Genomic DNA, 72,089 nt, shown 5'->3' with positions numbered 1-72,089 from the left:
AGGTGGCGTTAATATTTTCATCTTTGCAGAGTCCACATTGCTCATATTAGACGGTATGCATAATATAGATCTAAGCAAATTAACATCAGAGATAAGACATAGTCCTAGGGGTTTGAATTGGGACTATGAGTAGATTCATTGGGTGTATTTATGCACTATTTTATGGTGAACCAAATTTTGTGGGTGAAGTGGGACTTTATATGGGTCCACTTCTAATCATAGTGGATATCCATAAATATACATAAATGAATTATGAACTTGAATAATCCTATGCAGGGGTGGAAATAGGCTCAGGATGCTAAATGATTTAATAGTGGATGCTTATTATATCAGCATCTACAGTTCAGTCCTCATAACATATATTAGCATCCACAATTCAGTCCTCGTAACATATATTAGCATCCACAATTTGGACATTAACATATCTGGCATCATGTCCATAGTCCATCACTATAGTCCACCACTATATGGCCGTAAACGCTCACTGAACAGGATGGCCGGGTGTATATATGGTCAGAATAGACATCGTAAGATAGGCTGATCTATAGTCATTTAAAACCTGTCTGGGACCTGTGGTTTTCCAGCCAGGTTACTTGAGTTTGCAAGCTGTGGACCTTGGCCACACCCCCATGCATCACGTGACTATGAGAAGGGTGTGTCCTACCAGCACCCGCCACGTCATGGGAGGGGAGTGTATTGGAGGCATGGTTTAGCCTTTAATAACCCGTCTCTTTGGCGCGCACGCCGGCAGAGCTTTTTAGTACTGCACCCTACCATCAAGGGTGCAGGAAGTGCAGTTGTAACTGCAATCATCATAGGTTCTCTATATTTATCATCCTCCTGAGGAGCTATGTATATCGCATAGCGAAACACGTAGAGGAGTTGTTTTTCGTGCATGGGGATAGACTGATATAGCATCACATAGACCATTCACTATTGCACCTTTTGTTCCTCTCCAACTTATCTATTAGAAGAATTCAGGGATAGTTTTAATAAGCAGATGGGCAGATAACTCATGTAATGTCTGCGGGCATGCCAGATATCAAACACTAGGCTTTGCCATATATACAGTCGTACAAGTCCAGCTTGTTTAATAGACAGACAACACCGTCAGTACAGAGCATTGCTAGCTTGATTGGGGAACTATAGACAGTGTGTCCCTGTACAATTGGACCTACTTCCTGGTGCCCTTAGTGGCTGCCTCGATACAGGGCTCCAAGCTGGGAGCAATCTCTATCTTTCCTTTCTCACTCTTTTCCTCTGTATCTTCAAGAATCGTGTAACTAAGCAATCTAGCACTATGAATTAGCAACTATAAATCGAATGGAAGACCCTGTGGAGTATTTTGTTTCTATTGTAAAGCATGGACAATGAGTCTAGACCTGGTTCAGCTGGTTTCCTGTGGACATGTGCCTGTTACCATCCCCCCAGGAGCTAAAGACAGCATGGACACCATGCGGCAAGGAGGAGAAACCTACATGGAAATGCGGACTTCTTCCTTCAAGGAGATGTTTTTTTGGAGTCTATTGCTGGTGTGTGAAGATGCTACAGCTGACTGGTATTTCTTTCTATTACTGTGGACACGTGGGACTCTGCTACAGCCTGGAAACCTACCATCACCCACCTACCCCATGAGTTTATGGAAGCTTGGCAAGAGAGCAGCAGCCTGTCTACCTGGATGGCTTCAGACCTCTCTGGGCAGTAGAACACAGTGGTAAGGAGGAAGGAGGAGGGCTTGTGATGAAGGACATTTGGGGCATTTTTTGTGGTTAATGGACAATAGTGCTGATACAAGATACCGAACTATCAGCTGTGAGCAGGAGATCTCACCACCTACCAAAGGAACTGCCACATGTTATCATGATAGCTGCATATGTCCCCCACCTCTGCAAAAATGTTTTCTGCTTGTTATATCCACATGCTGTGACCCCTCCTCATGTCCTCCAACCACGGTCGGGCTGTATTATTATTATTATTATTAACAACACTCCACACAGAGAACTAAATGATCCTGCAGTGTGTCTGTGTTTCTTTCTTTTTAGTTGCTCTCATTCCTAGGATTTCTCTATCTGCCTTGAGCTTGTATGTGTTGACCATTGGTGACTGTGTGAGAGAAGTGCATCAGTACACCCGGATACCATCATTCTGGGTGCATATATATATAGATACACACTTTGTCTCACATTTTTTATTACACATTTGGGGTTTTTTCTTTTTGTTTTTTATTTTAAATATCATTAAAAGTTATATTTTAGATTTACTCTTTCTGTGATACTGGTCACTGAATGTAGTTTAAGGACCAAGAGTTAAATGGTTGCCAGCTATAGTTAGAATCTTCACTGGAATCCAAAACTTTTGGAAAAATTGGACTAAATTTGATTCATGCCAAATCGATTCGCTCATCTCTAAAGATCATGAAAATTAAATGTAATTCATTCTGATCCGTGATGGTGTCAGTTAAGAGTTAATTGGGAGTTAAAACCAATTATTTCCCGAACATATAAGAAGATATTTTTCTAATTCAGAATAAGGCATCAGAGTCACTATCCTGTTCACAGAAATTATTCATCATTGCTCAATGGTCTAAGTAAGTAAACTTGATACCAAACATTCATCATATTAGTGAAACAAAGCATCAAATCTTTTTGTGTTTGATAAAATCCTCAAAAATTTGAATGAAATATTTGCATGGACCAATGAAGATTTTAAGACTGTAATCATTTCAGTACATTCATACCATCACTTCCAGTCTCCATTTCCCCTACACATTGGTGAGATATTAAGTAAAGAGATATAGAATGTAAAGAACTTGAGGCCATTTCAAAATGAGGATTGTAGCTTCACAAATGGTCAATTGAACAAGATGGTTCTTCAGTGACGTGGGTCACATGTAATTTGTATTCCTGTGGGCTATGATCCATCATCTCAAAGAATATTTCTAATTGTTGACTGCACCTACAAGCACGACAGAAGGCATTGACCAAAAATTAGATTCTAGAACGCACTATTGACCATCTCAGTGTCTTAAAGTCCAATATCTCAGCATCTTCTGTTCTAATATTTGTGACTTTATGAGTTAATTCTATGGTGGTCATGCTCCACTTCTTTTTCTGGATAATCTTTGTCATTTTTGGTCTCAATTATTTTTCTTCTTTACATAATGTCCAAATACAATTTGTAAATATCTTAATTTATAGCAGGAACTAGCTAAATCTTATGGAACAGTCAAACCAAACTACGTCACCAGTGTTCATCTTACTTGGATTGTCTACTGTTCCTCACCTACAGCCCATCTTCTTCCTGATATTTTTGGTGATGTATGTAATTACTATATCAGGGAACTTTCTGCTGATCATTGTCGTGAGGAACAATCCAAGACTACACACCCCCATGTACTTCTTTCTCACCAACCTCTCTATCATTGACATCTGTTTCTCCTCTTCTGTTGTTCCTCTGCTTCTAAAGAACACTTTAGCCAAAGACAGAAGTATTTCCTTGTTGGGATGTGCGACACAGATGTATTTTTCCTTAACCTTGGGTGGAACAGAATGTATCATACTTGCCGTCATGGCCTACGATAGATTTGCCGCTGTTTGTAGACCATTACATTACAACGCAATAATGAACAAGATGTTGTGTTTCTATCTAGCTGTAGGGTCATGGAGTGCCGGATTCATTAACTCTTTTGCACAGGTGTCCCTCACGTTCCAACTCCCATTTTGCAAGTGTCACGGCATCAACCACTACTTTTGTGAGGTTCCTGCTTTCATCCGAATGTCTTGTGGAGATACTTTCCGTAATGAGTTATCCATATTTATCACAGGAGGAATTATTGTTATGTGCACCTTCTTCTTGACTCTAATATCCTATGTCCATATTATCTCCAGTATCCTGAAGATTGCTTCATCACAGGGTAGGCAGAAAGCCTTCTCGACGTGTTCCTCTCACCTCATGGTGGTCACCATCTACTATGGGACTATTATGCTCATGTATCTACAGCCACACTCAAATAAATATATTCATTGCTCTTATAAATCAGAGAATGTGGTTTCTGTTCTTTATACCTCGGTAATACCAATGTTGAACCCTTTTATATATAGTATGAGAAACCAGGACGTGAAAAACACCATCGTGACTTAACTGAAGAGGAAGCAATGGAAATAAATCTAGCTCATTACATATATGGGTTACATTAAACATTTTCTGATTTGAGCCCAGGTCTTCTCTGAAAGACTAGATTGCATCATCCTCTTTGGCTGCCATCACGCTGCCAATGGTATAATCTTACTAGACCCAGAATCTACTTGACAACATGTGTCTTAAGTCTAGAGGTGGAGGAAGTCTTAGCAATGAGAAATGGCAAAAGATGTGTAAAGGAGTTGTTTAGATTAGAGATGAGTGAACAGTAAAATGTTCGAGGAGCATTTTCCCCCCATAGACTGTAATAGGGTTCGATATTCGTTTCGAGTAGCCCCTCAATATTTGACTACTCGAATCGAATATCGAACCCTATTACAGTCTATGGGGGGAAAATGCTTGTTTCAGGGGTAGGCAACGTTCAATCAAATTATACTTACCAAGTCCACAAGTGAGGGTCGGGCTGGATCCTCGGAGCAGTATTCTCCGTGCAGCGTCCCCGCGGCATCTTCCGGCTCTTCATTCACTCTGCCAGGCATCGGGCCTGGGCAGAACCGACTGCGCATGCCCGCACTACAAGCGGACATGCGCAGTCGGCTCTGCCCAGGCCCGATGCCTGGCAGAGTAAATGAAGAGCCGGAAGACGCCGCGGGGAAGCTGCACGGAGAAGACTTCTAAAGGTAGGAGAAGAATCAGCGTTGATTTGCCGACTGTATAGCATTTGGACAATCAATGCTGGTTCTGCATCGAACTTTTACATTCGAACAGCGAGTGGTACTCGATCGAATATGAGTATTTTGAATACCGTAGTATTCGATCGAATACCTACTCGATCGAGTACTACTCGCTCATCTCTAGTTCAGATATATTGATTTTATGACCTACCCTATAGGTGGAAAGAATGGCTAGAAGTCCTCAAGCTGGCCAGCAATACAGGGCTGCTTCCAGCACCTTTACTACATGCAATCTAGGGCCAGAAGATTAAGACTAAATGTACTGTCTATTACTGTATGCTTTGAAGACCTGGTGATATGTATATTTCAATAATTTTTAAGGTGGTTCTATACATTGTCATGGGTTAGATAGGATAGTCTACTAAATATTCAACCTCTTATTCCCTTAGCAATATATCAAATTTATAAATGACCTGCCACAACTTGACGTATAGTTACCCCAATCCTACCCATGTGACCTCTTAGGTGCCATGGATAATAGTCACCATGGTACAGTATGTAAGTGCTTAGATGAAGCAATGGGGTCACCTGTCACCCCATTAGGGCTTGGCAAATATTGGATGCCAATGGCAGACAGAAGACTAACAAATCTCACGAGTCAGCTTGGTTATGTGTAAGTCCAAATACATTGCCTATCAGTAAAATCCTGAAGATCACAATATCACGGTCCACAGTGGAACTCAAATGAGATAAAAATAAAATTTATGGGGAAAAAAAGAAATTAAATGGCACAAAATATATTTAAAAAAAAAATGAAATACAGGAAAATTAAAGAAAAAGTGGCATAAATTATTTGGTATCACCACACTCATCGATGAATGCAATAAAAAAAGAGATTGCGTATTGCAATTCTTTTTTTTTTCCATTAACCTATTTGATTTTACTTTGCAAAAGTTGTTAAAATTAAAAAAAAAGCTGAATAATGAAATGCATAATAAATAAATTAAACCAGAAATTTCAGTTTTTCCTCTTTTCCAAAATATTTAAAGAAGGATTGTAAGTTATTCAATAAAAATTAGTGGCATTGACAAATGTAAAATCTGTGGAAAAATTGTAAATAAAAAAGTTTTATATTTTTTAAATGTTAGAACTTTTTTTTTGCTTTTTTGTCCTCACAATGCCCACCCAACACTTTCAATAGTAACCTTGTGTTTCATAATGTCACAGGTTCATATTCAAATGGAGAATATTTCTAATTGTAGACCACTAAGATCCAGAAAAAAAATGTCAGAATGTGGTGGAATTGGAAAAAAACACCAATTTTTTAAGGGTTCAGCTTTAAGACCGGGGTCCCACGAGCCAGAAACGCCATGGGAAAAATGATGGCATTTTACAGCAAGGGCAAAGTGGATGGGATTATTGCAAATCCCATGCCCACTTTGTAGTAAAAACCAGGGCATGGACACTCACTATACCAGTACTAGGCTGGTACAAAGGCCTCTTGGAAGGTCGAGCATGATGTTAAAGGGAGCAGCCTTTATAGGGCCATATCACTGAGATTCTGTCTTCCTAATTACATCAGGGAAGACAGGCTTGCACATTCCAGTGAGCGCCCTCTATTGGTTTGCAACACTGAGGCACCTGACTTCCTAATTACATCATGGAAGACAGATTTGTATATTCTTCCCATAGTCCCTTGCAAAGTGGAGTGCAAAAGGCTTAATAAGTCTCCACACACCTATATGGTGGTCTCTGCCCAAGGAGGGATGATACCCCCCTTACCCTGTCTAAGCCTCTCACCTCTACCAGGTTAGTCTTCTCTACATCGGGCTGATGAGATGCAATAACATCAAAACGGCTGTCCTGGGTTGAAAGACTATACCTGGTAATAATCCCAGCATCATTGCAAAACAAAGGCCTCTTGGAAGGTCGAGCATGATGTTAAAGGGATCAGCCTTTATTGGGCCATATCACTGAGATTCTGTCTTCCTAATTACATCAGGGAAGACAGGCTTGCACATTCCAGTGAGCGCCCTCTATTGGTTTGCAACACTGAGGCACCTGACTTCCTAATTACATCATGGAATACAGATTTGCATATTCTTCCCATATACCAGCACTAAGGAATATGAGAGTTTGTGATTTCTGCTACAGCCAAAGTGGACCTATTTATGACAAATGACCACTACTCCGTCACTTTTACCAAAAACAAACCATAGGAAAGTTTTGAGTAAGGAAAATTCACAAGTTCCCTTTTGATGTTACCAGAAGACTAGAGGGCTGGAAGCTACTACAGTAGAATCTGGCCTCTGTTTTGAGAGATTTATGACATATCGATGCCAAAGTTTTCGAATATCCGGAATTCTAAACATTCGAGAAATTTGGAAAAAAATTAAATTGATGCCGATTACTGAATTGATTCACTCATCTCTAAAGATCCTAAAAATGAAAAATAATAATACATCATAGTAATATTTATAATATGTGTCTGTAATGTTACATAAACTACAAATAAATTGCTAATATGAAAATATCCCTGTAGAATAGATAATGATTTGCTCCACAGGTCCTACATTCTCGCGTGTAATTGACTTCTGGGATTCAACAAATTACTACTGGGAGACTGGAGAACATATAAGAGGATGTTTTTCTTCCAAGGCCCCAGAGCCGTTATCCTATCCATAAAGATTTTTCTGCTTATTCCACAATGGTCCATGGTAAGTTTTGCTGACACATGATAATAAATGTAAAGACAAAGAACCAACAGTAAAAATTTTATTTATTTTAGAAGTATTTTCATGGACCAAGAAGGCTACTTGCCTCTATTTTTTTTCTTTAAGAACCAGTATTGATCATCTGATGCTAAAACTTGAAGCTAAGGTGCCTTCAATCTATTAGGAAGCATCAAATGTTCTAATATTTGCGTCCTTCTAATTCTATAATGGTGGTCGTGCTGAAGAAGACTACACTTGTTTTGTTCGGGATTCTTTGTCATTATTGGTCTCTTCCCCCTTTTCGTAACATCAACAATGATTTGTCAATATTTTTATTTGTATCAGGAGCCAAGTAAGTGTCATGGAACAGTCAAACCAAACTACGTCCCCAGTGTTCATCTTACTTGGGTTGTCTACTGTCCCTCACCTACAGCCCATCTTCTTCCTTATATTTTTGATCATGTATGTGATTACGATATCAGGGAACCTTCTACTGATCATCGTTGCAAGGGTCAATCCAAAACTACACACCCCCATGTACTTCTTTCTCACCAACCTCTCTATGATTGATATCTGTTTGTCTTCCTCTGTCGTTCCTCTGCTCCTAAAGAACACTTTAGCCAAAGACAGAAGTATTTCCTTATTGGGATGTGCGACACAGATGTGTTTGTCCTTAACTTTGGGTGGAACTGAATGCATAACACTTGCTGTCATGGCCTATGATAGATTTGCTGCTATTTGTAGACCGTTACATTATAACACCATAATGAACAGGACGTTGTGTTTCTATCTAGCTGTAGGGTCATGGAGTGCCGGCTTCATTAACTCTATTGTGCAGGTGATCTTCACCTTCCAACTCCCATTCTGCAAGTGTCATGATGTCAACCATTACTTTTGTGAGATACCTGCTTTCATGCGAATGTCTTGTGGAGATACTTTCCGTAATGAGTTATCCATATATATCACTGGAGGACTTCTTGTTATGTGCACCTTCTTCTTGACTCTAATATCCTATGTCCATATTATCTCCAGTATTCTGAAGATTGCTTCATCACAGGGTAGGCAGAAAGCCTTCTCCACATGTTCCTCTCACCTCACGGTGGTCACCATCTACTATGGGACTATTATGATCATGTATCTGAAGCCATACTCAAATAAGAATGCGCATTGTTCTTATAAAACAGAGAATGTGATTTCTGTTCTTTATACATCATTAACTCCAATGTTGAACCCGTTTATATATAGTATGAGGAACAAGGATGTCAAAAACACCATCATGGCTCAACTAAGAAGGAAGCAATGGAAATAAATTTACATTTTTTTTATGGATAGATTTTGGATACCATTAAATCTTGTGTGACTTGAACCCTGTCCTCCTCAGAAAGGCTAGATGTTGACACCTACTTTGGCTGCTACTGCTTTTCAGGTGTCAGAAAAATTTATAGTTGTACCATATTAGCCAGTGGATATGAAATATAAAGATTGAAAGCTCTCAGTAGTTGATATCTTTTTAATAGCTAATAGAAATGAGCGGACACTAAAATGTCCGAGGTTCGAAATCCGATTCGAACAGCCGCACACTGTTCAACTGTTCGAACGGAATTCGAACCCCATTATAGTCTATGGGGGGAAATGCTCGTTTCAGGGGTACGCAAAATTCAATAAAATTATACTTACCAAGTCCACGAGTGACAGTCGGGCTGGATTCTCCTTGAAGTCTTCTCCCGGCGCAGCGTCCCCGCGTCTTCTTCTGACTGGAATTCACTCTGCCTAGGCATCGGGGCCTAGGCAGAGCCGACTGCGCATGTGCGTTCATGCGCGGACATGCGCAGTCAGCTCTGCCCGTCCCGACGCCTGAGCAGAGCCGACTGCGCATGTGAGGGCATGCCCGCGCATGCGCAGTCGGCTCTGCCTAGGCCAGATGCCAAGGCAGAGTGAATTCCAGCCGGAAGACGCTGCGGGGCCGCTGCACGGAGAAGACTTCTAAAGGTAAGAGAAGAACCAGCGATGATTGGCAGAATGTATAGCATTCTGCCAATCAACGCTGGTTCTGCATCGAACCTTAAACTTCAAACAGCTAGTAGTGTTCGATCGAGTACGAGTATTTCGAAAACCGTAGTATTCAATCGAACACCTACTCGATCGAACACTACTCGCTCATCTCTAATAGCTAACAAAAAATGTTGACATATTGCGAGCTTTCGGGACTACTTGGTTCCTTCATCAGGTGTCATAATGGTTCCATATTGAGCATCCACTTCATGCCAAATGTCTTCATTCCAGAGATGGAATAAGTGTCAAAAAACTTGACAACAATGGTATTGTCATTTCTATTCATATTTTATTTTTTCTTACTTTTTTCAATATTCTTCTTTTCAACTGCGCTACTACTTGCGGAAAAACTCCCATAATCTAGTACCAAAGAAGTTGTCAATCTGGTGGCTAGGCATTATGCACGATCTATTACTTGTGGCCTATCTTGGACAACCCACGATCACATTTTGTGGCCTATCTTGAACAACCACTTTATGTTTTGTTATTAAGACATTGGTTTTGTATTGTAACTACCTACAACAACATATGGCTTTATCTGCTGTATTCTGAGATTATTTGGAGGGCTTATGCCAGGGTGCTTTACTTTTGACTATGATAGCCCTCACCTATTCTTTTCTGGGCAATCATTCTTCTAGAAGCCACAGATCTCCAGAAAGAACATGAAAGTCAGACTGATATTCTGCAGGAGTTACAGGGATTGGACTGCAGAAGATGGAGGTAAAGCTATTTTTTTCTGATGAAGCTCCCTGTTTGGGACATCTGGAAGAAGGATTGTCCAAAATAAAAAAAAGCCAAGCACTACTTTAAGTTCTGTTTCCTGTCAACAGTAAAGCATCTGGAGGCCATTTATGTTTGGGGTTGACCTTCATCCAGAGGAGTGGGCCCACTAGCAATTTAGCCTAAAACACTTCCATGAATAAAGAAACATCCTCCAAGAGCAACATCTCCCAACCTACCAGGAGACATTTAGTAATGATAAATGCTGACTCTAGCATGATGGAGCACCATATCCACAAATGGTTTGGTGAACAAGAAATTAACATTTTGGGTCCATGACCAGAAATCGCTCAACCCCATTGAGAACCTGTGGTCAATCCTCAAAAAGCAGTTGGTTGCACAAAACACAGAAATTGATAAATTTCAAGCAATGATTAGGCAAGAATGGGTTGACACCAGTCAGGATTTGACCAGGAGGCTGATATCCAGCATGCCATGGCTAATTACATGAGGGTTAAGAGTGTAAATATTCAGTCTTTGTATAAACATCATGTATTTGTCATTAAAAGTGTAACAAATTATGAAATGCTTATAATTGTACCTCAATAGCCATAGAAACATCTAACAAATATCTAAAAACAATGAAGCAGCAAAACTTTCTTAAAATTTTTTTTCTATCTCAAAACTTTTGGCCACGACCATATACAGATGAGCCAGGCTGCAACCAAAAGACTCCACACAGTGAGAGTACAGATACTTGTAAATATATCTGTTGGGCATCTGCCCATTAGTTTGTTTACAATTGGTAATAAGACAACAAGCCATATGTTGAGTGCGCCATGCCACTCGTCATTGAAGATCCGCTGGACTACTGGGCAGCCAAACTGGATTTGTGGCCACAACTGACCGAGTTTGCTTTGGAAAAGCTGTCCTGCCTGGCCAGTAGTGTGGCATCAGAGTGGGTGTTTAGTGTGTTGGAGGCCATAGGTACCCCAAGGAAATCCTGTCTGTACACCCAAAATGTGGAGACACTGACCTTTGTCAAGATGAAGCAGACGTGGATCAGCCAGGATTTACGCCCACCAATGCCTTATGCAGAAAATTAAATCATCCATGCTGCCTCACCCAAACCTTAACAAAAGAGACCGGATTCTTCTGGCTACCTGCCTCAGCTACTATTCTGATGCTGCCACTTGCCTGATGCCACACATCTGATGCCAAGTGCTCCTTCTTACAGCCACCATTGTCAGCAGGTACTGTTGTGCCACCCACCCCCCACTCTGTTACCGACTCACTCTATGGCTTCCTCATGCTGCTTCCACCTCCTCATTCTGTGACCAGGTCACTCTATGGCCGTGATGGCGAACCTATGATTTGCGTGCCAGAGAGGGCATGCAGAGCCCTCTGTTTGCTCTCCGGTACAGATTCCCCATTACTGAGCAATCTATTCTGAAAGCTGTCACTGTAGGATGCGGTCCATGCGACTGCGGCCTACACTGACTACAGAGCGTGACCTTTGCTCTGGAGCAGGCACGATGATGTTAGTCATCAGCACCTGCAGTCAAAAGGAGGAAGATGCCCAGCGGCTCTTTATAGGACTTCCAGTAAGTGTGTGTGGGGGGGGGGGGATTGGAGACTATTGTGGAGCATTTAATACTGTATGCGGGGAGGGGGGCCACTGTGAAGCATTGAATACTGTGTGTGTTTCTTCTGTGCAGCATTTAATACTGTATGGAGAGGGGGGCTACTGCAGAGCATTTAATACTGTGTGGGGGACTACTGTGCAGCATTTAACGATGTGTGGGGAGGGGGGCTATTGTGGAGCATAAAATACTGTGTGGGGGAAGCCTGTTGTGAAGTATATAATACTGTGGGGGGGGGGGGGCTACTGTGGAGCATATAATACTGTCTGGGGGCCCAAAGTGGAGTATATAATACTTTGTGGAGGTCCAAAGTGGAGCATATAATACTGTATGATAGACCCTGCAGGGCAGATTGTATTGTGTGGGATCCCTTCACTATTTATAGCACACAGTATCTGTTTTATAGCAGACATGATATTTATCCAAGCCATAATAACATTGCGTGATCACTATAAAACTGATCCTGTGCAATGTAAATAAGGAATATTAATTGTTCAAAAGTATCAAATGCAGAGACCTCTGAAGCCAAAAAAGAAAGTAGGAGTGGATCCAAAACAGAGATGACACGTGAATGCAATATTTGCATGTCTTCTGTGTTTTGTACCCACTCCTGCTTTTGGCTACCAAGTCATAAGCCAGTTCTGATAGGACCCTACAGGCCTTACAGCTATAGAGAAAAGATCCATTGGGCATCTTATTTTTCCTTCTGCCTAACAGATCAGAAGAAGGGTCAAATAAATGATGATGTCAGACAGGCTAAAATGGCAAAATAGTGACCCAGTCGTGAAGTAGGGAGGGTGGGAACAGCATGAGAAGGGACATAATGTTGAGGTGGCAGCAGCCTTAGGTGGCCATAGAGCAGTGATGGTGAACCTTTTTGAGACCGAGTGCCCAGACTGCAACCCAAAACCCACTAAATGATCGTGAAGTGCCAACACTGCAATATAACCTTAATATTCTGCAAATGCACAATTGTGGACAGTTACGGACCCACAACTTATAGTCATGCAACTGGAGTTTTACAGAGCTTGTGTCGTGTGTCATATTGACTCACTGTATTGTTTCACTACCACAGCAGACTCCCTATGCATGTTACTGCAAGGCACAATGTTCTACACCACTATACAGGCTCTCTGCAGCCTATCATCTCCATTTGCTTCTCCAACTTCTCTTCCTCCCTGCCAATGCCAGTTATCATTCATAAAGGAATATGTGTCCAGTAAACAGCAATCTGCACCCAGTCATCTGGCTGATCTGCAACTTGAATTCCCACTGGGTAAAGTTACTGGCAGTGCGGTTGCTGCCAGGCCAGTTATGGAATCTGCTGCATTTCTCCAACATATGGCAGTCTCAAAGGAGAATACCTGGCTATCTGTATTTCTCAGGTATCCTTGTAAATGTCCATGCACTTATGGCCACTTGGGAAGTGACAATAAATTAGCTGCAATGGCCCAATGAATGAATGTTTTGAGCATCAGAGGTCACAGTCTAGAAATGCAGCAAGAACTGGTGCTTTCTAGTACTGACATCTCCTCGTGGAGATCCCCATATGGGGATAACCGCAGGATAATCCAGGTTCTTTTCTGCCTCACAAGAGTTGTTTTAAGAGTCAGAATCCTTTCCATTTCAGAAGATATTCTATCTTTTTTTTTTCAGTCTTGTGACTCATTGGTGCTGCATCTGTTCCCCTAAAGGGAAAAATTTTGGTGATTTTTTTTTGTTTACTTTTCAAATGGCAGACTCGTTACTATTGTGCCACAAATTATTCTTCAAATTCTATAGTTGGCATATAAAAAAAAAAATAAACAAACAAACCCACCATTGCTTCTTCTAATACCAATATAATTTTGGTGCGGCATTCTGCTCTCGTAAAGGGATAATTTTTGATCAGGTTTTTTTTTTTTTTTTTGAAAGCCAATTCCTCACTTTGCATTTAGGCTCACAGCCACAAATTTGTTTCTCAAATAACAAGCCTTTAGCACTTACAAGCCACCAAAACGAGATAACTTTTCTAAAAAAAAAAAACCCAAAACATTACTTTTTATAGTACAGTTGCCAGGTGTCTATAAAAACCATGGCCAAGCACCTTTCCTAAATAAAAGGATAAGTTCTGGGACACCTTAAAATTTGTAAAAGTGAGTGCGATCTCAATATTTGGTTAAAGTCAGAGTTGTATTCTCTACTTATCCACTTTTTCCAAAGACATACATGTAACTTTTACTTTGAAGTAACTTTAGCATTGTTTTCCTTAGAGAGCTAAAAATTTGATAGGTTCTTAGGAGGCCTGAGACCATTTGACAGTATACTTTATGACGTATGTTTGGTACTTAAATATGGCAGCTTCCCTGGAGTTAAGCGGCTGCCACAGCCATCAGTTCTTTGTTGTATTATACAGAAAAAAATGGCACTAATGCCCATGATCAATGCCCCCACTGATCGCGGATACTGAGGCGCCCATTCAAGGTTGACGGAGGTGCCATTTTCCCAACGGCACATGGATGCTGACAATTTTGACCAGAATGAGATTAGTGGCCAGCATTCCATTGCCATGACAGCCAGGAACTTATTAAAGGCTCCCAGGTCTGCCTTGCATATACTTCTATTACATGCTTCTATCTGCAGCCTGTAAAAGAAGTGAATGTATTTTGGCTGCACAGTAAACACTGTTAAAACTAAGTCTGTAAAAAAATGTACACAAATGCACATTCAAAAAAATCAAAATCAAAAATTGAAAAATGTCACCAGAGGGAAAGGTTTTAAGCCATTTTTAGCTGTGGTTCAAAGTGAACTTGCTTGACCAGAAGAAAATCTTGGACCTGAGCCAAACAAACCCAATATGAAACAAATGCTGAGAGGTTTGTCCAACTCTACTTCTAAAGGGTTAACATCTTGTGACATTTTATTTATTTCTCAAATTTTAATTTGGATTGTACCATGTTGGCTGTAAAAAAGCAGATGGAGCCTCCATCTGACTTCAAAATATTCTCACTTGTCTCCTAAAGATGATATAGGAATAGGAAGTTGGATTTAGGCTGCTGATGCTCAGGCAGCTACAAAGGATAGGACATCAACTTTTAACTATTCAGATGCTTCTGTCAACTGTGATGTCATTACTGAAGACTTTGATTGGCACAAATGGGAGGCCACTGCTTATGTTAGCTGAGAGGCCTGTAAGCACAATGGGGATTGAAGGCCATGATAGACTGGCCCACTAGAGTACCATTCAATCATCCAGTGGACCAAAGCTCTTACCCAACAATGTTTCAGCAGAAGACACCTAAATTTGAAGGGAAATATGGTTGATGGTCTATGATCTATGTTTGGATATTGGACCCCAGATTAATTTTATCTGGTAGACCCAAGGAGCCATAACATACATTGGATGTTGGGCCCCAGATTAATTTTATCTGATATATATATATATATATATATATATATATATATATATATATATATATATATATCTCCTATTAATATTATAAATGTGAAAGTTTGTGAGTTTGTGGGTTTGTGTGTTTGCATGTTTGCATGTTCGGATGTTTGTTCCTCAATCACAGAAAAACCGCTCCACCGATTTGGCTGAAATTTTCCACAAACATAGTTAATACACCCGATTAAACAATAGGCTACTTTTCGTCACAATAGCGCACATACGTTTGTGCCAGGACTCCCACAAACCCAAACTCACACCACCATCTCTGCAATCTCGCACACTTTGGACCATAGCAAGCCCCAAAATTCATATTGCCCTCTACAGCCTCGCCCCTAACCCCACACAATCACATATACATATACTTTACCACTTTGCCCCTCACCTTACCGATACTCCAGGAGGCTCTCTTTAACGCTCCGGAGCAGCCATGTTTGCCGACCCCCACATCTCTGACAATCCGTGACACCGCCCACCCATGTCAATACCCCTAGGCGGTCTAATAAATGCAAAAAAAAAAGTTTAAAAAAAGTAAAAAAAATATTTAAAAAAATAAATAAAAAGGATTAAAAATTCAAATCACCCCCCTTTCCCTAGAACACATATAAAAGTAGTTAAAAACTGTGAAACATATACATGTTAGGTATCCCCACGTCCGAAATCGCCCGCTCTACAAAGATATACAAATATTTTTCCTGTTTGGTAAACGCCGTAGCGGGAAAAATGGTCAAAAGTGCCAAACCGCCATTTTTTCACTGTTTTGATTCTAATAAAAATTTGAATAAAAAGTGATCAAAGCAATAACATTTCCCAAAAATGGTAGAACTACAAAGTACACCCGGCCCCACAAAAAAAGACGCCCTATACATCCCCGTACACGCACATATAAAACAGTTACGGCTGTCGAAATATGGCGACTTTTCAAAAAAAATTTTTTTAACACAGTTTTGGATTTTTTTTAAGGGGTCAAAATGTAAATAAAACCATATAAATTTGGTATCCCCGGAATCGTAACGAAACACAGAATACAGGGGACATGTCATTTTGGCTGCACAGTCAACGCCGTAAAACCAAAGCCCGTAAGAAAGTCGCAGAAATGCATTTTTTCTTCAAATCCACCCCATTCTGAATTTTTTCCCTGCTTCCCAGTACATTATATAGAATAATTAATGGTGGCATCATGAAGAAAAATTTGTCCCAGGAAAAATTAAGACCTCTTATGGCTCTGGGAGTGGAGAAATAAAAAAGTTATGGGGTTTAGAAGGAGGGGAGTCAAAAACGAAAATCAAAACATGCCATCGGCGGGAAAGGGTTAATTTCAAATACTTCTGTCCCAAAGTCACTATGTACAGTTTCTCACAACACCGTATATATAGCAGCTCTAATACAAAGTAACTTCAACACAAAAGTCTCACGTATTCTCTGAATTACAGCAAAAACAAGATACAAAGTTACATTTCATATCCCATACCTTATACACAGTACGAAAACCTTACCCCCGCCTGTATATACCCACTTCTACAATCACCGCAGACGAAGTCGCGGGTAACAGCTAGTATATATATATATATATATATATATATATATATATATATAATGGTTCCATGGGTCTACCAAATAAAACTAATCTGGGGCCCAACATCCAATGTATGTTATGGTTCCTTGGGTCTACCGGATAAAATTAATCTGGGGCCAGGGGCCACACGGTGGCTCAGTGGTTAGCACTGCAGCCCTGCAGCACTGGAGTCCTGGTGTTCAAATCCCACCATGGGCAAAAAAAAACATCTGCAAGGAGTTTGTATGTTCTCCCCGTGTCTGCATGGATTTCCATCCCATATTCCAAAGACATACTGATAGGGAAAAATGTACATTGTGAGCTCTATGTGGGGCTCGCAATCTACATTTAAAAAAAAAAAAAAAAATTAATCTGAGGCCCAACATCCAACTATAGATCATAGACCATCAACCATATTGCCCTTCAAATATATATAATATAGTGACTTATGTTGCCGACTAAATATTGCGCATCCCCTCTATGTCCTTGTTCAGCTAAGCCAGTTGTATAGGTTCTATGTCCATACCTGTCCTTGGTACTAATCAGAATATGTGACTGTTATGTTACATACTTGATATAAAATTATAATATATAAAAATATTAATCAGAGAATAGATAATGATTTTTTCCACAGGTCTTACATTCTAGAATATAATTGACTTAAGAGATTCAAAAATTTACTATTGGGACTTAAGAGCAATGAGCCAAGAAACATATAAGAGGACATAGATCTCATTCATTATAAGGTATCAGAGGCACTATCATGTCCATACAGATTGTTCAGCTAATTTCACAATTGTATGTGGTAAGTAATATTTACATAACCTTAATCGTAATGGTAAGAGATAGGCGTGGGAGATTTTTTAATGGTCAGGTTAACTAGAATGTTCCTTAGGTGGTCAATCACATGTTCTTTCCATTCCTCTACTATGAGCACTATAGTATGTACTGACCAAAAGTGAGTTTCCAGAAAATACTGCTAACCACCCTAGCGTGCCACAGAGAGAGGTCATTGTTTGAATATTCATGTCTTTGTAAGTGAGGTTATCAGGTCACTGAAGAAGACTATCCTTCTTTTGCTTGACATTAGTCTCAATTAGATTTCATTACCAAATTTTATCCCTTATTGTCAAAAACCACGTGTTTATATTTTTATTTATATCAGGACCGAACTAAACTTTATGGAACAGTCAAACCAAACTACGTCACCAATGTTCATCTTACTTGGGTTGTCCAATGCTCCTCACCTACAAGTTATCATCTTCATTGTATTTTTTATCATGTATGTAATTACAATATCAGGGAACCTTCTGCTGATCACGGTTGTGAGGGTCAATCCAGCTCTGCACACCCCCATGTACTTCTTTCTGACCAGCCTCTCTATCATTGACATCTCTTTCACTTCCTCTGTCGTTCCTCTGCTCCTAAAGAACACCTTGGCCAAAGACAGAAGTATTTCTTTATTGGGATGTGCGACCCAGATGTATTTTTCCTTAGCTTTGGGCGTCACAGAATGTTTAATACTTGCCGTTATGGCCTACGATAGATTTGCCGCGATTTGTAGACCATTGCACTATAACACCATAATGAACAGGACGTTGTGTTTCTATCTAGCTGTGGGTTCTTGGTCTACCAGCTTCATCAACTCTTTTGTGCAGGTGTTCCTCACGTTCCAACTCCCATTCTGCAAATGTCGCAACATCAACCACTACTTTTGTGAGATACCGGCCTTCTTACGAATGTCTTGTGGAGATACTTTCCGTAATGAATTATCTTTATGTATCGCAGGAGCCATTATTGTTATGTGCACCTTCTCCTTGACTCTGATATCCTATGTCCATATTATCTCCAGTATCCTGAAGATTGTTTCCTCAAAAGGGAGGCAGAAAGCCTTCTCCACGTGTTCCTCTCACCTCACTGTGGTCACCCTCTACTATGGGGCTATTGCGTTCATTTATTTACGGCGACACTCAAATAACTATTTTCATTGTTCTTATAAATCAGAGAATGTGGTTTCTGTCCTCTATACGGCAGTAGCTCCAATGCTGAACCCTTTTATATATAGTATAAGGAACAAGGACGTGAAGAACGCCATCATGACTCAACTGAAGAGGAAGCAATGGAAATAAAGTTAGTTCTGTAAAGGTTTCGGGTGAACATTTTCTGATTTGAGTTTAGACATCCTTGGAGGCTACATGGTGCCACCATCATTTGTTGCCATCACCTTCAGTGATATCCTACCATACTGGTCATCAGATTCACTCAACAACTTTCTCTGATATTTTTTTCTCAAATGTTTTTTGGGAGACAAAGTAAATACCATGTAATACTAGTCTTTACTGTATGTTTTTTCATATGACGTAAGACATAAGTATGGTGGAAAACTCTTTGAAGTCATGGAGTGTAAATCATGATTTCCAAAATGTTATCTGATCAATATTCATACAAATATTCAAAAAATGTATCACAATTCAACCTCTGAACCCAGTATAACATTAGGATAAGTAACAAAGGAGAAATTTATGTTGTGGAACCAGAAATTTATTGGTATTACCAAAAGAAGTCTTATGTAGCACATGGATAATTGTCAGAATTGTTTCTCCAACTGTGCCTTATTAGTTGGAGAGCATCTTATTCACGCAACTGTGAGGGTACATTCACACAGAGCTTTTTGGCTCAGATTCTGGTGCAAATCCACGCAGAATCCGCATCAGAATCCGCATGGAAAAAAAAAACCTCCCTATAGAGTTCTATGGACAGCAACAACAAGTACCAAATGTCCGTAATAGGGTAATAGGAGATCCCCAGAAGGAGGGACCTGGAGAGTTGGTGACCCGCTATTCATCCTCCATGTGTCCTCCAGGGGACTAAAACTACGGATTGTGTTTTAGTATGGATTGAGTTTTGTTCCTGTGTGGCAAAGACATACTGATAGAGAACTTAGTTTGTGAGTCCTATATGGGACAGTGACTGACCATGTCTATAAATCTGATGATGTTGGGGCTATACAAGTAAGAGAAAGGAAATATAAGAAAACAAGCTATAAAAACTTCCCGATGCAGCAAATTTTTTATTTATTTTTTTTTGTCCTTCACCTACCAAAATCCTACCTTTTTTATTTTTCCTTTCAAAGAGCTTAGTTTTTGTGCAACAAATTGTTCTTCTTAATGGCTCCATTTAATTTTCAGTACTGGGAAGCTGAAGAAAAACATAATGGAATTAGAAAAATCTAAGTATTGTTTTTACGGTGTACCCTATGCGTACCAAAATTACATGGTACCCTATGCAGCCAAAATTACATGGTAGCTATATTTTGCGGGTTGGTTCCATTACTGTGACACCAAATGTGTTTTGTTTTATCTGTGTTTTAACACCTTAACAAAAATTCCCCCCTCCCCCAAAAAAAATCGAGTTACAATTTTTAGATTTTGGTGTACAATGCTGCGTAAGGCTTCTTTTTTAGGGGGCAAGCTGTACTTTTTCTTTAACCCCTTCCCGCCGATGGCACTTTTTGACTTCCTGACCAAGCTCGATTTTTCAAAACTGACATGTGTCACTTTATGTGGCAATAACTTTGGAACGCTTTAACTTACCAAAGTGATTTTAAGATTGTTTTTTCGTAACACATTGTACTTCATGTTAGTGGTAAATTTTGGTTGATATGTTTTGTGTTTAATTATAAAAAAATTGGAAATTTGGTGGAAATTTTGAAAAATATGCATTTTATAAAGTTTGAAATGATGTACATTACATACAGATAGTCAGACTGCCAAAATTATATCATAAATCTCATGTCCCAGATCTCTGCTTTATGTCGGCATCAAACTTTAGTCACCCTTTTCATTTTTACGGACATTATAAGATTTACAAGTGAAACAACAATATTCAAAATTTTCAAGAAATTTCCAAAACCCATTTTTTAAAGGGCCTAATCCAGTTATGAAAGCGTTTTGAAAGACCCTTGTATTAAAGCCCCCCATAAATCACCCCATTTTCAAAACTGCACCCCTTAAATAAGCCAAAACAACATATACCTAGTAATTTAACCCTATAAGTGCTTAACAGGAATTAATACAAAATGGAGGTGAAATTTTCAAATTTGAATTTATTTTACTAATATTTTCGTTTAGCCCTAGAATTTGCACATTCACAAGGGGTTAAAGGAGAAAACGCCCCCCACAATTTGTTAGGAAAGTTCTCCCAACTACCACAGTACCCCACTTGTGGGTGTAAACTAATATATGGACGCACAGCGAGACGCAGGAGGGAAGGCGCGCCAAAGAGCTTTTACAGGGCAGATCTGGCTGCGATCAGTTTCAGGAACCATGTCACATTTACAAAGCCCTTGAGGAGTCAAAACAGTGGAAACCTCTAGAAAGTGACCCCATTTTGAAAACCGCACCCCTCAAAGTATTTATCAAGTGATGTAGTAGCATTAGTAACCCCGAAGTGAATGTGTAAGCTGTGCGGAGTAAATTGGGTAAACCAAATCCCATTCTATTTTCCCACCAGCTCCTATGACGCGGACGGGGAAGAGGGGCATTCTGGGGAGTCAGCGCTGGTGTATGCTCTCTCATAATCTCTAAATATGGGGTGTCCCCTAAAAACGCTCGTACCGCTTATACATTTCCTTCTAGTCGCAACCACTTACGTTCTAATGATTTGGCGACTTTTGGGGTTTTTGTCTTCACATTGTACAAGGTAGATTTTTATTTTCTGGCAATGTGGCCATATGAGGGCTTGGTGTTTGCGGTATTAGATGTACTTCTCAATGCCACCATTTTGGGGCCTGTAACTTACTGACTACATTTTATTAACTCTTTCTGGGTGGGATGTAAAAGGAAACATCAATTCTGACATTGCTTTTTAGCATTTATTTTTTTTCCCGTGCAGCGTACAGCATAAGTAACATGTTACCTTTATTCTGCGGGTCGGTACGGTTACAGCGTGCAGTGTACAGCATAAGTAACATGTTACCTTTATTCTGCGGGTCAGTACGGTTACGGCGATATCTCATTTATATGATTTTTTAATGCGTTGCTATTTGTGCAGAATAGAATTCAATTCAGGGAAAAAAATCTATTGTTTTTGCATCGCCATCTTCTGAAAGGCATAACGTTTTTATTTTTCGCTACACAGAGCTGGTTGAGGACTTATTTTTTGCGGGAAGACCTCTTCTTTTTGTTGGTACCATTTTGGTTTTCATCTGACCATTTGATTACTTTTTATTGAACATTTTGTAAGGGAAAGGTGGTGAATAATCATTATTTTGTGCGGTTTTCTACGTTTTTTTTTTACGACATTCGCCGTTCGGGTTAAATAATGTTTTAATTTTATTGTTCAGGTTATTACGGACGCGGCGATACCAAATATGTAATGTTTTTTTCTATTTTTCTTTATTTTACATAATAAAACATTTTATATGGGGAAAAAGGGATTTTTGGGGCTTTATTTATTTATTTATAATTTATTTTAAACTTCTTTAAACTTTTTTATTTTGACTTTTTTTCACTTTTTTTTTTCTGTCCCCATGGGGGATTGAAGCAGTGATCGGCTGATCACTGCTTCACTACATATACGCTGCAATACACGTGTTACACGTGTATTGCAGAGTATAGGAAGCTGTCAGCCTGTGTAGACGCACAGGCTGACAGCTTCATTTACGGCAGGATCGGCCAGGCGTGAGGACGGGGTAAGTGAAGGGGCAGACCCAGGGTCACTGATCAGACCCCGGGCTGCCCCCTACGAACACCGGCACCCCCCGAAACCGGTGCGGGGGGTGTCGATCTGCACCATATGACGTTGTAACCCCGGAGGTGCCGGTGGTCATGTTGATCACCGGCATCTCAGGGGTTAACACCCGCGATCGGACCCGGTTCCGACCACGGGTGTTACGGGGCATTGTCAGCCGTGTATGACGGTTGACACCCGCTGTGCATGGTGCGCACACAGTTTCTGTGTGCGCACCATGCATCCGCAGTAATAGTACGGCGGTTTGCGGGAAGCCCTTCCCTGCAGCGCCGTACTATTACGGCGAATGTCGGGAAGGGGTTAAACAATTTTATGATTGGTCTTTGCTTTTTATTTAATTTTTTGTGGAAGGTGAAAAAAAGTCAATTATCTTTTTATTTTTTGTTTTTTTTCCTGCTACAGTTGGATAAATAATTTTAAATGTTAGATGTGACAATACCTAATGTGGTTATGTTTAACTTTTCTTTTTATTATTTGGAATCTAGGAAAAAAGTTGGATAATTTGAACTTGTATATTTCAAATTTTTTTCAATTTTTTTATACTTTTTCTTATTCCTTTTTTTTTTTTTTTAAGACAACTTATGGCACCTTACCCTAGGAGGCCGACCACCAGTATAATATGCTGGTAATGCAAATAATACAATATCCATTTTAATCCCCAGAATTGTACTGAAACATAGAATACAGGTCATGTTGGCTGCACAGTGTACGCCGTAAAAATGAAGTCCATAAAAAAAGTCACACAAATGCACTTTTTCTCCAATTCCACCTCATTCAGAATTTTTTCCCAGTTTCCTAGTACATTGTACAGAATAATAAATGGTACCATTATGGAGAGTAATTTTTCCAGCAAACTGTAAGCAGTCATATGGCTCTGTCAATAGAAAAAAATAAAAATAAAAATAAAAAATAACGAAAAACAAAAAATGCCTCCAGTGGAAAGGTGTGGGCTGAGAAATGTGAAGGACAGACTACTGCTTCCAACCATGTAATTGGGGGTTGTGACTAGGATGGAACAACTGGGTCCATCATTATCATCTGACAGATCAGGTAAGTCAATATAAACTCCCTGGACAACCCCTTTTCTGGTAAAAAAATAAATAAAAATAAATAGAAAGCTTCACATTTTTATTTCAGCATAGACATTTAACATAGGATGTTGCTCAGCAATTTCTGACTATTACGTCTTTGGTTGAAGACAAGCCTTGGACTAGGAAAATGAAAATGCCAATATTCCTGCTGGTCTGGTCAACAGAAATGGTAACTCATATCTCTAGCGCTCATGTTGAAGGCTACAAGATCCCCATCCTATGTCCGTCCCCATACAATTGAATAGGCTCTATGTCCACCTCTGGCCTTAGTAAAATTCAGAATAGGTGACTATTATTTTACATAAACAATAAAACATAGTAATACATCAAACCCATTAGGGAGCAGATAATCATTCGCTCCACAGGTCCAATTTTCTAGTTTATGATTGACTTCAGAGATTCATGATACTACTGGGAAATGGAAGCCATGAAGTGATGAATATATAAAAAGCCCTTCATTATTCGACATCACAGCCATTATCCTGCCCGTAAAGACTGTGCTGCGTATATCACAATTGTCTGTGGTAAGTAATAGGGACATATAATCGAGATTGTAATGGTAAGACCAAGCATCAAATGTGTTTGTTTGATCAATCCTCAAAATTAAAATTCAATTTTTAATGGCCCAATAAACACATTAAGATATTTTGATTTTATTTTTTGGTGTACAAATTATTGTTGTTTTAAAATTCTCTAAAACTTGTGAAATATTACAGAAAAGTAGACAGTAAAGATCTCTGGGTTGTTTGGAGATGGATGTGGAAGGCTAGAAAGCAGGGAACTAAACAAGGGTGTTCCTTAGATGGGCGGACAACCACATGGACTTTTCATTCCTCTAGGATTACTATTCAAAAAGTTTTCGTGCAGGTATGGTTTATCCTCTTGATAATCCACATTTAGTGTCTAGAGATGGCAATGACCAAAACAGAGTTTCCAGAAAGCAATTTTGAAGTAATTTTAGATATTATATGTTCCATCATCTCAGCATCCAGCGTTGCTAATATACACATCTTGGTAATAAGATAAGATAATCCTTTAATAGTCTCACCATGAGGAAATTTCATTGTGTTACAGCAGCCTAGTAATACAGATACAGGATAACAAACAGTGATATGTTACAGAAGGAGACACACATAAGCTGCGGGAAAAAAAAAAATTAGGAATCCATAGCAGCTAAGGAAGAAAAATAAAGAAGGAAGACTTCAGAGTCATTTAGTGCTATCATGGTCTCATACATGGGGTGGGATTTGTTCTCCAGCATGGAGGTCACCACAGACAGTATCCTTCTGTCACCTACCTCCTGTACTGGGTCCAGGGGGTTCCCCAAGATAGAGCTGTCCCTTCTAAACAGCCTGTTAAGTCTATTTCTATCCCTGCCTGGTATGCTACTCCCCCTGCAGGCCACACCGAAAAAGATGGCTGAAGCAACCACAGAGTTGAAAAATGCCCTAAGAAGTGGCCCCCGGACTCCAAAGGCCCTCAGCCTCCTGAGCAGGTAGAACTTACTGTGACCCTTTCTGTGCAGTGCCTCCAGGTGATCAGCCCAGTCTAGTTTGGTATTGAGGAGCACACCCAGATACTTATAGGTCTTGACTATCTCAATGCATGATATTTGGATCACCAACGGGATCGGAGCACTTCTCCATTTACTAAAATCCACCACCATCTCCTTGGTCTTCCCAGTATTAATCCTGAGGTGGTTCCGCTGGCACTATTCCACAAAATCCCGGTTTAAGTTTCTGTATTCCCTATTGTCGCCATCAGTGATAAGGTCTACTATAGCAGAGTCATCGGAGGACTTCTGTAAGTAACAGCTGGGGGAGTTGTGCCTAAAGTCAGCAGTGTACAGTGTGAAGAGAAATGGGGCAAGAACTGTACCTTGTGGTGCCCCCGTACTACAGATCAGTGTCAGATACACAGTCCTGGATACACAGTCCCGGGCTCTCACATACTGACTCACATACACATAGAGGTAATGTTATAGTGGTGGCCACCCTGAAGAAGACTAGATCTCTTTTGCTCTGTATTCTTGGTCATCGTTGGTCATAATTATTTTTCATTTCCAAAATGTTTTTGCTTTTATGTAATAACAAAAACTAATATGTTAATATTTTTATTTATATTAGGAACCAACTAAATGTTATGGAACAGTCAAACCAAACTACATCACCAGTGTTCATCTTACTTGGGTTGTCTAACGTCCCCCAATTACAACCTATCATCTTCCTTATATTTTTGATCATGTATGTGAATACTATATCAGGGAACCTTCTGCTGATCTTCGTTGTGAGGGTCAATCCAGCTCTGCACACCCCCATGTACTTCTTTCTCTCCAACCTCTCCATCATTGACATCTGTTTCTCCTCCTCTATCGTTCCTCTGCTCCTCATGAACACTTTAGCCAAAGACAGAAGTATTTCCTTATTGGGATGTGTGACACAGATGTATTTCTCCTTAGCTTTCGGTATCACAGAATGTTTAATACTTGCCGTTATGGCCTATGACAGATTTGCCGCTATTTGTAGACCTTTGCATTATAACATCATAATGAACCAGACATTTTGCTTCAATGTAGCTGTGGGCTGTTGGGGCTCCAGTTTTATTGACTCTATTGTGCAGGTGATCATCACCTTCCAACTCCCGTTCTGCAAGTGTCATGACGTCAACCACTACTTTTGTGAGATACCTGCTTTAATACGAATGTCTTGCGGAGACACCTTTCTCAATGAGTTATCCATATATATCACAGGAGCCATTATTATTATTTGCACCTTCTCCTTGACTCTCATATCCTATGTCCATATTATCTCCAGTATCCTGAAGATTGCTTCATCACAGGGGAGGCAGAAAGCCTTCTCCACGTGTTCCTCTCACCTCACTGTTGTCACCCTCTACTACGGGACCATTGCGTTCATTTATTTACGGCGACACTCAAATAAATATATTCATTGTTCTTATAAATCAGAGAATGTGGTTTCAGTTTTTTATACAACGGTAACTCCAATGTTAAATCCTATGATATATAGTATAAGGAACAAGGACGTGAAGAACACCATCATCATTCAACTAAATAAAAGGCAACATAAATAAATCCAGTCCCTTAAAGGGATTCTATCATTCAGATGGAATTTTTTGTGACTAACACGTCGGAATAGCCTTAAGAAAGGCTATTTGTCTCCAAACTTTAGATGTCTTCTCTGCGCCGCCGTTCCGTAGAAATCCCGGTTTTTGTCGGTATGCAAATGAGTTCTCTCGCAGCACTGGGGGAGGGCCCTAGCGCTCAAACAGCACTGAGGGGCATCTTTAATGCTGCCAGAGAACTCTCCAGTGCCGCCTCCATCTTCTTCAGGAACGTCCTCTCCCTGTGTCTTCTTCTGGTACTGGCGGTGAAACTTGTAGGCCTCGGGCAGAGCCTACTGCGCATGCCCGCGGCCACAAGAAAAATAGCCTCTTACACAGTAAGTAAGCACCATTTTCTTGTGGCCTGTAGAAGAAGACACAGCAAGAGGACGTTGCTGAAGAAGATGGAGGCGGCGCTGGAGAGATCTCTGGCGGCATTGGGGACGCCCCCAGTGCTGTTTGAGCGCTGGGGCCTGCCCCCAGTGCTGCGAGAGAACTCACTTGTATACCAGTGAAAAACAGGATTTCTACGGAACAGAAGCTTGGAGAGGACATCTAAAGGTAGGAGATGAATAGCCTTTCTTAAGGCTATTCCGACGTGTTAGTCACAAAAAATTCCATCTGAATGATAGGATCCCTTTAAGGCCTTATTCACATGAAAGATCAATACCGCCATGACATAAGCATTTTTGGAATGACTGCTTTTAGAGCACATTGATTTTAATGTGTCTATTCACATGGTCATTCTCAATGATTCGTTGTAACGTTCTGTTAAAAAATAGACCATGTTTTATTTCATCCATCTTTCAAGGATTCTATAATAGACTCATGTCTATGTGGGTTTCCTAAAAACGCATGCCCCTCGTTACCATAGCCATAAATGGCATAATGCTAGTGTACTCAATAGCAATTTCACTTAGCAAATTCTCCATTCTAGAGATAGAAGAACTCTTAGCTGTCAGACATTGCAAAAAATTCTTCACATTCCAAAAGTCATAACTTTTATATCTTTCGATTTACAGAACTTTACGAGGTCTTCTTTTATGTGGGTTAAGTAAGTTATACTTCATTATGGCACCATTTAGTATTCTGTTCAATGTACTTGAAATATGTCAAAAACTTCAGAATGGGGTGGAATTTTTAAAAAACAAGCTATCGCCCTATTTTCTTATAGGTTTACAGTTATATAGTATTGCTCATTTGATACAACTAACCAATTATCTGTATTTTGAGGGTCAGGAAGATCATGGTGATGCCAAACACAAATTGTTAATGTTTTAATAACTGTTATATACATATACAAATGAAATAAATGATATAAAATTATTTGCCATATTGTGACACCAGTGAGTTTTCCATATTTCCTTGAAAGCGTAAAGGTGTAGAAGTAAAGAACATATTGTACTGCACTATCCTGTAAAGAGACACTACTAGTCAGTAGTCAGCGCAACAACTTCACTAAGTCAAGGATTTTACCATTAAAATGACCCTGCAGATTTGTTGGAACCCCCAGCCAAATGTTGTATAATAAGTTGGCTTTCAATTTACAATTTTCCAGAAAAAGTTTTTAAAAATTGTTTAAACTTTTTCAAAGTTTTTCTTTTTGTAGGCACTAGGGGTTTTATCTTGTGGTCAAATGATCTCTTATACCAGAGACTGAAATGCAACAGTATTGCAGTTTATGTGAAAATGTCTATGGAGGCCTGCACCGGCAAACCTCAAAAGTAATATTGTTATGGCAGACCTGTGAGCCTTCAGGAAGCTTCCATGGGAACTGAACACCTTCACAAGCAATTTGATATGTGAAAGTAAAGGGATCCCTCTGGTATATTCTTGCATTGGTCCTAGCTAGAGATGAGCAAATCGAAGCTGATGAAGTGGAATTCGATCCAAATTTCAGGAAATATTCAGTTTGCATTGAATCCAGATTTTCTCACGCTTTACAGTAACCACTTTTTTTTTTTTTTAAATGGCTACTTCACAGATTAGGACATGGAATTCTCGAAGCGTGGGATCACCCACAATGCCAATCATACAGCCAATCAGAAGTCAGCCCTGTGATGTCACAGTCCTTTAACCCCTTTGTGACCACGCACAGAATCGGGATCAGGTGTTAGCTGTAACTGACAGCCAACACCCTGCTCCATAAACCACGGACAGAGCAGTTTGTATCCAGGTTTTTAGAGGTATTTTGAGGGTTAATATCCCCTCTTAGTTCTCCCCTATGGGTATTTACTAGAGATGAGCGAACACTAAAATGTTCGAGGTTCGAAATTCGATTCGAACAGCCGCTCACTGTTCGAGTGTTCGAATGGGTTTCGAACCCCATTATAGTCTATGGGGAACATAAACTCGTTAAGGGGGAAACCCAAATTCGTGTCTGGAGGGTCACCAAGTCCACTATGACACCCCAGGAAATGATACCAACACCCTGGAATGACACTGGGACAGCAGGGGAAGCATGTCTGGGGGCATAAAAGTCACTTTATTTCATGGAAATCCCTGTCAGTTTGCGATTTTCGCAAGCTAACTTTTCCCCATAGAAATGCATTGGCCAGTGCTGATTGGCCAGAGTACGGAACTCGACCAATCAGCGCTGGCTCTGCTGGAGGAGGCGGAGTCTAAGATAGCTCCACACCAGTCTCCATTCAGGTCCGACCTTAGACTCCGCCTCCTCCGGCAGAGCCAGCGCTGATTGGCCGAAGGCTGGCCAATGCATTCCTATGCGAATGCAGACTTAGCAGTGCTGAGTCAGTTTTGCTCAACTACACATCTGATGCACACTCGGCACTGCTACATCAGATGTAGCAATCTGATGTAGCAGAGCCGAGGGTGCACTAGAACCCCTGTGCAAACTCAGTTCACGCTAATAGAATGCATTGGCCAGCGCTGATTGGCCAATGCATTCTATTAGCCCGATGAAGTAGAGCTGAATGTGTGTGCTAAGCACACACATTCAGCACTGCTTCATCAAGCCAATACAATGCATTAGCCAGTGCTGATTGGCCAGAGTACGGAATTCGGCCAATCAGCGCTGGCTCTGCTGGAGGAGGCGGAGTCTAAGGTCGGACCTGAATGGAGACTGGTGTGGAGCGATCTTAGACTCCGCCTCCTCCAGCAGAGCCAGCGCTGATTGGCCGAATTCCGTACTCTGGCCAATCAGCGCTGGCCAATGCATTCTATTAGCCCGATGAAGTAGAGCTGAATGTGTGTGCTAAGCACACACATTCAGCACTGCTTCATCACGCCAATACAATGCATTAGCCAGTGCTGATTGGCCAGAGTACGGAATTCGGCCAATCAGCGCTGGCTCTGCTGGAGGAGGCGGAGTCTAAGATCGCTCCACACCAGTCTCCATTCAGGTCCGACCTTAGACTCCGCCTCCTCCGGCAGAGCCAGCGCTGATTGGCCGAAGGCTGGCCAATGCATTCCTATGCGAATGCAGACTTAGCAGTGCTGAGTCAGTTTTGCTCAACTACACATCTGATGCACACTCGGCACTGCTACATCAGATGTAGCAATCTGATGTAGCAGAGCCGAGGGTGCACTAGAACCCCTGTGCAAACTCAGTTCACGCTAATAGAATGCATTGGCCAGCGCTGATTGGCCAATGCATTCTATTAGCCCGATGAAGTAGAGCTGAATGTGTGTGCTAAGCACACACATTCAGCACTGCTTCATCACGCCAATACAATGCATTAGCCAGTGCTGATTGGCCAGAGTACGGAATTCGGCCAATCAGCGCTGGCTCTGCTGGAGGAGGCGGAGTCTAAGATCGCTCCACACCAGTCTCCATTCAGGTCCGACCTTAGACTCCGCCTCCTCCGGCAGAGCCAGCGCTGATTGGCCGAAGGCTGGCCAATGCATTCCTATGCGAATGCAGACTTAGCAGTGCTGAGTCAGTTTTGCTCAACTACACATCTGATGCACACTCGGCACTGCTACATCAGATGTAGCAATCTGATGTAGCAGAGCCGAGGGTGCACTAGAACCCCTGTGCAAACTCAGTTCACGCTAATAGAATGCATTGGCCAGCGCTGATTGGCCAATGCATTCTATTAGCCCGATGAAGTAGAGCTGAATGTGTGTGCTAAGCACACACATTCAGCACTGCTTCATCAAGCCAATACAATGCATTAGCCAGTGCTGATTGGCCAGAGTACGGAATTCGGCCAATCAGCGCTGGCTCTGCTGGAGGAGGCGGAGTCTAAGGTCGGACCTGAATGGAGACTGGTGTGGAGCGATCTTAGACTCCGCCTCCTCCAGCAGAGCCAGCGCTGATTGGCCGAATTCCGTACTCTGGCCAATCAGCACTGGCTAATGCATTGTATTGGCGTGATGAAGCAGTGCTGAATGTGTGTGCTTAGCACACACATTCAGCTCTACTTCATCGGGCTAATAGAATGCATTGGCCAGCGCTGATTGGCCGAATTCCGTACTCTGGCCAATCAGTGCTGGCCAATGCATTCTATTAGCTTGATGAAGCAGAGTGTGCACAAGGGTTCAAGCGCACCCTCGGCTCTGATGTAGCAGAGCCGAGGCTGCACAAGGGTTCAAGCGCACCCTCGGCTCTGATGTAGGAGAGCCGAGGGTGCACTTGAACCCTTGTGCAGCCTCGGCTCTGCTACATCAGAGCCGAGGGTGCGCTTGAACCCTTGTGCACACTCTGCTTCATCAAGCTAATAGAATGCATTGGCCAGCGCTGATTGGCCAATGTATTCTATTAGCCTGATGAAGTAGAGCTGAATGTGTGTGCTAAGCACACACATTCAGCTCTACTTCATCGGGCTAATAGAATGCATTGGCCAGCGCTGATTGGCCAGAGTACGGAACTCGACCAATCAGCGCTGGCTCTGCTGGAGGAGGCGGAGTCTAAGATCGCTCCACACCAGTCTCCATTCAGGTCCGACCTTAGACTCCGCCTCCTCCAGCAGAGCCAGCGCTGATTGGCCGAATTCCGTACTCTGGCCAATCAGCACTGGCTAATGCATTGTATTGGCGTGATGAAGCAGTGCTGAATGTGTGTGCTTAGCACACACATTCAGCTCTACTTCATCGGGCTAATAGAATGCATTGGCCAATCAGCGCTGGCCAATGCATTCTATTAGCGTGAACTGAGTTTGCACAGGGGTTCTAGTGCACCCTCGGCTCTGCTACATCAGATTGCTACATCTGATGTAGCAGTGCCGAGTGTGCATCAGATGTGTAGTTGAGCAAAACTGACTCAGCACTGCTAAGTCTCTGCATTCGCATAGGAATGCATTGGCCAGCCTTCGGCCAATCAGCGCTGGCTCTGCCGGAGGAGGCGGAGTCTAAGGTCGGACCTGAATGGAGACTGGTGTGGAGCGATCTTAGACTCCGCCTCCTCCAGCAGAGCCAGCGCTGATTGGTCGAGTTCCGTACTCTGGCCAATCAGCGCTGGCCAATGCATTCTATTAGCCCGATGAAGTAGAGCTGAATGTGTGTGCTTAGCACACACATTCAGCTCTACTTCATCAGGCTAATAGAATACATTGGCCAATCAGCGCTGGCCAATGCATTCTATTAGCTTGATGAAGCAGAGTGTGCACAAGGGTTCAAGCGCACCCTCGGCTCTGATGTAGCAGAGCTGAGGGTGCACAAGGGTTCAAGTGCACCCTCGGCTCTCCTACATCAGAGCCGAGGGTGCGCTTGAACCCTTGTGCAGCCTCGGCTCTGCTACATCAGAGCCGAGGGTGCGCTTGAACCCTTGTGCACACTCTGCTTCATCAAGCTAATAGAATGCATTGGCCAGCACTGATTGGCCAGAGTACGGAATTCGGCCAATCAGCGCTGGCCAATGCATCCCTATGGGAAAAAGTTTATCTCACAAAAATCACAATTACACACCCGATAGAGCCCCAAAAAGTTATTTTTAATAACATTCCCCCCTAAATAAAGGTTATCCCTAGCTATCCCTGCCTGTACAGCTATCCCTGTCTCATAGTCACAAAGTTCACATTCTCATATGACCCGGATTTGAAATCCACTATTCGTCTAAAATGGAGGTAACCTGATTTCGGCAGCCAATGACTTTTTCCAATTTTTTTCAATGCCCCCAGTGTCGTAGTTCCTGTCCCACCTCCCCTGCGCTGTTATTGGTGCAAAAAAGGCGCCAGGGAAGGTGGGAGGGGAATCGAATTTTGGCGCACTTTACCACGTGGTGTTCGATTCGATTCGAACATGGCGAACACCCTGATATCCGATCGAACATGTGTTCGATAGAACACTGTTCGCTCATCTCTAGTATTTACCTTTTTGTAATGCAAGCACTGTGGCAGGTTCACTCACAATTTGGTTGTGATATAGTGGTGAGCTTAGCTGCCTTCTAAGCAGTGGACTTGGGTTTGATTCCTGGCCACTGTCCTCCGATTAGCCCTTGTATTGTGGAATCTGGAATGTACTGTGAGAATGGCGAGCGCCATCACTGGGCAGTAAGCAACAACCCCACTCACAGTACAGCGCTATAGACACTGCTATGAGCAAGGGTGTTCCTCACTGACTGTCAGAAACGCCCTTTTAACAGTGAAGAGCTACAGTACCGGCACCGATAGCTCTTCACCTGGGGCACAGATCGTGAAAGCCGGCTTTCTAGTGGTGTATTAAACCACATGTGCCCCAGGAGGTGAAATGTCCTCTTTGTGTGATGGTGGTTCAGAAAACTACCATTACACAACCATTCTTTACTTGATTAAGAAGACACAGAATAAACTAAGGATTTGTAAAAGTTTCTATCTCCTGAGTAATAATTAATGATTTTCTATTCCTTACAATGACAAGAGACAAATCTAACTTTCTCCAGAGACAAATGAATAACAAGGGAATTCCAGGAATTCTATCTATCAGAAAGTATTAATAATGATCATGTATACAATTCCTACGCAGCAAAAGAAGAAAAATTTACAAAAAATGTATCAAACTAAAAATAAATGTCAGCGATTTACCTGGAAACAAATTGTTTTTGAGATAAGTCAATTGCAATGCCAGGAAAACAAAGAAACGTATGAAAACATATTAAGAATATGGATTTAGTATAATGTCTCTGCCTGTTCGGGTCACTGCGCTGCCCTCTGCTCGCATGCTGCAGTGCAGGAGGCGTGTACAGTTTGATTCCTTGCTTAGAGTTTTTGGTTGCACTGTGTTGACACATCTAGTTTGGTAATTGATTTTCCACCACACCTGTCTGCTTTCACCTTTATTTCCCTCTGCTCCTCTAATGGTTAAATTTAGTCTTGCCATGAAGCTGGCCTTCCTATCAGGTCCAGGGCGGGTTCTTCCTCCCTATTTATTCTTGGCTCACATTCACATCGGTGCTTGCTATTGCCTTGTGCGCGCTGGCTTTTCTCTTGCTGCTATTTCTTGTATTCTGATACTTGACCTCTGGCTTTCCCTATTGACTACCTTTTGGATATCGATTTTGACACTGTATCTCTCGACTGTTACTGACCCTTGGCTAGCTGACCTCCCTTGTTGTTGTTTGTCTTGTCTACATTTTGTGTGTCACGTATTTAGGAAGTGTCTGTCATCCAGTTGTCGCCTATTACCTAGGATAGGAGTGGCAAGCAGGAAGGGACAGTGGGGGGTTTCAGACCAGGGCTCACTGTCTCTTGCGCCCCTTCCTCCAGGGTTCATCTACAGCACTGGGGAATTGCTGTCTGGCACTTCTCTAACATTTAGCTGATCATCCTAAACCTAAGAACCCTGAAGAAGCCAAGGCTGGGAGTGGAACCAACTTTCTATTTGACAAATTCTTATTTAATATCTTGATTCTTTAAAAAAAATCTAACACATCTTGCATCATATATTGTATAGTATATGTTGTGTTTCATGGCACATCATATAACATCATTTTGTCTACTGATTATAGCAAATGTGGTAAGTGGTAAACTAGTAGGTGCACTAACAGGTAGACCATGCCCATCAGTTATTGATTGAGTTCCTTGCTATGTGTCTGATCCCATAGAAGGCCTTGTTATATATAATGTACAGTTTCCTATAGTTTTGGTTGTGCAATAATCTTGGGTTTTGCCCAGTTGCCTTTTTGTTTTTTTTTTCCATCATACTTAGTTAGATGTATAAAAAAACCAAAAACTCAGCACTCCGAGAGCAAGCACTGGACACTGAAAAAGGCCCAGAAGAAGTGAGGGAAAGTGAGTATATATTTTTTTTTATACCTCCTATACTTAAGAGAGCCTATGGTTTGCAGTTGATAAACTCCAAATGTTTCAAACACTAAACCTTTGGAAAATTTGGGTTGAATCCTGGCACATTGCATGTATGTAAGTCTCCGGTCACCAGGTACCTGTGGAATCTTTTCAGTAAGAAGCAGTACCCTCAAGAGTAGACTCAAAGACATCTTATCTAGCCAAGAAGTTATCTGCTCCCCATTTGTACCCTTGATGAGGGTATGTTCACACAACGTTTTTTGCTGGTGGATTTTGAATGTCTCCCATTCCTTTCAATGGGAGTCGCTTGCTTTTTTTTTCCTGCTAGCGATTTTTTTCAGCTAGTGGGAAAAAGAAGCGGCATGCCTTTTCTTACCGCGGATTCTACGGCTGACTCAGCCACAGGGTCTTGAGACTCACTCCCGATTAGGCTTATTCATTTGGGCCTAATCAGGAGCGGGATGCCAAGATGAGATGCCAATGCACTGCATTGCTAGCTGTGCGGAGAACTCACATGGCGGTTTACCCGGTGTGAACAGGCCCATAAAAGGGTTGTGCCACAAAATGCATTGTGTGTTATTGGCTTTACAATAACAATCCATCTAAGTGGACCAGTGCTGACCTTTGGGTTCACTCAACCTAGTTGTTTTTTGAAGTTCTTGGATCCCAGAGGAGTAAAGTACCTGAGCAGCCTTCACCTTGTCTTAAGATACGCACAGATAGTGGTTGTGACTACTGACAACCACAAAAGGTGAGCACCAAACCGCAAGAGAACAGAGACTATTGGTTCATCTAAAAAACTCTTAAAGGTTCCACACAGGGAGAGCTTTGTTCTGTTTTTTCTTTTCTCATACAGCCACTGAGACCCAATCACAGCTCTCAGCTGTGACCTGGGCAACATGATGCCACTGGAGAGTGCCAGACGACACCAAAAAGGCAGAGAGAGTGCATGGCGAGAAGGGGCTTCACATTCTATACTCTGGCCATTTTAGTTTCTCCAAGACAAATCCCAACAGTTAAAAATTTGGACTGATTCACTTGATAAGCATTGGGAGGCCCATCTGTTTGTGCTAACTCTGTAGGCTCTTCAAGCAGCTGATCACCGGAGGGGCTGGGTATTGTCCTCCCACCAATCTGATACCTATCATGAGGAGAAGACAATTTTAGATAATGTCTGTAAACTTGCAATAAAGAAAAGAGGACACCTTGCGCAACTAAGTGCAGTGTTACACTATAACAGTATAAAATATGATGTATTGTATAGAATTACGACCAGTTGGCTCTTCACCTGGCGGGGTTGTGACTGGACCACAACACCCTAGATCACATATGGATATGTATCGTTCTGGTGATAGTGGCAACAGTTCTATCTGCATGCACCGGAGAGTCGGGAGGTACAATGAACAGCAGTGGGGGACCCAAGTCCCGTATCAGAAGATCCATGTTCAAAGGTCATGGGAGTGAAACACAAATCCAATTGTCGGTTGAGGAACCTTTTATTGAAGTATATCTGGCTCTTGTAATTTTGCACTTGAGAAAGGGCTTCCACATAGTCCAAAACGCATTGTGCCATACTATTTTTATACTTCAATAAAAGGTTCCCCAACCGACAATTGGCTTTGTATTTCACTCCCACGACCATTGAGCGTGGATCTTCTGATACGGGACTTTGGTCCCCCACTGCTGTCCATTGTAAACTTACAATGGCAATTTAAGACATAAAAGCTTCTACATTCTACATGCACTTTTACAATCGTCTTGTCTTGATGCTAAACTTTTAAGAACAATTTATCTATAGTTTTAGATTTACATCTACAGGGAACCTATTAAAAGTTGTCTCCACCAAATTGGAATTACCCGTAGAGATTTAGTTGAATTATTTTTTACTTTGGATGATCTACGCACATTGGGGAGTTCTAGAAAATTTCTTTTCAGAATTCTTATAAATGACAACATTCAGCTCAGCCCTTTCTATGTGAAAAGTGCCAATTCCATTAATTTCCGTTCACAGATTTTAAGAAAATTTTCATTTAATTTCCCCAAAATGAACCAACCATGAAGAAATGCTTCGATAAAATTCATGCTCAGTCACCAAGTTTCTTGGAGCCACGTTCTGTTGAGGTAAGTCTCTTATATATCTTGATGTATATGGTTTTATAATATTGTTCTGTGTTGATGGTTTATATGGCATTGATAAGTAGGATTTTACCGTAGAGTATAAGCCCGGTGATTTATTTTTATGTATTGACTTAAAGACAGCTCAAAAATTTCATACACACAAGAAGTATGAGGATATTTAAGGCTACTTTCTCATCTATAATGTTACATGTGGTGCTTCAAATTTTGCAAATCCTTCAGAATTTTTTATATTTCTGCATAAATTTTGATAGAAATCTTCATCCAATTTCCACAGAAGTCCTAAAAGTTTATAAAGATAACTAAATCAAATAAATTAATAAAAAATATAGACTTGATTACTTATTTATGTAAGAAAGTGATCCAGTATCATATATCTGTAAAAATATGTGAACCATGGCTTTCAGAATTTGGTGTGACCCCTTCTGCAGCAATAGATAATCGGTTATTGTTGGTTTCCAGGAACTTGTTCTGGTGGAAGTCCTTGCCGTGCATGATTGACCTCAGCGACCTAAGGAAAGTACATGGGACACCACAGATGATGTATGTGAGTGATGTCCGGTTCCTCTCCTTAGGCCACTGATTCACCTCAGTGGACACATGAAGCAAGGACTTCAGTAGAAACAAGACCCTGGGAGTAGCATGACTGGACTCCGGTGGGAGACATGAGAGTATCAGGGACAGGTGAGTATGCTTTCTTTTTCACCTTCCCTGGGCTCATCGTGACAAACTATATATCCCTAACACGCCCTTTAAGGTCAAAACTTTGACATGGCCATTCAAAAACTTTGTTTCGTCTTCTTTAACCATTGTTTGGTAGAATGATTTCTGTGTTTAGGGTTGTTGTCTTAATACATGAACCATTATCTTAAAATTCGGTTCATGGTCAGATGTCCTGACATTTTCATTTAGAATTTGCTGGCATAATTCAACGTTCCATCAATGAGGGAAATCCATTAAAAGACCTAATGTGAACAACTTGCTTAGAGGTTAGGCTGGGTTCCTTTTCGACCTTGTGGACAATTGAAAGCCTTGTTCTTGATGGGATCTTTGTTGGTTGACCTGTCCTCAGGAGCGTAATAATAGTCTTGAATTTCCCCCAAATTGTGCTAAGTCTGACTGTGGATTGGTGAAGTCTAACCCTTTTATAGGTGGCTCTGTAGCCTTTTCCAGACTCATGAACATCATTAAATCTTTTTCGGGGGTATCTCCTTTGTTTGTATCTTGATACACTTCCACAAACATGTTGAGAAGCTCAGACTTTGACAGTTCCTTGTTCTTTTAAAATTATAACATATATGAAATATTTTGGGCCATTTTCTTCTATAAATGAATATTTTGAGTTGCTTCTACTTTTATGGTTTATGTAAAAATCTGATAGAGGCCCAATTTATGCTAAACTATAAAATAATTCTGAAGGGTTCCCAATTTGAATTTCCAATTTTCTGTTACAAAAAAATATCAGTGTCCTACTGCAAATGGCAGCGGAGGCAACTTTGGAATGCATTGCTTGTGAATAGGGTTGAGCGATCGGGATCGGAAAAGATTGCATCCTGACGACGATTGAGCAAATTTCACGCGATCGGCTGGAAAATTATCAGAAATCAAATTTTTAAATCTCAAGATCAGCTACATTCTAAGCATTGACTAGGGTTGAGCAATCAGGATCGGGAAAGATAAGATTCCAATCGGCGATCGAGCAAATTTCGTAATCGGGATCGGCTGGAAAATGATCGGAAATCGGATTTTAAAATCGATCCTGAGATTTCAAGATCGGCTCAACCCTACTTGTGATGTTGATCGTAGGCCCAGTCTAAACCGCTGTTAGTACCCTCTTTGGTTTTTATCTATATGCAGGATGTATAATCTTAGCTGTCTGTACTGGACTATTAACAGCCACTTATTTTCACTATGTTTAGTCAAAGTAATTAATTGTTCTACCTTTGTTCTTTAACCAAGGTTCTTGCCAATTCTATGGAGAACTCCAACCAGACACTTCAAAACTGGTTCTACCTGCCTGGATTATCAACTATCCCTCACCTTCAGATTATAGGTTTCCTTGTATTCATGGTGATGTATATTATCACATTGGCAGGAAATTGTCTTCTTCTTATTACAGTGAGGATCAGTCCAACGTTACACACTCCTATGTACTTCTTCCTGAGTAATCTCTCTTTCATTGACATCTGTTTCTCCTCCACCATAGTTCCTGTAATCCTCATAAATACTCTTTCCAAAGACAACAGAATTTCAGTAGGCGCTTGCGTTTTCCAAATGTTCTTCTCATTACTACTTGGGGCAACTGAATGTGTCCTACTGGCCATCATGGCTTATGATAGGTTTGTAGCCATTTGTAGACCATTGCACTACATCAGTATTATGAACTTAAGATTTCGCATTATCTTAGCCACAATACCTTGGATTGTAGGTTTCGTAAACTCCACTATACAAGTGCACATCACCTGGAAACTTCCCTTCTGTAGGTCTCATCATGTGAACCATTTCTTTTGTGAAGTACCAGCCTTCTTAAAACTTTCCTGTAGAGATCCTTGGCTCAATGAAGTAGCAATGTATTTAGCAGCTGGAACCATTGTTTTATGTTCCTTTCTCTTGACCTTAATTTCTTATGTTTTTATCATTTCCGCCATTTTGAAGATCAGTTCCTCACAAAGAAGACATGCCGTTTTTTCCACATGTTCCTCACATATCACTGTTGTCACGCTCTTTTACGGAACAATAATGTCCATTTATTTTCAGCCTCGAGCGTCCCACTCTGTAGAGGCAGACAAGATAATATCTGTTCTCTATACGGTGGTCACTCCAATGTTGAATCCCATCATCTACAGCATCAGGAATAAGGATGTTAAGAAATGTATAATAAAGAATATTAAAAAACAATAAAGACCGTATTTGTGTTATTGTACCTAAACTTGCTTGAAATAAAGATGAATTTTACGAAAAGCCATACATGCTCCATGATATTGTCCTAAGTGTACATTATTTATACCCTACCCTTACAAATAGGATCTATTATTATTACTATTTATTGTGTTTTTCACACTATAAGACACCTGTGATATACAAGGTGGCCCATACGTATGGATACACCCAGATATGGATACACCCAAGGTCTCTGGATCTCACTCCCTTGGACTTCTATCTCTGGGACCATTTGAAGGCTTTGGTGTGCTCCGTGAAGATCCAGGATGTGGAGCACCTGATACAACGGATACAGGAGGCCTGTCAATAACTCAATAATGAATAAAGTTATTTTAAAAATGAGCACACCATTGATGTGTCACATGATCCCATTCCCATTGAAAAAAGTAAAGTTGAAAGTTGAATCCAAAATGACGGCTGTGAAGATGGTCACCATGGGCATCAGCTGGCCTTAAATGTTTCTCACCTCCCATGTACTAATATGCCACAAATGGTAAGGTGATATCAGAAAACACTTCCATTTTATCTGAGTATATCCATACTTATGGTCCACCCTGTACAATGGGGTGCACCCAGATTTAGAGATGTTTTAATATTTAATAATAATTAAAAATTCCCTTGTGGTCTATGGTATATTGGTGGTTTAATGTGACTAGTTCAGGTGGTCTAGGGTAGTAGAGGGAGGGGTTCATTTTTTCTTTATTGCTGCTTAAGGGTAAAACTAAGACGTAATACTAGGAGGTTAATATTTCAGTATTCATGAGGGTGAGTTTGACACACCAATAGCTCCAGTCCCTGTATAGTTGTTGGGTGATGCCATACCAATTGGAGCTGATCTGCAGGACCAGCGGCCAACCACTACAGATGTCACCAATGTAACTGATCCCATGCTGGGTTTAGAACAGATGTTGAAAGTGGACCTGTACAGCTGACAAGTGTGGGGGCCGCCTGTTGGCTCCCCATCAATCAGATATTTATGGTTCATCCTAAGTATAAGCCAAAACAACCTAAATCTCGGACAACCCAAGGTATGTATACAATATCAAATATTAGCTTGACTTACTAGTGAGCAAATAAAAGAGCAATCCAGAAACAGAACAGATACATTGGGTCTAATAAAATGACTACTCGCATCTAAAACAGTGGTCTCCAACCTGGGACTCTCCACTATCAGTGCTATAAGAAAGTAAAAATTTGTGGGTCACCTCTGGTCCTAATGAATGTAGATGGATGGATCAAAGTGGTGGGGTTGAGTCATTTATTAGACACTATGCGTTACAGCCTCAAACTGGCACTATCTCTGTTTACAAGTAATATCACAACAGCTGGAATATCACAAGTTGTTCTAGAGCAGAGTAGCTCAGATATTTTCTACATGAGCCTCACCAGCCAGAGAATGGGCCCTGGGTCTCATCATTAGCCATGGCCCATGTGAATATGGTAATGTAAGATAATCACTATGCACAAATGGCCATCTCTAGTCATCTCCTCCCCTAAAAATAAAATAAAAAGTCATTAAAAAAATTTCTGTACCAAATAAGAGCTACTGCTCCATAGAAAAAAAAGTTATCCGTTTCAGAATATAATTATGCAAAAGAAATTTATTTCAAAGATTTTTTTTACGTCTCAGAATATGCAGAATAATATGAGGGCTTGCTTTTTGTTGGACAAACCACAGCTATTTCCTGGCTGCAGAGAGCCTGTATACCGGTGTAGAACATTGTGCCTTGCAGTAACACACATGGGGAGTCTTCTGTGGCAGTGAACTCAGCTTTACACGTCAATGTTAGTGCCAGATATAAAGAACCAAGCACAGGCCCAAGATCCTACTGTAGCATGAAAGAGCGCACTCCTTTTACACCGTCATCTGCTGATTCCAAACCGCTCTCTACAGAACCTGTTCTAATAAACGCTTATACAAGTAGAGCCCCCTGAAAGAGTGGAGAGGTGTCATAGTGACATAGTGTTGAGGTGGCAGCAGTGTGAGAAGGCCTCAGAGTGGATAGTGACATAATGTGGAGGTAGCAGCAGTTTTAGGAGGCCTGTATAACTATGTGTGATGTGAAATAAACTTAGTTCAGTGCTGCTAGCCGAGGCGACAAGAGAGCAAGAGCTGAGAAGTTTTGAAGCAGCTTGAGTCTGATTCATTTCTTAAAGCGATGGTGCACACACATGCTCTCACTAATTTGGATCTGACTGATTGACCCGTGCTGTCGAATTCGACCCTGACAATACAGTGACCAGGAGACAGTTGGAAGGTGGCATCAGCATGAGGAGGCCATATAGTGGCAAGGTGATATAATGTGGAGGTTGCAGTAGCCTCAGGAGGCCATACAGTGCCGTTGACATAATGTGGAGGTTGCAGCAGCATTAGGAGGCCATACAATGCCTGGTTACAGTGTGGAGGTAGCAGCAGCCTTAGGAGGCAATACAGTGACCCAGTGACAGAGTGGGAAGGTGGGTGGCACAAACAGTACCCACTGATGGTGGCTGTAAGAAGGAGCACTTGAAATTCAGATGTGTGGCATCAAGACCCGCTGACAATGGTGGCTGTAAGAAGGAGCACTTAGCATTAGATGTGTGGCATCAGGTGGGTGGCAAATTACTACAGAGATTACTGGTTAAGGTTTCAGTTTTTTTGCACAACGGCACGGCAAAAGGCTTGTAATGCCAGAACTACTAGCAGTTTTGAATTGTTTTCTAAAACATGACATGTCTACCTGCACTAAGTACAATGTGAAATGACTCAACCTAAAATGGCCGCTGGGTTTTATAGGGCTGTGACATCACTGGGGTGGCTGACTGCTGATTAGCTGCACGCTTGGCATTGTGATTGTGGGTGATCTTGCATTCCCAGAGTTCCTTGCCCCTTGTCCTAACATGTGTAGCGAGCATTTTATTAAAAACTGCAATTTGATACATCGAAGCATGAGGAAATCTGGATTCTTAGTGAATCGAAGGTTTCCTGAACTTCGGATCAAATTCCATTTTATCAGTTTCGATTTGCTCATCTCAAGTTGCCATTAGGGTTGAGCGATCGGGATTGGAAAAGATCGGATCCCGATCGGCGATCGAGCAAATTTCACGATCGCGATCGGCTGGAAAATGATCGGAAATCGGATTTTGAAATCTGAAGATCGGATCCCAACCCTAAAAGTGACTTTTCCCATTGAGAAGCATTGACTGGGGTTGAGCAATCGGGAAAGATCGGATCCTGATTAGCAATCGAGCAAATTTCACAATCGGGATCGGCTGGAAAATGATCGGAAATCAGATTTTAAAATCAATCCTGAAATCTCAAGATCGGCTCAACCCTAGTTGCCATCTATATATCTGTGTAAGTTTTTTTTTATTTTATTTTTGTAGGGCAAGTTGTTGGCCTTATTGAGGTAATTTTGTTGAACGTAAGATGTTTCCATAATTTTTTTGTAAGACAAGGCGGTGGAGGCAATGATTCTTTTATATTGTTCTTGATTGATTTTATTTCTGTTTGCAAAATGGAGAAAGGGGGGGGGGATTTTATTTAATATTGTTTTAGACACACACACCCCCACCCACCTCCATGGGCTTTGACCATAGATTGTAATAGTATAGTTTATCCCTCTATGGTAAAATTGCTAAGCCACTATTGAATCTTGAAAATATTGAAACTTGCAAATTTCAGGCCTAGAGCTACATAAACAATGTGACTATGGATTCAATTTTCATTACTTTACCAAAACTTCTCAGACTTTCAGAATTTCTTAAGAAAACTTTTTTATTCTTTAGACAAATTGGTGTCAGGGGATCAAACACAGTAATAAATCTCCAACCACCCATTACCAGAAAGAAGTAGATACTTGTGATACCTAATATATATGACGGTCTTCTTTAGCTCTGTATTTTTCTACGGCAAGTCATTCTACCAACTAAGACAGAAGTGGACATGAAGAAATAGAGTAAGAATTTCTGAAAACTTTCTTTAAAAAAAAAATCAGCAATTTGTAAATTGTGATATTTTATTTTATAGTTAGAAATTGTTGTTATTACATAATATGAACGCTTGCTAGCTGGACTGAAAACGAGATGGCCTCAAGGTAGGTAAAGCCAGAATTGAGGCCACATGGTGGCTCAGCAGTTAGCACTGCAGCTTTGCAGTGCTGGAGTCTTGGGTTTGAATCCCACCAGGAGCAACATCTGCAAGGAGTTTGTATGTTCTCCCCATATTTGCATCGATTTTGTCCCATTCTAAAAAGACATACTGATAGGAAAGCTAGAATTGTGTTAGAATAGTAAATATTCTAAATCGTTGTAACAGAAAAAAATTTACTGAGACTATAAAATTTATAGTTTATGAATGATAGACCATCAATATTAGATTATTGTGAGTCCAACTCATTTGTCGCTTCAACTTCATTAGAATCTTCACAATATATATAAATAGCAAAATTGAACTTAAATTCCATCCCTTCTGGTTCACAGAATTTCCAAAAATCTCAAGAAAACACTAAAAATGCTCTAAAAAATATACTTCAGCTCCATCACCAAGTTTTTGTAAGCTAAATTTTTTAAAGTAAGTCCTATATATTTTTTGATGAAGAAATATTAGGGGAAAATACTAAAAACATCAGTGGTACCAATGTGTTATTGTTAGGTGTATGACAATGTAGATAAATCTGCAAAATCTTTCAGAGATTCATTAATTTAAAAAAAAAAATGAGACAGAGACAGATACAGAGAGAGAGAGACAAGGACAGTGAAAGAGTATTTTTTTTTTTTTTGGGGGGGGGGTTTAGGTCATAAAGATCTGAATGATAAATATGTGTCTGTGTTTCAGTTGTATTTTATGGTTCGTTCACACTTGCGCCCAATGTCTAGCGTGTGCATTCCACCGGGTTTCCATTTTCAGCCCTGGAGAAACTTTATAACCCATTCACTTGAATGGGTTTGCAATGGTGACTGCCAGTGTCCGCCTGTGGCCTTTCGGAGGGGAAGCCATTTTTTTTTAGCCGGACACAAAGTCGGACATGCAGGACTGTAACTTTTTTGAATTGGGGACTTATTTTTAATTGTGCTATTTCGGGGACCGCCTGATGTTTTGATGTTTTTTTATTAGAGATGAGCGAGTAGCACTCGATTGAGTGGGTATTCGATCAAATACTACGGTATTCGAAATACTCGTACTCGATCGAGTACCACTCGCTTTCGAATGTAAAAGTTCGATGCAGAACCAGCATTGATTGGCCGAATGCTATACAGTCGGCCAATCAACGCTGGTTCTTCTCCTACCTTTAGAAGTCTTCTCCGTGCAGCTTCCCCGCGGCGTCTTCCAGCTCTGAATTCTCTCTGCCAGGCATCGGGCCTGGGCAGAGCCGACTGCGCATGTCTGCTTGTAGTACAGGCATGCACAGTCAGCTCTGCCTAGGCCCGATGCCTGGCAGAGTGAATTCAGAGCCGGAAGACGCCGCGGGGAAGCTGCACGGAGAAGACTTCTTGGAGGATCCAGCCCGACCCTCACTCGTGGACTTGGTAAGTGTAATTTGATCGAATGTTGCCTACCCCTGAAACGAGCATTTTCCCCCCATAGACTATAATAGGGTTCAATATTCGATTTGAGTAGTCGAACATTGAGGGGCTACTCGAAACGAATATCGAACCTCGAACATTTTACTGTTCGCTCATCTCTATTTTTTATCTCAATTTTTTTGAGAGGCATTTTTTGAAATGGCAAAAAAACTTTGGTTTAACCTTTTTTTTTTTTTTTTTTCCTACTATGGTACTTGCTGTATGAGAATTTTTTTTATATATATGTTTTTAGTTTTTTTTTTTTTTTAATATATGGATACCTAATATGCTAATGTTTTTTTATTTTTATTTATGATCTTCCAAGGGGGTGAAGTGAAATTTTATATTTTTTTGAATATTTGTTAACTTTTTTAATTCTATAACTTTTACTTTTAAAAGCCACCAACCAACTAGGAAATAGGTGTACAGAGGCCCCAAGTTCTAATGATCTAATGGTTTTACGGAGTACTTTGCAGTCTTTCAACCATTGTTAGCATCTTTTGGTAAGCAAATACAATGGATAGTGTCATTCATTTGGTTTTTGTGTAGATCTTTTTGACTATGCCCTTACTGTTGTCATAACTAAATCAGGGTTTTTCGAAAAAGTCAGACACCTTTGGTTGCACTTGGATATTTCCATTATTTGGAAATCCAACATGGTGCTGTAATGAGAGCCGCCAATAAACACGGGAACCTATGTACATGTACTGTATGTGGGAATTAGACACCTCCCCACCCAGAATATTTATTCAATGTTTAGTCGTGTCTAAGTTTTGAGAAGGTTTATGTGTCCATACAAAACAAAATAAGTAAGTGAACCCTTTGGAACTACGTGAATGTCTGCATTTAATAACCTGTATACCTCTCTATACCAACAGCCAGCTCAACTAAATGTTTCCTACAGCTGAAAATAACATTCGCACAACATTGCAGAAAATTTTTGAGCAATTCTTCTCTATAAATGTGTTTCCGTGTATCAATATTTCCGGGATGCCTTATGTTCTCAAACCTCTTTAGATCAGGCCACAGAATTTCCATAGGGTTACAAGCCGAGATCTGAAATGGCTGAATTGAAAAACAAAAAATTTGCAACCATTCCTTATTTGATTTACGTGTATGATTCAGGTCAAGATTTTGTTGCATCACCCAACATCTCTTCTGCTTAACATCATGTAAGCCATCTGCTACCCTTACATTCTCCTGAAATTCAGCGTTCCGGGACCTAAAGTAGGACCTTAACCCAAAACCATTATGCTCCCTCTAGCATGCTCTACAGATCATTGATATTTCTGGTGTGCCTTGTGTACTCGGTCCTCTTTAGATCTTGCCATGGCATCTCATGGGGTGATAGAACTCTGAGATAGACAAACCAAAACCCAAATCTTATACAACCGTTGATTTGCTTGTGTTTAAGTTCATGATCTTGTTGCGTCACCCAACTTCTCTTCGGCTTAAGGTCATGTACGACATCGTCCACCCTTACTTTCTCAGACATCCTGGAATTCATTGTTCTCTCAATAGTCACAAGGCATCCCAGATCAGAAGTAGAACATCAGCCCAACCCCATGTTACTCCCTCTACAATGCTTCACAGTTGTAATAAGGACTTGGAGTTGGTGTGCAGTCTTCTTTTATCTCCAAAATCATTGTGAATTTTTGCTAAAAATTCCAGGTTTATCTCATCTGTCCACAGAAAATTTCTTCTAAGTTATTGTGGAACATCCAGGTAATCTTAGATAAACTTGAAATAGAAAATAATAGATTTTTTTTTTAGACATTTTGCTTCTTTTGTCGTAACTTTGACAAACACATTTACATTCAGAGTTTTGGACACTGCCACAATGGTTTTTGCCATTTGTAGAAAATTCTCTATTGTAGGTTCAGTGTGTACGGAAAGTATGCAGGCCCCTTTAAATTTTCACTTTTTGTTTCATTGGAGCCATTTTCTAAAATTTTCTCATTATTGTACACTCAGCCCCATCTTGACAGAAAAAATACAGAAATGTAAAGATTTATTCAAATGCATTAAAAAAGAAAAACTGAAATTTCACATGGTAATAAATATTCAAAGGTCAGTATTGAATATATGCACCCTTTTGATCTAATACAGCCATAAGTCTTCTTGGGAATGATGCAACATGTTTTTCACATCTGTATTTGGTGATGCTCTGCCATTCTTCCTTGTAGATCCTCTCCAGTTCCGTCAGGTTGAATGGTGTACGTTGGTGAACAGCCATTTTCAGGTCTCTCCAGAGATGCTCAATTGGGTTTAGGTTGGGCACTGGATGGTAACAGATTGTTGAGGCTTCCTTTGGGCCAATCTGCTATAAAGCCCTGACTGGTGGAGGGCTGCAGTGATAACTTGACTTTGTGGAACTTTCTCCCATCTCCTTACTGCATCTCTGGAGCTCAGTCACAGTGATCTTTGAGTTCTTCTTTACCTCTCTCAAGGCTTTTCTCCCACGATTACTCAGTTTGGCTGGACGGCCAGGTCTAGGAAGAGTTCTGGTCGTCCCAAACTTCTTCCATTTAAGGATTATGGAGGCCAATGTGCTCCTAGGAACCTTGAGTGCTGCAGAATTTTTTTTTGTAACCTTGGTCAGATCTGTGCCTTGCCACACTTCTGTCTCTGAGCTCCTTGGGCAGTTCCTTTGACCTCGTGATTCTTATTTGCTCTGACATGCACTGTGAGCGGTGAGTTCTTATATAGACAGGTGTGTGCCTTTCCTAATCAAGTCCAATAAGTTTAATTAAACACAACTGGTATCCAATGAAGGAGTAGAACCATCTCAATGAGGATCAGAAGGAAATAGACAGCATGTGAGTTCAATATGAGTCTCACAGCAAAGGGTCTGAATACTTATGACCATGTGATATTTCAGTTTTTCTTTTTTAATTGATTTTAAAAAATGTTTACATTTCTGTTTTTTTTCTGTCAAGATGGAGCTGAGTGTACATTAATGGGATATAAAATGAACTTTTTTGATTTAACAAATGGCTGCAATGAAACAAAGAGTGAAAAATTTAAAGGGGTCTGAATACTTTCCGTACCCTCTGTATATTGTACTCTTGTACTGAGCTCTACTAGGGGTGATCTTAACAGGAAACCCAGCCCTAGAAGAGATTATTTTTGGTGCTACTAAAAAAGTACACACAGTGGTTTATCCTTGTATTTCTAAGGGGGACCTGTAGACTGTATACTACTACTAAGTTCAGTCAAAACAATTAACCATCTTCAACTTTGTTCTTTCTTCAAGGTTCTAGGTAATTCTATGGAAAACTTAAATCAAACACTTCCAAAAAGGTTCATCCTGATTGGATTATCTACCGTTCCTCACCTTCAAGTTATAGGGTTTCTTCTATTCTTGGTCATGTATATTATGACATTGGTAGGAAATTGTCTTCTTCTCATTACAGTGAGGACCAGCCCAACATTACACACTCCTATGTACTTCTTCCTCAGTAATCTCTCTTTCATAGACATATCTCTCTCTTCTACTGTAGCTCCTGTAATACTTATGAACACTTTATCCATAGACACTAGTATTTCAGTAGGGGTGTGTGTTTTCCAAATGCTCTGCTAGCTAGTCCTTGGAGTAGCTGAATGTGTCTTACTTGCCGTCATGGCTTACGATAGGTTTGTAGCCATTTGTAGACCCTTGCACTACAGCAGTATTATGAACATGAGGTTTTGCATCATCTTAGCCCTAATACCATGGATTGTTGGATTCATAAACGCTTCTATACATGTTCCACTTACCTGGAGACTTCCCTTCTGTAGGTCTCATTATGTCAACCATTTCTTTTGTGAAGTACCTCCCTTCCTGAGACTGTCCTGCATAGATCCTTGGCTTAATGAGATGGCAATGTATGTTGCAGCCGTGTCTATAGCTATGTGTTCTTTTCTATTGACCTTGATCTCCTACATTTTCATCATCTCCAGCATTCTGAGAATCCATTCCTCACGAGGAAGACATGCAGTTTTTTCTACATGTGTCTCCCACCTCGCTGTTGTCAGCCTGTTTGATGGAACCATTATGTCCATCTATCTTCATCCTCCATCTTTGCACTCTGTGGAAACCGACAAGATTGCATCTGTTCTCTATACAGTGGTCACTCCAATGTTGAATCCCATCATCTACAGCATCAGAAATAAGGAGGTTAAGAAGTGTATAATAACAAATACCAAAAAATTAGTCATGGTGCTCAGCATACCCATGTCACTGTTCAGTCTCAATTACAGGCCTCTGTGCTGACCCAGTGCATGGGACATCACAGAAGAGCACCAGACATCAGAAATGGGGCTCCTCTGAGACATCATGTTCATGAAGGTACACATTGCTGGATGCCTGAAGCAGGCCCGAGAGAGGTGAGGGAAGGTGAATATAAATGTTTGTTTTTTTAATATATTTTTTTACACCTCCCTTGGGTTTATTCCTATTATAATAATTTCATGTCTGGTTGTACCCAAATAAGTTTGGGTGAAACCGGATCGGAGGATCACTTCGTTCGAACACCAGATGAAACTAATTTTCAGAGTTTTGCCCATCCTTAGTCATGGCATTGGCTCGCCCCACTTGACCTCTGAGGCCTAGTCACAGACCTCAGTAGTTACCCCAGGAAATCAACTAGAAGTCAGAAGGGGAATCTGGGGAACCACTGCCTGCCACGCGGATGGGTAAGAGGAGTGAGATAAGGTGAGTATGACTATTTGTGTTGCAGAATCTCCTGTGGGTCTCAACTTATTATACTCTGGGGTCTGAATGGATAATAATAATGGTAATAAAATAGGGTTCCATGTGTGACAAGCCAGATAATTTTGAGGTTCAGGTTGAGACAGAAACTTCTGGAAAATGTTGGTCAAGTCCAATTCGATCTGAACTGATTCATTCATTCTAAGCAATCCATACCCTTAACCATATGTATCATCCTTTGCATGAGATATGTGATGTATTGTAACGTGTTGTATCAAGAAGAATTGGACATCTGTTTGAATAAAAAATTATTCGTTAATCCATATACAAATTAATATCTTGTAATATATATATATATATATATATATATATATATATATGTTTAATTTTTCATTGTAATTATCTTACTACCCCAATTTGTACTTATATTCCCACACCTGCTAAGCCATAGAAAGTGAGCAATGATCATGGATTAATATCAACCAAACACAGCTGATCAAACATTGAGCCGGCACCAGAAAGAAACACGCTCCCTTTGAGGCACAGACATCTTTTTTTGATCTGGCTGAATCAACCGACCGGGTCCTGCAGCACATCCCAGTTAGTCATGCCTGGTAGGTACCTTAATTTCCCATCTGTAACCCGCGCATGCGCAGTAGTGATTGAGGGACGCTGAAGATGTATTTTTCATTTAAAGGAGGCAATGCACTCATAATTTGTTAACTAATTTGTTGAACCGTTGTTTTGGGGCTGGTCATGGCTGGCAAGGGTTAATCTATGGATATCTGGACTCTGTGGTTTGGGAGGGGTTTTTACCTGAGGTTCTGCTCCACCCTCTGGTGTGCTATTTAAGCTGGCACCAGTCCACTGCTGGGTGTACTCTTGGATCAGCTACTCTTGTGACCTGTTGTTTTACTGTCTGTTTAGTCCTGTAACCTTTGCTTTGTCTTCTCTCTGGCCTACTGTGATAGTGTCTGTGTAGTGATATTTGTTGGTGTGTGGGTTCTGTGTATCTGTTAGTGTGAGCTCCAGGGTCTCTATTTAGGTTCCTATGAGGCATTCTCTCATCAGAGGAAAACTCTGTCGCTTGGCAGGCTTAGTTAGGGAAACTTCCTCCGCTATTAACAACCTGTCTATTTTGTGATAATGTTTTTTTTTGTGTGTGGTTTACCCTATTATGAGAACATATCTAGGATGTGCATCTTGTTATTTCCAGAGGGTTCACATTTGTTTAAGGCCTTCTATTGTCCCCGATGAACCATCAGTTTGGGGAAACCCGTTGGGAGAGCCTGGATCTAGGTGTTAGGAATGGGTCAGATTGTATATGGTACCATACCGTCTGTACCCTAATTTCCTAATACTTCATTGACATCTTTTTTTTTCTACTATGTACTTTTGGTTGGTTTCCGTCAGTCTTTTTAGATTAAATTAATAAAAAATTCATTTTACTTGGTCCTGTTATAGGTTCTTAACTGAAGCACCAAAATGTATTAGCAGATATTTCAATGATATATCTTGTTATACATTAAGTACATTCCCTGCCAACGCAACGGAGAGCAAGACCAGGGTAGAAAATGGAGGTCTTGACTTAAAAAAATAAAAAATAAAAATTCTGCTGTCTTCTACAATTGTGGTTTCCACTCTCCAACCTGTGACTCTCCACTGTCATTGTCTGGAAGTCTCAGAACCGCTGGAATATAGCAAGTTACATGGTCCATGTGAATGTGGTAATGTGAAAAAAAAAAAATCCCTAGGCCCACTTAGCCATTTTAAGCCAAAAAAAACAAAAGTGATCAAAAAGATGTATGGTGATAAATAAAAACTACAGCCCATCCCACAAAAAAAAAAAAAAAAAAGAAGACTTTACTCAGTTAAATAAAAATATCAAAGAGTTGTGGGCTTCAGAGTATGGAGAGGTAAAATTAATTTTTTTCAAAGTTTTTTATTTTGTAAAAAGTATTAAATTGTAAAAAAAATATACATAATAATTAACTTTAATATCACTGGAATAAAACTGACCTGCAAACTATATAAACTTTATTCAAATTTTTGAGTTTTCTTAAGATAACTTTTTATAGCCTTAAGATAAGTGGGTGTCTGGAGACCTGTGCTATAATAAGCACTGGGAGCTTCAAGGACTGTATGAAGTCTCCAACCACCCATTAACATAGAAGATATTTTTGGTACTGAATACATATATATACTACAGTAATGTTATTGTTCATTTGCTTTGTCTTTTTTAAAGTAAGCCACAACAACAGCTGAAGGAGAATTAGATGTAAGACAAGAAAAAAGGAAGACTCTTGGAAGACATCCAACTTACAAGACTTGTATTATTTCATTTTATTGTTAGAAATTCACTTTTTTAATTCTATTATTATTATTATTATTATTATTATTATTATTATTATTATTATTATTATTATTATTACTTCTATATAAAATTAACATTTGCTCTGTGAACTGAACACCAGCATTATATGTGATTCTGTATATCAGTATTTCTGGGATGCCTTATGTTCTCAAACCTCTTTAGATCAGGCCACTGCATTTCCATAGGGTTACAAGCCGAGCTCTGAGATGGCTGAATTACAACACAAAAAATTTGCAACCATTCCTTATTTGATCTACATGTATGATTCAGGTCAAGATCTTGTTGCATCACCCAACATCTCTTCTGCTTAACATCATGTAAGGCATCTGCTACCCTTATATTCTCCTGAGATTCAGCATCAAGGACCTGAAGTAACATATTAGCCCAAAACCATTATGCTCCCTCTACCATGCTCTATGGTTCATTGATATTTCTGGTGTGCCTTGTGTACTCGGTCCTCTTTAGATCTTGCCATGGCATCTCATGGGGTGATAGAACTCTGAGATAGACGAACCAAAACACAAATCTTATACAACCATTGATTTACTTGTGTGTTTAAGTTCATGATCTTGTTGCATCACCCAACCTCTCTTCGGCTTAAGCTCATGTACAGCATCATCTACCCATACTTCCTCCAAAATCCAGGAATTCATTGTTTCTTCAATGATCAAAAGGCATCCCAGATCTGAAGCAGAACATCAACCCAAAACCATGATGCTCCCTCTACCATGCTTCACAGTTGTAATAAGATTTTGGCATTGGTGTGCAGTCTTCTTTTATCTGAAAAAGCATTGGGAATTTTTGCTAAAAATTCCAGTTTCATCTCATCTGTCCACAGAAAATTTACCCTAAGACATTGTGGAACATCCAGGTAATCTTAGATAAACTTGAAACAGAAAATAATATATTTTTTGGAGAGAGTCGGCTTCATTTGTGGTAACTTTCACAAACACCATTTACATTTAGAGTTTTAGATAAGGTAAAGGCTCGTTCACACGAAGGGTGGTGGGGCAGAATTTGACCATATTTTGACTTGGGGAGCCAAGTCAAAATATAGTCAAAACCTGCCTGCCACGATGTCGCGGTTGCGGCTTCCCCCACCCTGGAGTTGGCTCAAATGAATGGGCCGACACCGGAGGTTGCGACTGCCAAGCGGAAGCCGTGGCTCAGCGAGCCGCGGAATCCGCCTGAAGAAAGGGCAGCTGCCGATAGCGGAAAAAAAAATGCTAGTGGTCTCCATAGACCTCCATAGACCACCATTGTAAAGGGGCGGATTATGACGTGGATTCCGCTGTCAAAATCCACCCCTTTGGCCCCGTGTGAACTAGCCCTAAAAATGTTTTTTGCCATTTGTGGAAAATTCTGTATTGTAGGTATGTTGTACTCTTGTACTCAGCTCTACCAGGGGTAATCTTAACAGGAAACCCAGCCCTAATAGAGTTTGTTTTTGGTGCTACTTAAAAAGTACACGCAGTGGTTTATCCTTGTATTTTTAAGGGGGACCTGTTGACTGTATACTACTACCAAGTTGAGTCAAAACAATTGACCATCTTCAACTTTGTTCTTTGTTCAAGGTTCTAGGTAATTCTATGGAAAACTTCAATCAAACACTTCCAAAAAGGTTCATCCTGATTGGATTATCTACCATTCCTCACGTTCAAGTTATAGGGTTTCTTCTATTCTTGGTCATGTATATTATGACATTGGTAGGAAATTGTCTTCTTCTCATTACAGTGAGGACCAGTCCAAAGTTACACACTCCTATGTATTTCTTCCTCAGTAATCTCTCTTTCATTGACATATCTCTCTCTTCTACTGTAGCTCCTGTAATACTTATGAACACTTTATCCATAGACACTAGTATTTCAGTAGGGGGTTGTGTTTTCCAAATGTTCTGCTATCTAGTCCTTGGAGTAGCTGAGTGTGTCTTACTTTCTGTTATGGCTTATGATAGGTTTGTAGCCATTTGTAGACCATTGTACTACAGCAGTATTATGAACATGAGGTTTTGCATCATCTTAGCCCTAATACCATGGATTGTAGGTTTCATAAATGCTTCTATACATGTTCCACTTACCTGGAGACTTCCCTTCTGTAGGTCTCATCATGTCAACCATTTCTTTTGTGAAGTACCTCCCTTCCTGAGACTGTCCTGCATAGATCCTTGGCTTAATGAGATAGCAATATATGTATCGGCCGTGTCTATCGTTATGTGTTGTTTTCTATTGACTTTGATTTCCTATATTTTCATCATCTCCAGCATTCTGAGAATCCGTTCCTCACGAGTAAGACATGCAGTTTTTTCTACATGTTTCTCCCACCTCATTGTTGTCAGTCTCTATTATGGAACCCTTTTGTCCATCTATCTTCATCCTCCATCTTCCCACTCTGCAGAGAAAGACAGAATTGCCTCGGTTCTCTATACAGTGGCCACTCCAATGTTGAATCCCATCATCTACAGCATCAGAAATAAGGATGTTAAGAAATGTATAATAACAAATACCAAAAAAATAGTCATGGCGCTCAGCATGCCCATTTCACCACTGAGTCCCAATTACAGGCCTCGGTGCTGACCCAGGACATGGGACATCACAGAGGAGCAGCAGATACCTGGCAATGGGGCTCCTATGAGACATGCTCAGGAAGGAGCCCATTACTAATCACAACAAGGAGACCCAAAAAAAGTGAAAGAAGTTGTGTATATATATATTTTTTTTTTTTGCACCTCCCTTGGGCCTATTCCTACTATAATAATTTCATGTTCGGTTCTATCCGAATGCGTTTGGACCAACTGGAGGATCACTTCATCCAACCACAAGATGAAACTCATTTTCAGAGGTTCGCCCATTCTTTGTCATGGCATTGGCTCACCCTAGTTGACCTCTGAGGCCTAGTCATAGACCTGAGTGGTGACCCCACCCAGGGGAAGCTGGGGAACCACTTCCTGCCACAAGGATGGCCATGAGGAGTGAGGCAGGGTGAGTATAACTGTTTGTGTTGCAGCATCTCCCGTGGCCTCAACTTATTATACTCCGGGGTCTGTATAGGTAATAACAATGGTAATAAAATAGTGTTTCGTTTGTGACAAGCAGATCATTTTGAGGTTGAGCCAGAAAGTTTTGGAAAATGTAGGTCAAGTCCAATTTGATCTGAACTAATTTGATAATCTCTAGTAATAACTTAAAGCAAAACATATTTATTACACCCATCCAGCCAATGCCATTCATTCTATGCAATCCGTACTCTTAACCATATGTATCATCCTTTGTATGAGATATGTGATGTTTTGTGATGTACCAAGAATTGTTTGCATAAAAAAATTGTTAATCTGTTGTATTACTTATATATATATATATATATATATATATATATATATATATAGGGTCGGACTGGCCCGCCGGAGCACCGGGGAATTCCCCGGTGGGCCCCAGGCCCCGACTATATAGAAGCACTGGTCAGGGGCCCGATCTGGATGTCAGGGACTGGTTCCGGCCCCTGTCCAGTGCATTTGCATTGATAAACTGAGCGATTCTGCTAGTGGAACAGTAAGCCAGGGGCCCCAGGCTGCTGGCAGCGCTGTAATGAATAAAGAGGCACGGCTGCTGCAGTTTCCCAGGGCCCCGACACTTACACAGAGGGGCCTCCTGCCAGTGCAATCTTAGGAAGCGATCTCTCTGCAAGCCGGGACTTTCCCCCCTCCCCCCTCCTCTTCAGAGTGAGATATCACTTACATCGGCCCGTGTGGGGACAGAGGAGTCTGCTGCTGCTGCTGCTTCACAAATGTGAGTATATTTTTTTCTTTTTTTTGGTAAAATGTAATATTTAATATGTATATGTGTACATTTGTTTAACCCTTAAGTCCTATCATGGTGTCTATCATACACCATTACCATACACATATCACTATGATAGACACCATGATAGTACTTAAGGGTTAAAGCATGTGTCTTGTATACTGTGTGAGGACTGTATGTTTGTATACAGGTATGTGTGTGTGTGTGTGTGTGTGTGTGTATATATACAGTATGCTATAATAATGTGTGAGTGTATGTATATATGTTAGTATATATGGTATATGAATGTATATAAATGTGTATATGCTAGATATATATCTATATATATATATATATATATATATATATATATATCTATATATATATGTGTGTGTGTGTGTGTGTGTGTGTGTGTGAGTATATATGAATGTATATGTATGAGTTGTAGGTAACTGTTGCAGTTTTTGGAAATCGCAGCACTTATACCTACGGAAACACCTACAGTGTCCCTATAGGTATAATGGAAGCAGAAAGTCCTCAGAGCAAACCTCTGTGGAGTTTCTGCAAAAAGCGCTGCAGGAAAACTGATGCATTGCCGCCGGGGGTTTTCCTGCAGCACTTTTTGGCTGTGGGACGCTGTGCTAGGTCTTATCCTTATTGTGTGATGTACAGTATATTGCGATGTTAAGGAGGAGCTCTTACCACCTGGGGCACATGCGGTTTTATATACCGCTAGAAAGCCGACAGTGCGCTGAATTCAGTGCAGCTTTCCTGATCTGTGCCTCCGGTGAAGAGCTATCGGTCCCGGTACTGTAGCTCTTCACTGTCAGATGGGCGTGTCTTACAGTCAGTCAGGAACGTCCTTCTTCCCAGCAGCGCCTATTGCACTGTACTGTGAGATTGGGGAGGAACGCCCCCTCCCCTCCTGATAATCCTCGTCCATAGACATTTACTGGGGGGAGGTAGCGTTCCCACCGCTCAGCGTCATCACTAGGCGGTAAGCAAAGCCCCCTCACAACAGTACAGCGCAATAGACACTACTGCGAGGAAGGGCGTTACTGATTGACTGTCCCTTCTGACAGTGAAGAGCTACAGTACCGGCACCGATAGCTCTTCACCAGGGCACAGAACGGGAAAGCTGCACTGAATTCAGCACACTGTCGGCTTTCTAGCGGTGTATTAAACCTCATGTGCCCCAAATGGTAAAAGGTCTTCTTTAAGGATTAGGCGCAACAGTGAGACGCAGTGTTTTGCATTGAGCTTTTGTCCCCAGCGCCCCGTTATCCTCCTGCCTGTGTCTGTTCAGTCTCATGGCCTTATTTCTGGAAATCCTGTATCTAATTGGTCTCAGCAGTCCCATGAGGTGCAGGACTCCCAGAAAGGAGGCGCCGGCATGAGACTAAATGGACACTGGCGGCGGACAATGGAGCAATGGGGACAGGTGAAGGCACTTTTTATTTTTTTATTTTACATCTCCCGCCAGGCACATGGGTTGCTCCAATTCCTGGACAAATCTTTAAAGGATTTATCCATCTTTATAATATTGATGGTCTGTCCTTAGGATAGGCCATCAATATTACATCTGTGATGATACAACAGCTAGGACCTCTACAGATCAGCTCTTCCAGGACGGCGTGGCTACAGGTAATGGTAACATTTCTAGGAGCCATGCTGATCACTTTCCATACAGAGTGTAGCAGTAGGTTTAGGTAGTGTGTTGTTGCACATTGTATGGCAGGTGAGCAGCATGGCTCCCGAGATGGTATTACCTTTAGCTGCCCTGTCTCGGCATTGCTGGTCTGCAGGGTCCTGGTGGTGGGCCCCTAGAAACAATTCCACTGGTGGGCCCTAGACACCCCAGTCCGACCCTGTATATATATATATATATATATATATATATATATATATATATATATATATATGCCTTTACTTTTTCATTGGAATTATCTTACTACCCCGATTTATATCTATCAATGTGGTCAATGTGGCCAACAACAGGCGAGAGTGGCAGCGGGTTCCAACAACATCACGAAAGGCCGGACATGTAGCAGTAACAGAAAGAAAGGGTGTACACACCCCACAAGATGTAGGACAAACCGTGTTCTCTGGTCAATGATTGGAGGTCAAATGATAATGGTAATCGTTTCTTTTATTCGTACAAAGGCACAACGCATTTCAGGTAAAAAATCCTTCTTTCAAGTGCATATAGTACTAAATGGATAAACAACACAACAAACCAAATCAATCCGAAATCAAATAAATAATAAAAAATATATGTAATCAATAAACAGAACTAAAAAACATTATGACAAATTGAATAGACACAATAGGTCTACTGACCAAAGTACATATGTATATACACTGTCTACCAATAAGTATTTGGACACCCATGGAAATGAAGGTATCTACGGTCGTGATGTATGTCACGCCTTCCGCTGTTAAATAGGAAACAGCATTGTCATTAGTTGCATGCAAGATGCCATGAAGTGCAGAGTTGTCCGATTTTGAGAAAGGGGTAATTGTAGGGTACCACAGAAATATTTAACCCTTAAGGGACCTAGCAAGCAAACTGAATTACCCAAAATCGACAGTGGTCTATGTGATTACGAAGTGGAAGGTGAACAGTGATTGTCGGAACGTGCCCCGAGTCAGCAGACACCCGAAACCGGGAGATAGAGAGCGACGAATACTGGCCATAGAATCCGCACCCAACCGATGGCTCACATACACCAGGAGTTTCACCAGACATCCAGGAGTATTGTGTCCCATCCGTAAGGAAGCATCTACTGGGGTCTACCAACTATTGTGTATAAAGAAATTTTTTGGGGGGTATCCTACCACAGGGGTCAACTATGATAGAACTAGTTTATAAATACACAGTCCAGTCATATTATTGTGACCACCGCCTACTTTTGACATCAATGTTTAATAACTAGAGATGAGCGAACACTAAAATGTTCGAGGTTCGAAATTCGATTCGAACAGCCGCTCAATGTTCGTGTGTTCGAACGGGTTTCGAACCCCATTATAGTCTATGGGGAACAGATACTCGTTAAGGGGGAAACCCAAATCCGTGTCTGGAGGGTCACCAAGTCCACTATGACACCCCAGGAAATGATGCCAACACCTCTGGAATGACACTGGGACAGCAGGGGAAGCATGTCTGGGGGCATCTAACACACCAAAAACCCTCTATTACCCCAACATCACAGCCTAACAACTACACACTTTACACACTCAATACCACCTCTCTGACAGTAGGAAAACACCTTGAAACATGTGTATTTGGCACTTGCAGTGAGGAGAGCTTGTCACCAGCAGTGAATTTGGCCCTTGTAGTAAGTTGAGGTTGGCACCAACATTTGTTTTGAAAATCAGGGTGGATTGAGCCTCTAACCAGCAGAGTTTGGGCAAATTCATGGTGGAGGGAGCCTCTAAAAACCCCAGTTTGGGCCAATTCATGGTGGAGGGAGCCTCTAACCAGCCCAGTTTGGGCAAATTCATGGTGGAGGGAGCCTCTAAAAAACCCAGTTTGGACCAATTCATGGTGGAGGGAGCCTCTAACCAGCCCAGTTTGGGCAAATTCATGGTGGAGGGAGCCTCTAACCAGCCCAGTTTGGACCAATTAATGGTGGAGGGAGCCTCTAACCAGCCCAGTTTGGACCAATTAATGGTGGAGGGAGCCTCTAACCACCCCAGTTTGGACCAATTCATGGTGGAGGGAGCCTCTAAACAGCCCAGTTTGGGCAAATTCATGGTGGAGGGAGCCTCTAAAAAACCCAGTTTGGACCAATTCATGGTGGAGGGAGCCTCTAACCAGCCCAGTTTGGACCAATTAATGGTGGAGGGAGCCTCTAAACAGCCAAGTTTGGACCAATTCATGGTGGAGGGAGCCTCTAAAAACCCCAGTTTGGACCAATTCATGGTGGAGGGAGCCTCTAACCAGCCCAGTTTGGGCAAATTCATGGTGGAGGGAGCCTCTAAACAGCCCAGTTTGGGCAAATTCATGGTGGAGGGAGCCTCTAACCAGCCCAGTTTGGACCAATTAATGGTGGAGGGAGCCTCTAACCAGCCCAGTTTGGACCAATTAATGGTGGAGGGAGCCTCTAACCACCCCAGTTTGGACCAATTCATGGTGGAGGGAGCCTCTAACCAGCCCAGTTTGGACCAATTCATGGTGGAGGGAGCCTCTAAAAAACCCAGTTTGGACCAATTCATGGTGGAGGGAGCCTCTAAACAGCCCAGTTTGGGCAAATTCATGGTGGAGGGAGCCTCTAAAAACCCCAGTTTGGACCAATTCATGGTGGAGGGAGCCTCTAACCAGCCCAGTTTGGGCAAATTCATGGTGGAGGGAGCCTCTAAAAAACCCAGTTTGGACCAATTCATGGTGGAGGGAGCCTCTAACCAGCCCAGTTTGGGCAAATTCATGGTGGAGGGAGCCTCTAACCAGCCCAGTTTGGACCAATTAATGGTGGAGGGAGCCTCTAACCAGCCCAGTTTGGACCAATTAATGGTGGAGGGAGCCTCTAACCACCCCAGTTTGGACCAATTCATGGTGGAGGGAGCCTCTAAACAGCCAAGTTTGGACCAATTCATGGTGGAGGGAGCCTCTAAAAACCCCAGTTTGGACCAATTCATGGTGGAGGGAGCCTCTAACCAGCCCAGTTTGGACCAATTCATGGTGGAGGGAGCCTCTAAACAGCCAAGTTTGGACCAATTCATGGTGGAGGGAGCCTCTAAAAACCCCAGTTTGGACCAATTCATGGTGGAGGGAGCCTCTAACCAGCCCAGTTTGGACCAATTAATGGTGGAGGGAGCCTCTAAACAGCCAAGTTTTGGGAAATTCATGGTGGAGGGAGCCTCTAACCAGCCCAGTTTGGACCAATTCATGGTGGAGGGAGCCTCTAAACAGCCCAGTTTGGGCAAATTCATGGTGGAGGGAGCCTCTAAAAAACCCAGTTTGGACCAATTCATGGTGGAGGGAGCCTCTAACCAGCCCAGTTTGGACCAATTAATGGTGGAGGGAGCCTCTAACCAGCCCAGTTTGGACCAATTAATGGTGGAGGGAGCCTCTAACCACCCCAGTTTGGACCAATTCATGGTGGAGGGAGCCTCTAAACAGCCAAGTTTGGACCAATTCATGGTGGAGGGAGCCTCTAAAAACCCCAGTTTGGACCAATTCATGGTGGAGGGAGCCTCTAACCAGCCCAGTTTGGGCAAATTCATGGTGGAGGGAGCCTCTAAACAGCCCAGTTTGGGCAAATTCATGGTGGAGGGAGCCTCTAAAAAACCCAGTTTGGACCAATTCATGGTGGAGGGAGCCTCTAAACAGCCAAGTTTGGACCAATTCATGGTGAAGGGAGCCTCTAAAAACCCGTTTGGACCAATTCATGGTGGAGGGAGCCTCTAACCAGCCCAGTTTGGGCAAATTCATGGTGGAGGGAGCCTCTAAACAGCCCAGTTTGGGCAAATTCATGGTGGAGGGAGCCTCTAACCAGCCCAGTTTGGACCAATTAATGGTGGAGGGAGCCTCTAACCAGCCCAGTTTGGACCAATTAATGGTGGAGGGAGCCTCTAACCACCCCAGTTTGGACCAATTCATGGTGGAGGGAGCCTCTAAACAGCCAAGTTTGGACCAATTCATGGTGGAGGGAGCCTCTAAAAACCCCAGTTTGGACCAATTCATGGTGGAGGGAGCCTCTAACCAGCCCAGTTTGGACCAATTAATGGTGGAGGGAGCCTCTAAACAGCCAAGTTTTGGGAAATTCATGGTGGAGGGAGCCTCTAACCAGCCCAGTTTGGACCAATTCATGGTGGAGGGAGCCTCTAAACAGCCCAGTTTGGGCAAATTCATGGTGGAGGGAGCCTCTAAAAAACCCAGTTTGGACCAATTCATGGTGGAGGGAGCCTCTAACCAGCCCAGTTTGGACCAATTAATGGTGGAGGGAGCCTCTAACCAGCCCAGTTTGGACCAATTAATGGTGGAGGGAGCCTCTAACCACCCCAGTTTGGACCAATTCATGGTGGAGGGAGCCTCTAAACAGCCAAGTTTGGACCAATTCATGGTGGAGGGAGCCTCTAAAAACCCCAGTTTGGACCAATTCATGGTGGAGGGAGCCTCTAACCAGCCCAGTTTGGGCAAATTCATGGTGGAGGGAGCCTCTAAACAGCCCAGTTTGGGCAAATTCATGGTGGAGGGAGCCTCTAAAAAACCCAGTTTGGACCAATTCATGGTGGAGGGAGCCTCTAACCAGCCCAGTTTGGACCAATTAATGGTGGAGGGAGCCTCTAAACAGCCAAGTTTGGACCAATTCATGGTGGAGGGAGCCTCTAAAAACCCCAGTTTGGACCAATTCATGGTGGAGGGAGCCTCTAACCAGCCCAGTTTGGGCAAATTCATGGTGGAGGGAGCCTCTAAACAGCCCAGTTTGGGCAAATTCATGGTGGAGGGAGCCTCTAACCAGCCCAGTTTGGACCAATTAATGGTGGAGGGAGCCTCTAACCAGCCCAGTTTGGACCAATTAATGGTGGAGGGAGCCTCTAACCAGCCCAGTTTGGACCAATTAATGGTGGAGGGAGCCTCTAACCACCCCAGTTTGGATCAATTCATGGTGGAGGGAGCCTCTAACCAGCCCAGTTTGGACCAATTCATGGTGGAGGGAGCCTCTAAAAAACCCAGTTTGGACCAATTCATGGTGGAGGGAGCCTCTAAACAGCCCAGTTTGGGCAAATTCATGGTGGAGGGAGCCTCTAAACAGCCCAGTTTGGGCAAATTCATGGTGGAGGGAGCCTCTAACCAGCCCAGTTTGGACCAATTAATGGTGGAGGGAGCCTCTAACCAGCCCAGTTTGGACCAATTCATGGTGGAGGGAGCCTCTAAACAGCCCAGTTTTGGCAAATTCATGGTGGAAGGAGCCTCTAACCAGCAGAGTTGTGGGAAAGCAGGGTGGAGGGAGCCTCTAACCAGCAGAGTTGGTGGAAATCAGGGTGGAGGGAGCCTCTAACCAGCAGAGTTGGGGGAAATCATGTTGGAGGGAGCCTAGTATTAGCAGAATTGTGCAACGCTTATGGTGGATGAGTATGAGGATGCGGAGGAATTGGAGAGGTTGAGTACAGACATGGAGTTTCATGTTGGGGTGCTTTACACAGGTGGGCACAAAAATGAAGGCTCTATCCAGTGGTGGTTCATTTTTATCAAAGTGAGCCGGTCGGCACTCTCAGCTGACAGACGGGTGCGCTTGTCAGTGATGATGCCACCGGCTGCACTGAACACCCTCTCAGATAGGACGCTGGCGGCAGGACAGGACAGCACCTCCAAGGCATATAGGGCAAGTTCAAGCCACAGGTCCAACTTCGACACCCAATACGTGTAGGGCGCAGAGGGGTCGGAGAGGACAGGGCTGTGGTCGGAAAGGTATTCCCGCAACATGCGCCTATACTTCTCACGCCTGGTGACACTAGGACCCTCCGTGGCGGCACTTTGGCGAGGGGGTGCCATCAAGGTGTCCCAGACCTTAGACAGTGTGCCCCTCGTTTGTGTGGACCGGTGAGAACTTGGTTGCCTACTGGAGGAACTGCCCTCCCTGCCGCCAACGTCACATGCTGGAAACATCTCCATCATATTCTGCACCAATTGCCTGTGGCAAGCATTGATGCGATTGGCCCTCCCCTCTACCGGAATAAAAGACGAGATGTTGTTTTTATACCGGGGGTCAAGGATAGCAAAGATCCAGTACTGGTTGTCCTCCATGATTTTGACAATACGCTTGTAAAGCACCCCAACATGAACTCAGCCATGTCTGCCACAGTGTTAGTTGGCATGACTCCTCTGGCCCCACCGGAAAGTTCAATCTCCATTTCCTCCTCATCCTCCATGTCTACCCATCCGCGCTGCAACAATGGGACGATTCGAAGTTGCCCGGAAGCCTCCTGTATCACCATCACATCATCGGACAACTCTTCTTCCTCCTCCTCCTCCTCCTCCTCCTCCATTAAACGCAGTGAAGCGGACAGATGTGTGGACCTACTCTCCAGCTGTGACGGATCGGATGCTATCCCTAACTCCTCTGTGTGATCTGAGTTATCCCTGATGTCAATCAGGGATTCTCTCAGAACACACAAGAGCGGGATTGTAAGGCTCACCATCGCATCCTCAGAGCTCACCCTCCTTGTGGACTCCTCAAAGACCCGTAGGATGTCACAAAGGTCTCTCATCCATGGCCACTCATGGATGTGAAACTGAGGCAGCTGACTTTGTGGCACCCTAGGGTTTTGTAGCTGGTATTCCATCAAAGGTCTCTGCTGCTCAACCACTCTATTCAACATCTGAAACGTTGAGTTCCAGCGTGTGGGGACGTCGCACAAAAGCCGGTGTTGTGGCACATGCAGGCGTTGCTGGAGAGATTTTAAGCTAGCAGCGGCTACTGTCGACTTGCGAAAGTGGGCGCACATGCGCCGCACTTTCACCAGTAGCTCTGGAACATTGGGGTAGCTCTTTAGGAAACGTTGCACCACTAGGTTGAAGACGTGGGCCAGGCATGGAACATGTTGGAGTCCGGCAAGCTCCAGAGCTGCTACCAGGTTCCGGCCGTTATCACAAACGACCATGCCTGGGCCCAGGTGCAGCGGCTCAAACCATATTGCCGTCTCATCGAGGAGGGCATCCCTCACCTCGGAGGCAGTGTGCTGTCTGTCCCCCAAGCTGATCAGCTTCAGCACAGCCTGCTGACGTCTACCAACGCCAGTGCTGCAACGTTTCCAACTCGTAGCTGGGGTCAATCTAACAGCGGAGGAGGAGGCGGTGGCGGAGGAGGAGGCGGTGGCGGAGGAGGAGGCGGTAGAGGAGGAGGAGGAGGGGGGTGTTCTTCTCGTGTCCCTGCCAGGAATGTTAGGCGGGGAGACGAGGTACACCGGGCCAGTTTGGGAAGCAGTCCCAGCCTCAACTACATTCACCCAGTGTGCCGTCAGTGAAATGTAGCGTCCCTGTCCGCATGCACTTGTCCACGCGTCGGTGGTCAAGTGGACCTTTGTGCAAAGCGCGGAACTAAGGGCCCGCCTGATGTTGAGTGACACGTGCTGGTGCAAGGCGGGGACGGCACACCGGGAGAAGTAGTGACGGCTAGGGACGGCATAGCGAGGTGCCGCAGTTGCCATCAGGTCCAGGAAGGCGGGAGTTTCAACAAGCCGGAACGCCAACATCTCCTGGGCCAGCAGTTTAGCGATGTTGGCGTTCAAGGCTTGCGCGTGTGGGTGGTTAGCAGTGTATTTCTGCCGCCGCTCCAATGTCTGAGAGATGGTGGGTTGTTGTAAAGAAACGCCTGATGGTGCCTTTGATGGTGCAGGAGAAGGAGATAAGACAGGACCAGGGGAGGATGAGGTAGAAGTCAACAAAGTGGCGGAGGCAGATGAAGTGGTGTCCTGGCTCGTCCTCTGGAGTGCATCGCCAGCACAGTCAGCAGTGGCAGTGGCAGAGGCAGAGGCAGTGGCAGAGGCAGTGGCAGTGGCGTGAACGGCAGGCGGCCTTTGTCCTGCCGTTGCTGCCTGCCACTGATTCCAGTGCTTGGATTCCAAATGACGGCGCATTGAAGTGGTGGACAGGTTGCTCTTCTCAGAGCCCCTAATCAATTTCGAGAGGCAAATTGTGCAGACAACACTATATCTGTCCTCGGCGCATTCCTTGAAAAAACTCCACACCTTCGAGAAACGTGCCCTCGAGGTGGGAGTTTTTCGGGGCTGGGTACGAACTGGAACATCTTGGGAGATTCCGGGTGTGGCCTGGCTTCGCCTAAGCTGCTGACCTCTGCCTCTAGCTACCCTTTTTGGTGCTGCACCTGCCTCAACATCCACACTACTTTCCCCGCTTGACATCCCCCCTGTCCAGGTCGGGTCAGTGTCCTCATCATCCACCACTTCCTCTTCCAACTCCTGTCTCATCTCCTCCTCCCGCACAATGCGCCGGTCAACTGGATGCCCTGACGGCAACTGCGTCACATCATCGTCGATGAGGGTGGGTTGCTGGTCATCCACCACCAAATCGAACGGAGATGGAGGAGACTCTAGTGTTTGAGCATCTGGACACAGATGCTCCTCTGTTAGGTTCGTGGAATCGTGACGTGGAGAGGCAGGTTGAGGGACAATGAAAGGAGCGGAGAACAGCTCTGGGGAGCAGGGACAGTTTGGGTTATTGTTCTGTAAAGCTTCGGAATTTTGGGAGGAAGGAAGACAAGACTGTTGGGTAATAGGAGGAGAGGAGGCAGAGTCTGACTGGCTGCTGGACAATGTGCTGTAAGCGTTCTCTGACAGCCATTGCAAGACCTGTTCCTGGTTCTCGGGCCTACTAAGGTTTGTACCCTGCAGTTTAGTTAATGTGGCAAGCAACCCTGGCACTGTGGAGTGGCGCAATGCTTGCTGCCCCACAGGAGTAGGCACGGGACGCCCTGTGGCTTCACTGCTACCTTGCTCCCCAGAACCATTCCCCCGACCTCGCCCACGGCCTCGTCCACGTCCCTTTCCGGGAGCCTTGCGCATTTTGAATTCCTAGTTAGAAATTGGCACTGTATACCAGTAGTAAAAATTGTGGGTGCACGTAACCCCAATATATTCTTTGAATTCCCAGTCAGACACTGGCACTATATGGCAGTAGCAAGAAATGAGGGTATTTGTATTCCCAATATACTCTTTAAATTCCCAGTCAGACAATGGCACTGTATACCAGTAGTAAAAATTGTGGGTGCACGTAACCCCAATATATTCTTTGAATTCCCAGTCAGAAACTGGCACTATATGGCAGTAGCAAGAAATGAGGGTATTTGTATTCCCAATATACTCTTTGAATTCCCAGTCAGACAATGGCACTGTATACCAGTAGTAAAAATTGTGGGTGCACGTAACCCCAATATATTCTTTGAATTACCAGTCAGAAACTGGCACTATATGGCAGTAGCAAGAAATGAGGGTATTTATAACCCCAATATATTCTTTGAATTCCCAGTCAGACAATGGCACTGTATACCAGTAGTAAAAATTGTGGGTGCACGTAACCCCAATATATTCTTTGAATTCCCAGTCAGAAACTGGCACTATATGGCAGTAGCAAGAAATGAGGGTATTTGTATTCCCAATATACTCTTTGAATTCCCAGTCAGACAATGGCACTGTATACCAGTAGTAAAAATTGTGGGTGCACGTAACCCCAATATATTCTTTGAATTACCAGTCAGAAACTGGCACTATATGGCAGTAGCAAGAAATGAGGGTATTTATAACCCCAATATATTCTTTGAATTCCCAGTCAGACAATGGCACTGTATACCAGTAGTAAAAATTGTGGGTGCACGTAACCCCAATATATTCTTTGAATTCCCAGTCAGAAACTGGCACTATATGGCAGTAGCAAGAAATGAGGGTATTTGTATTCCCAATATACTCTTTGAATTCCCAGTCAGACAATGGCACTGTATACCAGTAGTAAAAATTGTGGGTGCACGTAACCCCAATATATTCTTTGAATTACCAGTCAGAAACTGGCACTATATGGCAGTAGCAAGAAATGAGGGTATTTATAACCCCAATATATTCTTTGAATTCCCAGTCAGACAATGGCACTGTATACCAGTAGTAAAAATTGTGGGTGCACGTAACCCCAATATATTCTTTGAATTACCAGTCAGAAACTGGCACTATATGGCAGTAGCAAGAAATGAGGGTATTTGTATTCCCAATATATTCTTTGAATTCCCAGTCAGACAATGGCACTGTATACCAGTAGTAAAAATTGTGGGTGCACGTAACCCCAATATATTCTTTGAATTACCAGTCAGAAACTGGCACTATATGGCAGTAGCAAGAAATGAGGGTATTTATAACCCCAATATATTCTTTGAATTCCCAGTCAGACAATGGCACTGTATACCAGTAGTAAAAATTGTGGGTGCACGTAACCCCAATATATTCTTTGAATTCCCAGTCAGACACTGGCACTATATGGCAGTAGCAAGAAATGAGGGTATTTGTATTCCCAATATATTCTTTGAATTCCCAGTCAGACAATGGCACTGTATACCAGTAGTAAAAATTGTGGGTGCACGTAACCCCAATATATTCTTTGAATTACCAGTCAGAAACTGGCACTATATGGCAGTAGCAAGAAATGAGGGTATTTGTATTCCCAATATATTCTTTGAATTCCCAGTCAGACAATGGCACTGTATACCAGTAGTAAAAATTGTGGGTGCACGTAACCCCAATATATTCTTTGAATTCCCAGTCAGACACTGGCACTATATGGCAGTAGCAAGAAATGAGGGTATTTGTATTCCCAATATATTCTTTGAATTCCCAGTCAGACAATGGCACTGTATACCAGTAGTAAAAATTGTGGGTGTATATAGCCCCAATTCTATTGCTAGGGGACTTGCAGGGTATTTCTGGGGTGAAGGTGGGGGGGCACACCGTTGGAACGGGTATCGGGGTATATATCGGGTATACGGGAATACACTGACAGTGTATTCCATTCAGGATCCTGGGAAAGCTGGGTTGCGGCGATTGAGCCCGTCAGTGCCACGTTACACTGACAAGCTTCTCCCTGGAATTTAGCTCTTACAAGAGCTGTTGGTTGTCTTCTCCTTCCTATCCTAGCCTGTCCCTGCCTACCCAGAATCTAAGCCCTAGCTAGCTGGACGGAAACCTCCGTCCTCGGTGAATTGCAAGCTCAGAATGACGCGAACCTGGGCGGCGCTGTTCTTTTAAATTAGAGGTCACATGTATTCGGCAGCCAATGGGTTTTGCCTACTTTTTTCAACGTCACCGGTGTCGTAGTTCCTGTCCCACCTACCCTGCGCTGTTATTGGAGCAAAAAAGGCGCCAGGGAAGGTGGGAGGGGAATCGAGTAATGGCGCACTTTACCACGCGGTGTTCGATTCGATTCGAACATGCCGAACAGCCTAATATCCGATCGAACATGAGTTCGATAGAACACTGTTCGCTCATCTCTATTAATAACCAATCACAGAAGGCACGTGTCATCAGCCATCTGGGTGCACTCATCATTGTGGAAGGCACGCTGGATAAACACAAGTATGCATCTATCCATGCGGACCATGTTCACCCCTACATGCGAAATGTCTTTCCTCAGGATGATGGCATCTACCAGCAGGACAATGCGACGTGTCATAAAGCTCGCAGTGTACATGCGTGGTTCAAGGAGCACCAGGATGAGTTTACCGTACTCCCTTGGCCAGCAAATTCTATAAATTTAGGGTAGGCTTCAGCCCAAGTGTGGGTCATGGGCTCATTACTGGTCCATAAAAGACTGAAGAGCCTGCACCTCGGGGCATATCCAGTGAGTGAAAGGAGGTGTCTGGGTTTGTCCTGTTACTCTGAGTCCAGTGAGACTGTATCATGCCAATTTGTTTGCTTGTGTGGCTTGTAGTAAGCCATACGTATAGTTAGTTTATTGTTACTGTTTAGTTAGTTGCTCAGATGAGCAGGATTTCTTATTGCTTTGCCTGAAGTTAAGCCTGTATTTTATTTTGCTCATTTTGTTCCTGAAGTCAAGATTTATTTGTTTTCCTGTTTTGTTTCCAAAATAAACCAGTTCCCTGCATATTTTGTGTCCGTCTTTGACTTATTGGGTCTGTACCACTGCTGCTGCCTCAGTCCTCCATAGGTTTTTTTCCCCATTTAAGTTGGTGTATGGTAGACACCCACATGGTCTCCTCGACATAGCCAAGGAATCCTGGGAACAAGAGTAAACTCCTTACTGGAGTGTAATTGAACACATCACCCTAATACAGGACAGAATTGCAGCAGTAATGCCTATTGTTAAAGAGGACCTTTCATGTCCTTTGGAACACGTGGTTTTATATACCGCTAGAAAGCTTTCCCGGCTTTCCCGTTATGTGCCCTGGTAGAAGAGATATCAGTGCAGTTATCGATAGGTCTTCACGGTCAGAAGGGCGATCCTGACAGTCTAACTGGGAACGCCCCTCCTGACAGTAGTGTCCATAGTGCTATACTATGAAAGGGACGTTCCTTACTGCCCAGCTATAAAGCCAAGCGGTGAGGAACGCCCCCCAAGTACTAGCCTATGGACGAGTACTATCAGAAGAGGGCATTCTGGGTCATCGCTGGGCAGTACGAAATGCCCCCTCATGACATAGTGTTAAGGACACTATTGTCAGGAAGGGCATCAGTAGGTACTCTTAGCAAAGTTGCTATTGAAGGAGTAAATACTCCTGGTAGGGGCCCCTTCACACGGAGGATACTCTGGCTGATTCATTTCTATGGGGAGCGCACGTATACCGGCTCCCATAGAAAGCAATGGGACCTGCTTTAAACGCTGCTGATTCGGAACATTTACACGTTCTGAATCAGCCAGAGTATCCTCCATGTGAAGGGGCCCTAAGACTACACCTGATGGGTAAGTAGCAGAGTTGCCTGGACACACCAATGTGATAAAAAATTACATTGTCACCGAGCTGCAGGTACGGGTTAATCTAAAATCTTACCGGGTACCTGGAGCTCGTAGACAAGCCATGCCTGAAAGGGTCAAAAATATGTTGGCACTTGGGGTAATTGAGGAGTCTAAGAGTGACTGGTCCAATTCCATTGTTTTGATAAGGTTTTGAAATGATTTCCGTAAGCTGAATGAAGTTTCAAAGTTTGATGCCAACCTGATGCCCAGAGTTGATGAGTTAATCAAGAGGTTGGCACATGCCAAGTATTTTTCCACCCTCAACTTAGCCAAAGGATACTGGCAGGTGCCGCTCACTATAGAGACCAGGGAAAAAACTGCATTTTTCATCCCAGATGGTTTGTATCAATATGAGACTATGGCATTTGGTTTACACGGGGCTCCAGCAACCTTCCTGAGGTTGATGGACAGATTCCTTAAGCCCTATTGAAGGTATGCTTCAGCCTATGTAGATGACATTGTCATCTTTAGTACGGACTGGGAAAGTTCAAGCAAACAAGATTTTCTATGAGCAGCCGGTTTAACAGCCAACCCGAAGAAGTGTCCTTTGGGTCTTGAAGAGGCCCGATACCTGGGGGTATATAATAGGAAAAGGGGTCATTAAATCCCAGGTTAACAAAGTGGAGGCCATTCAAAATTGGCCCCGAGCCATAAAATAAAAAGCAAGTAAGAGCTTTTCTGGGAATTTTTGGCTATTATCATAGGTTCATCCCAAACTTTGCAGCCGTTGCAGCTCCACTGACAAACCTGACTACGAGAACGAGTTACATAATGGTCAAGTGATGTGAAGAGGCTGAGGGGGCATTCCAGTAGTTGAAGTCAATCCTCTGCAAGCAGCCAGTTTTCACCACACCTAAGTTCAAGAAAGTGGTAAAGTCTAACACCTCTGATGTAGGGTTAGGTGCAGTTCTTTGAAAAGTGATTGAAGGTGAGGAATATCCAGTCGAAGTAGAAAACTTACTTCCGCAGAAAGGAATTACAGCATTGTAGGTGTCAGGATTTGAACCTAGGGACTTCAGAGTCCCAGGTGGCAGCTCTGCAAACTGAGCTATTCAGCCTCTTGGACAGCTCCAGTGCTGATCCGAG

At 42.3% G+C, this 72,089-nt stretch overlaps 6 protein-coding genes and 1 pseudogene across 6 annotated transcripts; all 7 read left to right on the top strand.

The window, feature by feature from the left end:
• The first annotated feature begins 3,216 nt into the window (after nt 1-3,216).
• LOC142213026 (olfactory receptor 2F1-like) lies at nt 3,217-4,140 on the top strand. The gene has a single exon (XM_075281171.1). The coding sequence runs from the start codon at nt 3,217-3,219 to the stop codon at nt 4,138-4,140; it is 924 nt and encodes a 307-aa protein (XP_075137272.1).
• Nucleotides 4,141-7,880: 3,740 nt separating this feature from the next.
• LOC142213025 (olfactory receptor 13C9-like) lies at nt 7,881-8,834 on the top strand. The gene has a single exon (XM_075281170.1). It carries the CDS (start codon nt 7,887-7,889, stop codon nt 8,832-8,834), a length of 948 nt encoding a protein of 315 aa, XP_075137271.1. The 5' UTR covers nt 7,881-7,886.
• Nucleotides 8,835-18,106: 9,272 nt separating this feature from the next.
• Nucleotides 18,107-19,054, top strand: LOC142213399 (olfactory receptor 2F1-like). Its single transcript, XM_075281715.1, has one exon. The coding sequence runs from the start codon at nt 18,107-18,109 to the stop codon at nt 19,052-19,054; it is 948 nt and encodes a 315-aa protein (XP_075137816.1).
• Nucleotides 19,055-25,909: 6,855 nt separating this feature from the next.
• On the top strand, nt 25,910-26,857 carry LOC142213398 (olfactory receptor 5V1-like). Its single transcript, XM_075281714.1, has one exon. It carries the CDS (start codon nt 25,910-25,912, stop codon nt 26,855-26,857), a length of 948 nt encoding a protein of 315 aa, XP_075137815.1.
• A 12,323-nt stretch (nt 26,858-39,180) lies between these two features.
• On the top strand, nt 39,181-40,107 carry LOC142213024 (olfactory receptor 2G3-like). Its single transcript, XM_075281169.1, has one exon. The coding sequence runs from the start codon at nt 39,181-39,183 to the stop codon at nt 40,105-40,107; it is 927 nt and encodes a 308-aa protein (XP_075137270.1).
• An 8,854-nt stretch (nt 40,108-48,961) lies between these two features.
• On the top strand, nt 48,962-49,945 carry LOC142213397 (olfactory receptor 5B21-like; annotated as a pseudogene).
• Nucleotides 49,946-54,346: 4,401 nt separating this feature from the next.
• LOC142213396 (olfactory receptor 5AP2-like) lies at nt 54,347-55,330 on the top strand. Its single transcript, XM_075281712.1, has one exon. It carries the CDS (start codon nt 54,347-54,349, stop codon nt 55,328-55,330), a length of 984 nt encoding a protein of 327 aa, XP_075137813.1.
• Nucleotides 55,331-72,089: the final 16,759 nt, after the last annotated feature.

This window comes from Leptodactylus fuscus, chromosome 7 (genome assembly GCF_031893055.1).
Source record: "Leptodactylus fuscus isolate aLepFus1 chromosome 7, aLepFus1.hap2, whole genome shotgun sequence".
Lineage (NCBI taxonomy): Eukaryota > Metazoa > Chordata > Amphibia > Anura > Leptodactylidae > Leptodactylus > Leptodactylus fuscus.
The sequence above is the reverse complement of the archived record's forward strand: the minus strand, read 5'-3'. Positions and strand labels throughout refer to the sequence as shown.

Bases quoted from the DNA above. Each gene is read 5' to 3' on its own strand.
- LOC142213026 (XM_075281171.1), top strand. From the start codon at position 3,217: ATGGAACAGTCAAACCAAACTACGTCACCAGTGTTCATCTTACTTGGA.
- LOC142213398 (XM_075281714.1), top strand. From the start codon at position 25,910: ATGGAACAGTCAAACCAAACTACATCACCAGTGTTCATCTTACTTGGG.
- LOC142213399 (XM_075281715.1), top strand. From the start codon at position 18,107: ATGGAACAGTCAAACCAAACTACGTCACCAATGTTCATCTTACTTGGG.
- LOC142213025 (XM_075281170.1), top strand. From the start codon at position 7,887: ATGGAACAGTCAAACCAAACTACGTCCCCAGTGTTCATCTTACTTGGG.
- LOC142213396 (XM_075281712.1), top strand. From the start codon at position 54,347: ATGGAAAACTTCAATCAAACACTTCCAAAAAGGTTCATCCTGATTGGA.
- LOC142213024 (XM_075281169.1), top strand. From the start codon at position 39,181: ATGGAGAACTCCAACCAGACACTTCAAAACTGGTTCTACCTGCCTGGA.